At 41.8% G+C, this 72089-nt stretch overlaps 1 protein-coding gene across 1 annotated transcript; it reads left to right on the forward strand.

Moving 5' to 3' along the window:
- Positions 1 to 36571: 36571 nt before the first annotated feature.
- Positions 36572 to 37182, forward strand: NUDT11 (nudix hydrolase 11; the record flags this gene model as incomplete). The annotated part of the gene is made up of 1 exon (XM_082609774.1): positions 36572 to 37182. The coding sequence occupies exon 1, from the start codon at positions 36688 to 36690 to the stop codon at positions 37180 to 37182; it is 495 nt and encodes a 164-aa protein (XP_082465900.1). The 5' UTR covers positions 36572 to 36687.
- Between the last annotated feature and the right edge of the window lie 34907 nt (positions 37183 to 72089).

A 72089-nucleotide genomic window follows, 5' to 3' on the forward strand; every position in this document is an offset into this window, starting at 1 on the left:
AGCAGGGCCTTGCACGGAAGCACGGCGGCGGGGATGAGCAGGGCCTGGCGGGCTGGAGTGGTTGTTGACGGCAGCACCTGGCCCAGATGCACGGCGGCAGGAATCAGGGCCTGGTGCCCAAGCACGGCGGCGGCGATGAGTAGGGTCTGGCGGGCTGGACTGGTTGTCGATGGCAGTGCCTGGCCCAGATGCACGGCGGCGGGAAGCAGGGCCTGGCGCGGAAGCATGGCGGCGGCGATGAGCAGGCCCTGGCAGGCTGGAGTGGTTGTCGATGGCAGCGCCCAGGGCAGAGGCACGGTGGCGGGTAGCACTGCGGAAGCGATGAGCAGGGCCTGGCGGGCTGGAGTGGTTGTCGATGGCAGGGCCAGGCCCAGATGCACGGCGGCGGGAAGCAGGGCCTTGCGCGGAAGCACGGCGGCAGCGATGAGAAGGGCCTGGCGGGCTGGAGTGGTTGTTGACAGCAGTGCCTGGCCCGGATGCACGGCGGCGGGAAGCAGGGCCTGGCACGGAAGCACGGCGGCGGCGATGAGCAGGCCCTGGCAGGCTGGAGTGGTTGTCGATGGCAGCACCCGGCGCAGATGCACAGTGGCGGGTAGCACGGCGGAGGCAATGAGCAAGACCTGGTGGGCTGGAGTGGTTGTCGATGGCAGGGCCAGGCCCAGATGCACGGCGGCGGGAAGCAGGGTCTTGCACGGAAGCACGGCGGCGGGGATGAGCAGGGCCTGGCGGGCTGGAGTGGTTGTTGACGGCAGCACCTGGCCCAGATGCACGGCGGCAGGAATCAGGGCCTGGTGCCCAAGCACGGCGGCGGCGATGAGTAGGGTCTGGCGGGCTAGACTGGTTGTCGATGGCAGTGCCTGGCCCAGATGCACGGCGGTGGGAAGCAGGGCCTGGCGCGGAAGCATGGCGGCGGCGATGAGCAGGCCCTGGCAGGCTGGAGTGGTTGTTGACAGCAGTGCCTGGCCCGGATGCACGGCGGTGGGAAGCAGGGCCTGGCACGGAAGAACGGCGGCAGCGATGAGCAGGGCCCGGTGGGCTGGACTGGTTGTCGATGGCAGCACCCAGCGCAGAGGCACGGTGGCGGGTAGCACTGCGGAAGCGATGAGCAGGGCCTGGCGGGCTGGAGTGGTTGTCGATGGCAGGGCCAGGCCCAGATGCACGGCGGCGGGAAGCAGGGCCTTGCGCGGAAGCACGGCGGCAGCGATGAGAAGGGCCTGGCGGGCTGGAGTGGTTGTTGACAGCAGTGCCTGGCCCGGATGCACGGCGGTGGGAAGCAGGGCCTGGCACGGAAGAACGGCGGCAGCGATGAGCAGGGCCCGGTGGGCTGGACTGGTTGTCGATGGCAGGGCCTGGCCCAGATGCATGGCGGCGGGAAGCAGGGCCTGGCGCGGAAGAACGGCGGCGGCGATGAGCAGGGCCTGGCGGGCTGGAGTGGTTGTTGACGGCAGCGCCTGGCCCAGATGCACGGCGGCGGAAAGCAGCGCCTGGCCCAGATGCACGGCGGTGGGAAGCAGGGCCTGGCGCGGAAGCACGGCGGCGGCGATGAGCAAGGCCTGGCTTGGGTGTACAGCAGTGGCGTTGAGCAGGGCCTGGCACTGATGCCGGGCGCCGGAGACCAGCGCCCGGCACGTATGGACGGCAACGAGCTGCGCCTTGTTCGGGTGAACGGTGGTGGCGGCGAGCAGGTCTCTGCTCAGCTGCACGGCTACCAAGAGCAGCGCTGGACCTGGATGCGTGGCTACGGAGAGCAGGGCCTACCATGGCTGCCTGACTGCGGAGAACGGGACCCGATGGGGAAGTGCGGCCGCGGGGAGCAGGGCGTTGCACCGATGCACGGCTGCGGACAGCAGGGCCAGACTGGGTGGCGCGGCGGCAGAGGGTTGGGCCTGGTCTGACTGCTTGACTGCGGACAGCAGGGCCCGGTGCTTTAGCCTGGCTTTCAAGGACAGGACCCGGCTGTGATGCGTGGTTCCCCAGAGAAACCTGAAAATGGCCACTGCTGCTGGGCTCAGACCTTGGAGAAGATGGCTTCGCCGACCCGGAAGCCTCCTCACGCCTGGGCCTCTTCCTCCCACGCCCATCCCCTGGGCTCGTGGTCTGGGTTGGACGCTGGCCAGCGCCCCCAGCGGCTTGCCAGATGGCGGCCCCACTGAGCACAGGCACTGTCTGGACGCCTTGGCCCGTCCTGGGCACCACACAGCTCAGCTCTGCGTAGGGACTCCCGCCGCCATGGAGGTCGGGGCGCCCCCCTTCCTGCACACCGTCCACGGAGGGGGGCCCCGGGTCCTCCCCGGTGAGCAAAATGGCGCCGGCGGCAGCCACCTTGCAGGATGAAGAACCTGCTGTGCCACCGCCACCTGACGGAGATGGGTTGCTCGAGACTGTGGGGACCAAGGCACCGGGATCGGGGTTTTCAGTCTCACGGGTGTCGCCAGGGGCAGAGGCGACCTTGTTCTTCCGCCCTGCCGGCATCTTACCCTGCTGAGGCTTCTGCTCCCTCTCACAGCACGACTGGGTGGCCGCAAGGCCAGGTTCTCACTCAGAGACACGAGAGCGTGGCTGCCGACCGTTACCTCAGAGAAGCCCTGGGCGCCAAGAGGGAGGAGGATGGGCGGGCTCCGTGGAGTCTTTGGTTCTGATTGGTGGGCTGGATGTCACGTGACCTTCGTCTTCCGGGGAGGGGCCCAACTTGGCTCCACCTAGCGCCAAACAGGAGGGTGTGCTCCGCACGTCAGGAGTTTGGTCCGCCCCGCCCCGCTCAGCATGCTGGGTCAATGCTGGGAATTCCCCATCCTTACCCTAGCCTAGGAGTGTGTGCGTCTCGAAAGAGGGGTTGAGGGCCACAAGGCTGTCCATATAAATGACTCGGGTCACACCGAATCAGCTTAGCTTATAGCACCACTCTGGTGGCTCAACCCTTAGCCAGGTGTCCCTCCTGGAATATAGTCAGGACACTGGACCCGTAACTGTGACCCTGGAGGGGATGGTCCTGGAACTGCTCCGGGCACCTGGATGACCCCACAGGAAGGTTTGCTTGGAGAGTGGCCTGAAAGCGAGCAAACGGATGGGTCCTACACGGGGGTCTTGGCTCAGGATGTTCAGTATGCTGCCACATATGCGGGACGGAGGAGAAGTTAATTCTTCAGCAAGATGCTTCCCCCTGCCCTGCTCCCGGAACACAGACAGGTTGCCTGGGATTAAGGGCGATGCTGTCCTTAGAGATGGGCTGCATAGTAATCCACTGATGAACGTACATAAATTTATTTGACCTACTCTCTAGCTTCTGCTCATATAAATATGGTGTGGTGCACAGGCTTGAAGTGCAATATTTGGACACATTTTTAGTCATTATTATAAAAGTCATTATTACTGCATGTTCAGTACCCAAAACAAAAGTAAATGTAGGAAAACTAGAACCTAGATTCCCACAGACCAGCAGGCAAGTACTGGGAATGTTTCATTATTTTTTGGTAGAATGGCCATTCATAAATAATTCATAGTCCTTTTGTTTTATAAAAATGGAATTATTCATGCATACATATTGTTTTGTAACCTGCTTATTGTGTCCAGAAAACACACTTTCCATGTCAATAAATACATTTCCACAAGGCCACTGTGTAACTACAAAATATTCCTTTTATGGAGGAAGCTTACATTTCCTTTATTTAAAAAAAATAAATTTATTTATTTATTTTTGGCTGAGTTGGGTCTTCGTGCTGCTGTGTGCAGGCTTTCTCTTCGTTGTGGAGCACAGGCTCTAGGCATGCAGGCTTCAGTAGTTGTGGCACGTGGGCTCAGTAGTTGTGGCTCACGGGCTCTAGAGTGCAGGCTCACGGGCTCTAGAGTGCAGGCTCAGTAGGTCTGGCGCGTGGGCTTAGTTGCTCCGTGGCATGTGGGATCTTCCTGGAGCAGGGCTCGAACCTGTGTCCCCTGCATTGGCAGGTGGATTCTTAACCACTGCGCCACCAGGGAAGTCCAGGAAGCTTACCTTTTCAAACTGCTATATTGATCAACATTTATGTTGTTTCCAACTTTTCACTCTCTATAACACATCAATGTAAGACCTTTCCTTTTTACTAAAAATTGTTCATATCCTCGAATGTGAACTTGATGTGGATAAATTCCCAGAAAAGGATATTCTGAATACGGGCCATACACATTCGTAATTCTTTGATAAGAATTTAGGAAAGTGGTTCTCCTGAAAGTTGCTGTTACAGCGATTTTGGTGGAATGGAATGGGATATTTAGTGGAATGGATGAACAAATGGACTGAAACAACACAGGAGTAGAATGGAATGGTGTTTGGAGTGTTAGATAATAGAGAGTAGAAAATGGATTTGAAATGGAATGCAGAATGTCATGAAATTGACACTGACTGTAGTGGAAATTAGAATAAAATGGAAAAGGAATATGGACTTGAACAGCATATCGAATGGAAAATTGAATGGAATATAATGGGAAAATGGAATGGAATGCAAAATGGCAATATCTAATGGCCTACGGAATAAAAGAAAAATGTTATATGAGAAAAGGAATGAAATGGAGTATGGTGTGATATAAAATATTAAAGAAAATAGAAGGAAATCAAAATAGGAACGACCATAGTATGGAGTACAATATGCAACGGCCTGAAATAAATGGACCATGAAATATGCACTATAGATTTAAAAGTACCATAAAAGAATGGAATGAAATTTGGAATGAAAAACAGAATCCAAGATTATGAAGGATGGAATAGGAATTGAATGCTAATGGAATATGTAAAATCAAATACTGACGAAATGCAGGATGGACTTAAATGAAGAATAAATGAATAGAATGTGTTCTGGTCATCCACCATTCCATAATATAGTGTTGTGGAGTAATGTCCGTTTCAGGATGCTCATGGATTTTGTAGAGCTAGAATTCAGATAGGTTAGAGCAGGAATGGCTTATCTCTGCTCCACAATGTCTGGAGCCTCAGGTGTGAAAACTTGAATGGCTGTGAGGTCATAAGGGAAGGACAACAATCATTTGGCCAGAGTATCTGGGTAGATGGTGTCACTTCCTGGAATAGGGAGGGCTTGAATATTGGGGTCACAGTGGGAATCAGTGATCTGTTCTGACCATATTAGCCACTATGTGCTCTGTAGTTGTCCTAGTGATTTAGGGTTATGAACCCCAACTTATCTCATGGCCATTCTCTTAATTCTATAGGTCAACTTTCACCAGTTTCATAGATGCAGTTTTCCTCTTAAGAGTCATTTCAGTTTACTCTCTGAGATCTTTCCTTTCCTCCTCCTCCTTTCTAGAATCTCTGGGTCTTAGTCATGATCCGTGACTTAGTAATAACTAAAATGCCCCCGCCCCTGCTTTCTTTAAAGGAGCTATCTATATAGATACAGAGATGTATATAGTTTTTCCCCACTTATTGATTTGCTCTTCTCTAAGATCTCAAACTTTATGCTAAGGAAGTCCCTCTGTTTAACTCTATTGGTGTGTCTTCAGTGCCCTCTCCTTTTGCTTTCCCAGTGCTCCTGTTTAAGAGATAGTGTTTATGTATGTTTGTGCTCATAGAAAAAGAATCCGGAAGGGTGAGTTTTGTTCTCTCGTACTTTATCTTCTGAATGTTTTCAATGAGCATACATTACTCTTGTACTCAGAAAACATAGAGCTATTTGCATTTTTAAAACAATTTATAATATTTGTTTCGATTTTAAGCTGTTGTAAAAACAAAACAAAAAGAACAGGCTATCCTATATACTACTGGATGGGGTTATAAATTCATAGCATCTTGCCGATGAAATGTCCATTTGACACTAGAATTTCTCTTCTAGGCATTAACTCTAAAGAAATACTCATATATACTCACACTGTTATGTGCTCAAAGGTGATTATTATAGTGTCATTTATTTTAAATAACCTGAAATCCTATTTCCAATAGGATACTGGATGTCCATAAAATAAACCTATGCAGCATTTATAGGATTTTTTTTTAAAGTTTAATGCTGTGGGCCATGATAGTTACACAGAAAACACATGATGTATTCTATCTACTGATCTATGTTTACAACTGTATATTTATTTTTACATCTACCTAGCTTTCTACATATACTAGAATTTCATTCACTATTGTGCAACAGGGAGGGGGGCATTTTGCCCCCCAGGTGTGGGGATTTGGAAATGTCTGGAGACCATCACAATTGGGGAGGGAGAGGTGCTACTGGCATCTAGTATGCAGAGGCTAGGGATGCTATCAGTCCCTTCAATGTGCAGGAGAGCCTCTGACAACATAGAATTACCTGACCCAAAATGCCAACAGTGTCCAGTTTGACAAACTCTGCAGTAGAGCATTTACATTATTCAAAAAAGTTTAAGACAAAATTTACATCATGATCAATCCTACCAGTTATTGATCACTATTGCTAAAAGTTTGATATGTGTATGTATTAAATTTTCTATGATAATTGTGTTTTAATAAATAGCAAAAGGGTATTTTTTGAAATGAACTAATTTTTTTTCATTTTAAAAATTTATTCTTCTTCAACAAGCTACAAATGTTTTTCACATATGAAACGTACTAGTCATTGCTTAAGAAATTATATAACTTAAGAAATATAATTTCAACTCATTTACATGGAGGAATATTCCACAAAAAATCCATCATCATATATTTACTGATTCTCAACCTTCTAATCAAAGTATTAATATGTAAATATTTATATATTTGGTTAAAATAAGGAAAAATTGTGGCATCATAATCATAATGCAATGCATTTGATATATAAAGGGCAGTGTGTTTGACTAACCAGGTCATAGTAACTTCATTACTACTCCAGTGACTGCTTTGTGAATGTATATTTCCCAGTTGTGGTTAATGAGATATAAATGTAAGTAGCTTTGGGGTCTTTGGGGAATGGTTTCTCAGCTTTTGAAAAATAGAAGAGACATAACAGATTGTTTACATAAAATAACTTAAAGAATGTATATATCAAATATTAGAATTAATAAATGCATTTAGCATGATTGCTGGATATAAGGTCACTATTACAAAATTGAGTTGTATTTCTATATTTTAGCTTCACAAATTATAAAGAAAACAATCTTAATGCCATTTGCTATAAATCAGAATACATCAAATACCTAGCAACAAATCTAATAAAAGATATTCACAAGACCTCTGCCCAGAAATCTATATAACATTTCTGAGAGATATTAAAGAAGACCTAGATAAATTCGTGACATATCATGTTCATTGATTAGAAGACAACATTATGAAAATTAAATCAAAGAGAGATTTCTCATCAAAATGATTTATGGATTCAATCTAACTTCAGTTGAAATCCCAGCTGATATTTTGTAAATGGAAATTAGCCAACTGATTCTAAAATATATGTGAATATCAAAGATCCAAGAACAGCCAAAGCCATCCAGAAGAAGAAATTTGAAGGACTTTCAAAGCTACATTGCAAGGGCAACTATAAAGCCATAATCATTAAGATAGTGTGATTTAAAAAAAATGGTCATGAAGAACCTAGGGGCAGGATGTGAATAGAGACGCAGACCTACTAGAGAATGGACTTGAGGACACGGGGAGGGGGAAGGGTAACCTGGGACAAAGTAAGAGAGTGGCATGGACATATATACACTACCAAATGTAAAATAGATAGCTAGTGGGAAGCAGCGCATAGCGCAGAGAGATCAGCTCTGTGCTTTGTAACCACCTAGAGGGGTGGGACAGGGAGGGTGGGAGGGAGATGCAAGAGGGAGGGGATATGGGATTATATGTGTATGTATAGCTGATTCACTTTGTTATAAAGCAGAAACTAACACACCATTGTAAAGCAAGTATACCCCAGCAAAGATGTTTAAAAAAAAATAAAGCTTATAGGTACAGAGAACAGATTGCTGGTTGCTGGGGCACAGCTTGGTTGGTTGCAAAATGAGTGAAGGGAGTCCCGTTATAAAATAAGCCCTGGGGATGTAATTTATAGCATGGCAACTGTAGTTAAGAATACTGTATTCTATATTTGAAAGTTGCTAAGAAAGTAGATCTTAAAAGTTCTCATCACAAAGAAAAAAATATTCTGTAACTATATATGGTGACAGATGCTAACTAGACAACTAGACATTGTGGTGATCATGTCACAATATATAAAAACATTGAATCACTATGCTATACATCTGAGACTAATACAATGTTGTATGTCAATTATACGTCAATAAAAATTTTTAAATAAAAGCAGAGAGAATAAAAAATGAAGAAAAATTAACAGAGCCTCAGAGAGTTGTGAAACAACATACACCTAAATATATATTTAATGGGAATGCCCGAGGGGAGGAGAGAGAAAGGTGGAAAAACATTTGAGGAAATAATGGCCAACACTTTTGAAATTTAATAGAAACAATATATATAGATCTAAGAAGCCCAACCAACCATGAGTAGGATAAACAGAAAGGTATCCCTACCTAAACACATCATAGTCGAAGTCTAAAATACAAGGAGAAAATCTTAAAAGGAACAAGCGAAAAATGACCAGTCACTTATAGTGGAATAACAATACAATAATAGCTGACTTCACACCAGAAACCATGGAGGCCAGAAGATAGTACAGTGATATGTTCAAAGTACTAAATGGAAAAAAAAGTCAACCAAAATTCTATATCCAGTGAAACTATCCTTTAAAAATAAATGGAAATAATGACATTCCCAGGTAAATGAAAACTAAGAGGATTTATTGCTAGCAGACCTGCCCTACATGAAATCCTAAGGGGAGTCCTATAAACTGAAAGGAAATTATATCAGGCATTAGCTTGAAAACATAAGATGCAATGAGAAGCACGAGAAATAGTAAATATATGAGTAAATACTATATACAGTATTTATATATATTATATATATATTTTTTTTCTTAGTTTCTTTGAAAATATAAGACTGTTTAATGAAAAATTACAACATTGTTGTATTTTTGGGTTTATAACATAAAGGTAATACATATGAAATAATAGGACAAAAGGGTACTATACTGGAGCAAACTTTCTATACACTACTGCATTTAGATTGGTATTCATCTGTAGTAGATTGGTTTAATTAAAGTGCATATTGTAATCCTCAAAGCAACCACAAAGAAATAACTCAAAATAATTCAACATGGATGAATCTCAAAATAATTATCTGAGTGAAAGAACCCAGAAAGAAATTGCATGTGTCATTCCATTTATATAAAACTAGGAAATATAAACTAATAAAAAATAATAGAAATCAGATCAATGGTTGCATGAGGATAAGGAATGGTGGGAGGGGTGAGAAAGAGACATGAATATATTCACTATCTTGATTGTGGTAATTGTTTCAAAAGTATATACATATGTGAAAAGATCAAATAGTATATTTGATTTGTATATGAAAATTATACCACAATAAAGCTGTTAAAAAATAAGTATGAGGGGGCTTCCCTGGTGGCGCAGTGGTTGAGAGTCCGCCTGCCGATGCAGGGGACACGGGTTCGTGCCCCGGTCCGGGAAGACCCCACATGCCACGGAGTGGCTGGGCCCGTGAGCCATGGCCTCTGAGCCTTCGCCTCCGGAGACTCTGCTCCGCAACGGGAGAGGCCACAACAGTGAGAGGCCCGCATACCACAAAAAAAAAAAAAAAAAAAGTATGAGGGAATTTTATCCATAATGTAAGTGGTTTTGAACTGGATTGTGGGTGGTAATGTTTGTACAACTGTAAACATTTCCTATAAGTTCTCTAAATTTAGAGTTACAACGGGTAATTTTTTTTGTATATAAACTATAATGCAGTAGAACTGTTTAAAAAATTACTAGATTTTTTCTCTCCTTCCTTGATTAAGTAGTTAGGCTTATATGTTATGACTGAGGCGGAGGTGATAAGTGAAAGGAAAGGTCTGATGAGACGTGAGAAGTTTTGAAAAGCTGTGTGCAGGATGGAAGACAGTACTTACTACAGAAAAACATAAAGCCTTCCAGGCGGCATTTAGGTGAAGCTCATAAGAAGTGCTCCATGGGCGCTTCCCTGGTGGCGCAGTGGTTGAGAATCTGCCTGCTAATGCAGGGAACACGGGTTCGAGCCCTGGTATGGGAGGATCCCACATGCCCCGGCGCAACTAGGCCTGTGAGCCACAAATACTGAGCCTGCGCGTCCGAAGCCTGTGCTGCGCAACAAGAGAGGCCGCGATAGTGAGAGACCCACACACCGCGATGAAGAGTGGCCCCCGCTTGCCACAACTAGAGAAAGCCCTCGCACAGAAACGGAGACCCAACACAGCAAAAATAAATAAATTAATTAATAAACTCCTACCCCCAACATTTTAAAAAAAAAAAAAAGAAGTGGTCCATGAACGCCAACTAAAAGGGAAAATGACGCACACATTTATTTACACAACAAATACTTACTGAGCACCCACTATATAACAGGCACTCTGTTAGAGACACTGTTTAATTTCAGTTACTAATTTCTGCTTCATTCACTTAGTGTACTAGATTGTTCACTTTTGTAAACCCTAAATGGCTGTTCTAGTACTAATTACTGTGTAAAGTGAATATTTCCCTTTATCTAGGTATCTGCCTATATATATACTACATTAACATATTATATATGTTATATACTACATATAATATATATGGAAAATACTTTGAGCATTTTATTTTGTTAATACATTAATGGTTCAAATATATAATCTCATGTGTGTATTACACACATAAGTATGTTATAACAAAATAACCTAACCAGTCTCTTCCCTAGAAATCCATCATTTTTCATTCCATCAAAATGTCAATCTTTAGCTGTATCTTTTTATCCATTTTTAAATTTTTCCTGGGTGAATAGGAAAAAGATGTTGGAATTATTCATATATATGCTAGCACCCACCCTCAACCAATCATTTGGTCCCAGCAGGAACAGAATTCCTCTAAGATCTATGGACCTCACTCTCCTGTAGAGTGAAGATTTGGGGGTTCTCAGCTGAGAAAAGCAGACATAGACTCTGCTTTTAGGGAATTCACAGTCAGCTGAGGGGAGGCAGACCACAAATAATCTTCAACTGTGATGAGTGCACTTTGTGATGAGCAGAATTCAGTGAGCTCTAGCAGCATACGGCAGGGGACTATAATGCTGCTTAAGGGTATAAGTCTTCCCAAGTGACCGGTAAGTTCAGATTTAAAGGATGAGTAGGAGGTAGCCCAGTGGAGAGTGGGTGGTGAGTTGTCCAGGCAGAGGAACAGCATGAATAAGATCCTGGGAGACAGAGACAGCATTGAAGGAGCAATCTTCTTCACTAGCCCCAGTAGCAGATCACAGAAGATATTGGTGTATGCAGCTGCACAACCCCTTTGAAAATTATCAGGGCCCCAACTGCTTAATGTGAATAAGTTAAAGAACATGGGCAATGAGCCAGACCGCTTGGGTTCAAATTCCAGCCTCAACCACTGTTGGCAGTGGGACCTTCAGCAAGTGACCTGAGATGCCTCATCAAGTGCCTCTGCTTCCTCTATTGTGGAATTAGGAAAATCATTGCACATACCGTATGTCAGAAAATAGTTCATAATGTTCCCATGAGGATTAAGTTAGGCATTAGGCAAAAACAGAGATTTTTAGCTGTTTTGCCTTGGACGTTTTCTCCTGGTCAATTTTATACTATCCTGAGCAAATTTAGTTTTCAAATTTATGGGCAAGCAAAGCCAAGGAAATGTAGCTAGTATCTGTGCAGTAAAGGAGATGAAATGATTAAAAGAGTATTCATTCTTTAAAAAAATAAGATAAAAACCTGGTTTTGAAAACGGTAGCACTTATGATAGCTATTAATCCAACTATATCAATAATCATTTGAAATGTCAATGGTTTAAATATACCAATAAAAAGACAGAATGGGTAAAAAACAAGACCCAACTATATATTGTCTACAAGAAACCCACTTTTATAGAGACACAGGTTAAAAGTAAAGTGGTGGAAAAAGGTCTACCAAACTACAACTAATCAAGAAAGCTTAAGTAGCTATATTAATAGCTATATTAATTTCAAAGGAAGCAGGCTTCAGAGCAAGGAAAATTATCAGGGATAAAGACGGTCATTACATAATGATAAAGGGGTCAATCCTCAAAGAAGACATAACAGTCTTTAATGTGTATGTGCCTAACAACAAAGCATCAAATATGTGAGGCAAAAACTGACAGAACTGTAAGAAGAAATAGATGAATCCACTATTATAGTTGGAGACTATATAACTGACAGATCCAACAGGCAAAAAATTAGTTAGGACTTAGTTAAACTGAACAGCACCATCAATCAACTGGAATGAACTGACATTTATATAATATTTTATCCAAAACCAGAATACAGAATACAAATTCTTTTCAAGTTCACATGGAACATTCACCAAGACAGACCACATTATGTACCCTAAAACACACCTTAACAAATTTTAACAAACATAAATCATACAAAGACCACAATGGAATTAAACAAAAATGACCACAATGGTACTAAACTAAAAATTAATAACAGAAAGTTACCTGGAATATCCCAAAATACTTGGAGATCACTTCTTCTAAACACACTTCCTCAACACACTTCTAAATAAATACTGAGTCAAAGAAGATACATCAAGAGAGATTTTAAATCATTTTGAACTAAATGAAATGGAAGTACAACTTATCAAAATATGTGGGATGCAGTGGAAGCAGTGCTGAGAGAGAAATTCATACTATTGAATGCATATATTAGAAAAGAAGAAAAACCTAAAATCAATAATCTAAGTCTCCACCTTAGGGAATTAGAAAAAGAAGAGCAAATTATATTCAAAATAAAAAGAAAAATAATAAAACTTAGACTAGAAGTCAGTGAAATTGAAAACAGGATATCAATACAGAAAATCAACAAAACCAAAATCTGTTATTTGAAAAGGCCAAAATAATTGACCTGGTTAAACCTCTATCCAGGTTAACTAAGAAAAAAAGAGAGAAGACACAAATCGCTAGTATCAGAAATGAAAGAGGGGCCATTACTACTGATCCCATGGACACTAAAAGGAAAATAAAGGAATATTATGAACAACTCTATGCCCACAAATTTGATAACATAGGTGAAATGGACCAATTCTTTGTAAGACACAGTCTACCAAAACTCACATAAGGATAGTTAGATAAACTGAATAGGCCTACATCTATTAAAGCAATTGAATAAACAATGAAGAGCTTTCCAAAACAGAAAGCACCAAACACAGACTGGTTCACTGGTGAATTTTACCAAGCATTTAAGAAAGAAATTATACCAATTCTCCATAATCTCTCGCAGAAAATAGAAGCAAAGTGAACGCTCCCTAACTCACTCTATGAGTCCAGCCATTACGTTAACACCAAAACCAAAGATATTATAGGAAATGGAGACACAGGTCAATATCTCTCATGAGCATAGATGCAAAAATCCTCAACAAAATATTTAAAAATTGAATCCAACGAGTATAAAAAAATTACACACAACAGCCAAGTGAGATTTATTCCAGGTATGCAAAGCTGGTTCAATATTTACTAATCTGTTAATGTAATCCATCACATCAAGAGGGTAAAGAAGAAAAATAATATTGTCATATCAGTAGATACAGAAAAAGTATTTGAAACAATCCAATACCCATTCATGATTAAAAACTTCAGCAAACAAGGAAGAGAGTGGAACTTCCTCAACTTGATAAATAACTACAAAATCCTACAGTTAACATCAATGACAAGAAACTAGATGCTTTCCCCCTACGATAGGATGTCCACTATCACCACTCTTACTCAACTTTATATTGGAAGATCTAGCTAATGGAATAAGACATAAAAGGAAATAAAAGGTATATAGATTGGGAAGGAAGAAATAAAACTATCTTTGGTCACAGATGACATGATTGTCTATATAGAAAATTCCAAAGAATCAACAACAACAGCAAGAACTGGAACTAATAAGTAATTATAACAAAGTTTCAAGACACAATGCTAATATACAAAATTCAACTGCTTTCTTATGTACAGACAATGAACAATTTGAATTGGAAGTTAAAAACACAACACCATATACAGTAACATTTCCCTCAAAATGAAGTGCCTAAGTAAAAAAATCTAACAAAATAAGCACAAGATCTATAGGAGGAAAACTATAAAACTCTGATGAAAGATCAGAAAAGCACTAAATAAATGGAGAAATATTCCATGTACACGTATAGGAAGACTCAACATTGTCAAGATGTTAGCTTTTCCAAATTGATCTACAGATTCAGTGCAATCCCAATCAGAGTAACAGCAAGTTATTTTGTGGATATCGACAAACTGATTCTAAAAAGACAAAATACCAAAATTGTCAACACAATATTGAAGAAGAACAAAGTTGGTAGCTGACTTTACCCAAGTTCAAGACTTACTATAAACCTACAAAATCAACACCTTGTCATATTGGCAAAATAATAAACAAATGGATCAATGGAACAGAATAGAGAGCCCAGAAACAGACCCATACAAATACAGTCAATCGATCTTTGACAAAAAAATCAAAGGCGATTTGATGGACGAAGGAAGTCTTCTCAACAAATGATGCTGGAACAACTGGACATCCACGTGCAAAATAAATGAGTGGAGACACAGACTTTACATCTTTCACAAAAATTAACTCAAAATGGATCACAGATTTAAATGTAAAACATGAAACTATAAAACACCTAGAAGAAACCATAGGAGAAAATCTAGGTGACCTTGGGTTTGGCGATTACATACATACATACATACATTTATTTATTTATTTAGGCCGTGCTGGGTCTTAGTTGTGGCACGCAGGATCTTCGTTGCCACATGCAGGATCTTTAGTTGCGGCATGTGGGATCTAGTTCCCTGACCAGGGATCGAACCTGGGCCCCCTGCATTGGGAGCATGGAGTCTTAGCCACTGGACCACCAGGGAAGTCCCTGGCGATTACATTTTAGATACAATACCAAATGTATGATCCGTGAAAGAAAAAACTGATAACTTAGACTTAATTAAAATGAAAAACTGTGCTCTGCAAAATACACTCTTAAGAGAATGAAAAGATAAGCTGAAGACTGGGGAAAAAAATCTTTGCAAAACACATAGATACAATAAAAGGCTGATATCCAAAATATATAAAGAAAAAACTCAACAATAAGAAAACAACCCGATTAAACATGGACAAGAGATATGAACAAATATCTCACCAAACAAGATATGCAAATGGCAAGTAGGCATGTGAAAAGATGCTCAACATCATATTTATTGAGGAAATTGCAAATTAAAACAACAACAGGAAACCGCTATAAATCTATTTGAATGGCTAAAATCCAAAACACTGCCAAATGCTGGCAAGGATATGGAGCAAAAGGAACTCTCATTCATTGCTGGTGGAAATGAAAAATAGTACAGCCAATTTGGAAGACAGTTTGGCAGTTTCTTACAAAACTCCTTAGTATTTACCCAAATGAACTGAAAATTATATCCACACAAAAATCTGCACACAGATGTTTATACTAGCTTTATTCATAACTGCCAAACCTTGGAAACAACCAAAATATCCTTCAAAGGTGAATGGATAAACAAATTGTGGTACACCTATACAATGGAATATTATTCAATGATAAAAAAAGAGCTATCAAGCCATAAAAAGACATGGAGGATCCCTAATTGCTAAGTTAAAGAAGCCAATCTGAAATGACTACATATTGTACGATCCCAACTATGTGACACTGTAGAAAAGGCAAAATTATGGAGAGTAAAAAAATCAGTGGCAGCAAGGGGTTTGGGTTGCGGGGGGGAGGGAGGAAGGGCTAAAATAGGTGGAGCACAGAGGATTTTCAGGCAGTGAAACTACTCTGTATGATGCTGTAATGACAGATACATCTAATACATTTACAAAAACCCAGAGAACGGTATAATGCAAAGAGTGAAACTTTATATAAATTACAGACTTTAGTTATTAATAGCATATTAATATTGGCTCAACAATTGTTACAAATGTACCACATTAACTCAAGATGCTAATAACAGGGGAAGGGGGTTGTGAAGGGGTATATGGAGACTCTGTAATTTCTGCTCATATTTCATAAACCTAAAACTGCTCTTAAAAAGATTATTAATTTTTTTAATATAAAAATTACTTCCATACAGTATCTGTCTCTGAAATGTTGGTCAAATACTTCCATGCATTCCAAAAATTATGAGTGTCTGCTATCTTCCTGGCACCATTCTCTCTGTTCCTAGGTTTCCCTATCTGAAAAATGGGAATGATAATAACAGCAACTATCTAATAAAGAATGAGAAGCCGTTTAGAAATTTTGAATTAGCATCACATTCTCTGTTCTTAATGTGCACTGTGCTTACTTCTGTCATGTTGTCTTGATAATAATCCAGAAATTATCTGTTTCTGTGTTCTTATGTTCATTAATCTGAGAAGTCGCTGAAAAATGGGACTCAGTCTACGTCACACGTGTTCACAGAATTTGGCACATAGCCTGGAAATGTGTCCAGCAGGTGCTGAACAAACATTCATGGTATAAATGTGGATGACCCATGATCTGATAATCACCCAATAAAACACGGCTATTTTTTATGAGCCATTTGTTCATTGGGGAAAATCCATGATCAATTACTGAATATAGGATATCACTGTACTCAGTTTACCCTCACTTAGAGAAAGTTTATGTACTTGATCATTGCTCTGTTTTGAGAAATATCTGGTACCAGCACATTCTGAACTTCTTAACGTATGATTTCACAATGTACTTGGGACAGTCTGTTGTTTTCTGACCGTTTGATCTGAACTTACAGTTGGACTTGATTTGGTAATTCTCCAAAAACTTATCAACTATAAACTGATTAATTTTTAACATAGCTTCTCAAGTATTTATTTTTTGGATGGAGAAACAGTTGAACAAATATGTGTCTGATAATTAAATTATTTAATTTCACATAATAAAGATATATTTCATTCAGGTTTATATTGATAAAAACAAGGATATGAATTCAATGAAGAAATCAATGGTCATGTAAAGGTGAAGACTCTGACCTTAACAAGGAAGAGACAGCTCTCCTGCCCTTATCCTACATTTTGGGATACTCCTTCTCTGTCCATTTCTCTGGTCCACTTTTCCTGTGTCCCTCCTTAGTATTTCCACTGTAGTCTGTACAGATTTATATCTCAGAGTCTACAGTTCCTTCTTTTTTTCATTTGTCTGTCTGTTTCCAACACAAGATGGTGAAATCCATGATTATGATATACCATATATTTCATTGGTCTTTGCATATCCAGGGTACAGAACACTTCTGGAAATATGGTAGGAATAACTGAGTATTTGCTGTCATAACAACTTAATATTTTATAGAGACCACAGATTGGAAAGATACCCACTTCCAATAGGGAATTGATACAGTAGATGCTATTTTTGCAGACGCTATTTCTACGACTTCTGAGATCAGGCTCCAAGCAGACCACTCGGCAACTGTGAGCCTTTCTGGGAGAATCTCATCAACAAAAAAATTTTAGCAGCCCTACATGGTAGCTAGCAACACCAAAGGCACGATCCATGAAATAAATAACTGATAAGCTAGATTTCATTAAAATAAAAAACTTCTGCTCTACAAAAGACAATGTCAAGAGAATGAGAAGACAAGCCACAGCCTGGGGAAAATATTTGCAAAAGGCACATCTGATAAAGAACTGTTATCCAAAATATACAAAGCATTCTTAAAACTCAACAAGAAGAGATGTTGTACAACATAGTACCTAGAGTTAACAATATAATATTGTGTGCTTTAAAATATGTTAAGAGGATACATCTTAGGTTAATTGTTCTTACCCCACACAAAACAACAACAAAAAATACACAAAAGAGGACAAGGAAATTTTGGGGTGTGATGGATATGTTTAATACCTTGATTGCGGATAGGATATCACAGGTGTATACGCATGACCAAACTCATCAAAATATATACATTAAATATGTGCAATTTTTGGTATACAAATTATACCTCAATAAAGCTTAAAAACTAGATCTGAAGAGACACCTTACCAAAGAAGATGTACAAATGGCAAATTAGCATATGAAAAGATGTTCAACAACAATGAACTACTATCACACACCTATTAGGATGGCCAAACCCAAAACGCTCACAACATCAAATGCTGGCAAGGATGTCAAACAACAGGAACTCTCCTTCATTACTGGTGGGAAGGCAAAATGGTGCAGTCAGTTTGGAAAAGAGTTTGGCACTTCCTACAAAACTAAATATACTCTTACCATATGATCCAGCAAACATGCTCCTTAGTATTTACCCAAATGAACTGAAAACTTATAAACACACAAATGTCTGCATACAAATGTTTATAACAACTTAATTCACAATTGTCAAAACTTGGAAGCAATAAATGGCCTTCAGTAGGTGAATGGATAAATAAACTGTGGTCCATCCAGACAATGAAACATTATGCAGAGCTAAAAGGAAATGAACTCTCAAGATATGAAAAGACATGAAAGAATCTTAAATGCATATTACTTCATAACAATAAAATTACTGTTTTTAGATTTCAGCCTTAGACATTTCCACGCATTTTCTCAGATATTCAAATCCCCATTTTCTTGAAAGGAACACTTCATCTCAGGGAAGTTAAGTGACTCACTTTCTTGTGGGTTCTGCTTTCCAATTTCCCACCTCAGCCCCAAGTCTACATCTCATTCTACCTCCAACCATTACAAACTACTCCTACTTCCCTGAACCCAGCAAGCTCTCTCTCACCTCCACATCCACTCTCTCTTCTGTACACACACATGATGGATGATTACCTATTTGATCATCAAGCTGTAACTTTTCCACCATATTAAATCTTATCTATCCCTTTCTTCACTGTCTGTCTTTTCACACTAGAATGAAATATTGGTGAACACAGGGGATCTGACTATTGTGCTCAGAGCCCTGTCCCCCGAGACAGAAAGGCCTATAGTAAGTGATCCATAAATATTTGTTGAATTAAATGCCTGATCCTTGAACCAGTCTCGGATATGCAATCTGGTGCCTACGGGTCTCCCACCTGACTCTGGGAAACATGGAAACTGGACAAGTTAATCTTTCTGGGAAGGCCCACTGTCCAAAGAGGCCAATACAACTAAGACTTCCGGCTTCTAGAGTCAGACCAGGATGGAATTCCACCTCTATCTCTTACTAGTTGTATGACCTTGGGGATGCTTCTCTACCTTTTTGAGCCTTAGTTTCCTCCTCTCCTTAGTTATCCTAATGAGATATTTCAAACTGCTCAACACTTCCATTCATTCAGTCGGCAAACATTTGTTGAATGTCTGCTATCTGACAGGTACTGTTTTAGGTGGCGAGAATAAGTCATAAACAAGTTACCTCCATCAGCTCACAGTCTAATGAATGAAGCAGACAAACAACTGTTTACAGCACAGTGCTCTTAGGGCCATGATAAGGGAGGTCCTGGGTGCCAGAAGCAGGCTGTAGGAGTGGCTGGTGCTCTTCACTTCATGTCCTTTGTTTCTAATACTGAAGTGGTGTCAGTCACCAAGGCCTGAGGCCTGCTTCTGTGATCATTCTTCATGTTTCTATTTTTGCAAGCTCTGTGATGCTGTTGAGTTGGCCTTGACTTGACAAGGCTACTATTGTAAACCTGAGGTTTTCCCCAGAGGTATCTCTTATTGACAGTCAGAAGTACTTGGTAGTAACAAAAATGATGATGAAAATAGCTACCACTTATTTTCAAATGGACTTATAGATTCTTATTTTATTCATTGGGTGATAAACCATTATTATTATTATTATTATTATTGATGCTGAAATTATGCTATTTTTTAAAAACTACCTGTGTGCCAGGCACTATACTACATGCTTCGTTACTGTATCTAAACCTTACAACATACCAATAACAAAAACCCTGTTTTGGGTAATTCCCCAGCGATCCATTGGTTAGGACTCAGCACTTTCAATGCTGGGGCCTGGGTTTGACCCCTGGTCAGGGAACTGAGATCCCACAAGCTGTGCAACACAGTGAAAAAAAAATTCCTATTTTTATGCCAATTCCACATATTGGGTAACGAAGTTAAGGGAAATGTAGGGGGGTATAAATTCATACTGCCAGTAAGAGAACAATAGTTAAAAGCACAGACTTGATTCTAAATACCATTCGACACAAAAGAAACCAGAGCTACTTGGGAAATGGCTGATTCCAGGGCCGGAACAGGGAAAGTACAAGAAGAGCCAGGAATATCTTGCTGTACCAAAAGAAATTTTCAAAGAAAAATAGGAGTACATCTAAAAGGATACAGGAACAAGATTTACGGGGCTTCCACTGTTCCACTGACCAAATGTGGGCAAATTGGAGCATCAAACTGAATCGCGATGGTAATGGGTTTATATACCCAGTGAATAAAATATATGTCCATGAGCTCATAGGATATCAGTGAAGACGTGAATAATTCACAAATGAGGGTCAGAGAAAAGCTCTTCATTGCAGAAGAATCCCAACTAGTAAATGGGGGGAAATGATGGAGTTGGAAATGCATGATTTTTCAACCATCATTTATTAGTGGGTTTAGGGAAGAATCATCAATGATGGTAGAACAGGATATTTCCATAGTCTCCAAGTATCCCCCCACAATATAGTTAAGTGGACAAACGGAAAATAATAACTTTATTTTGGGGTAACCTGGTGAATACAACCTTAACCAAGTGATCAAATTTAACCTCACCAGTACAGAATAAATAAATAGCATGTGCCGACTGACATAATGCACTGAGAAGGATATACTATCACTTTCGTCATTTCCCTGGCAAAGATACACATGCTGAAATCTAGTCATGAGAATCGAAAATCAGGCAAACCCAAATTGAGAGGCATGGTTCATACTTTCAAAACTTTTATGGTCGTTCAAGACAGGAAGTCTGAGGACTTGTCCCAGACTGAAGAAGACTAAAGTGAAACAACAAATACATACAAGCGTGATTCTAGACTGGAGAGCAGAACAGAAAATTATAAAACTTTCTATAAATGACATTGTTGAGATAATTGCCACATTTGAATAAGGTCTGTGATGAGATACATAATAGTACTGTATCAATGTTAGTTTCCTGACTTTGATAAGTGTACAGTGCTTACCCCAAAGGATGCCCTAGTTCTCAGGAAGTAACACCACAGTATTTAGGGGTCAAAGGACATGTCTGCAGCTTACTCTCAAACGATTTAGAAAAAGTTTGTATGTATGTGCGCCTGCGTGTGGTGTGTGTATGGACAGGAAAACAAGACAGTGAGACAGACAGAAAGAGAAAGGTGGAGGAGAGAGAGAAAGAGAGAGAACAAATATGGGAACTATTACCTATTGTGGAATTTGGGTGAAGTAGAAATGGGAGTTCCTTGCGCTATTTTTGAAACTTTTCTCTAAGTTTGAAATTATTTCCCCAAAAAAGTATCACCCTCACAAAAAGTAATGTGGGTTCTAGATACCGACTTGGATCATTTCCTGTGTCCTTCATGATTAACTGTGTGACACAGAAAAGTTACTTAATCTCTGAATTCAAGGTTTTTGACTGGTAAATAGGGGTATTCACTGAGTTTACCTACCTCCTCAGGCCATGGTAAGGATTAAATGAGATGATGCATATAATATGTTTTGAGCAATTGATTGGATGCAGGGAATACTCAAGAGAACTTAAGCCTAACATTTTTGATTCTTTAAAAAGTAAAGTACATCATTAACCCAGACGCTTCTGGTCTCAGTACACAGATCTTACTGTGTCACTGAGGTGCCTGCTAGGAGGCAGACTCCCTGTGCCTGTGGGGGCTTACAGTGCACAGTACAAGTTAGCTTTCACCATGATTATAATCATTAAGCCCAATATTTCTGATCTTAATGTCCAGCCTCCTACCACTCTACTTAGCTGCCTTGGTGTGTTCCTGGGACCAAAGAATTCCTCACATTAACACCTAGTAGGTACTAAAGTCACTAGACTCGTATGTATGCCGTGTAGACTGTTCAGAGAGAACTGAAATATTGTTCACCCTTCCTGCAGACCAGTGCAGTAGGTTACAGCAGAGAGCTACAAACGTCCACACATGGCAACCCTGGGGAGCAGGTTTTAAATCTCTCTTTAAGAAGTAAGTACACGGGCTCAGAGAGGTAGAGAGACTCGCCCCAAATAACAAACTAGGGAGAGGCGGCACATCGAATATCTCACCCATGGCCTTGCTGCTAACCCGAGCTCTCTTGAGCTCTGCCAGTGCACAGCATCGGTAAGCACCATCTTCCTACTTAGACTATAGACTCACTGGAGGTAGAGAACACCGTTTAGCTCTCATGTATACCCTGGCATTGAATTCACCCGCAAGCACATATTTGGGAAGAGGGTTTGTCCCTTTAACCTGGGAAGAGGGATTTCTTTATACATTTCAAGGAGCCTCTAGAAACAAGTTACATGAGGTGGTTTTCTGAGTGTACACTTAAAACTCAAAGCAGACATGGGATGCCTGATGCCATAAGGGTTTTTTGTTTTTGTTTTTTAATGAAACTAGATAGTTTAGTGTACTTTACATAGGTGGTAGGTGAAGATACAATGAACAACAAGAAGAGATACTGGGGACTTCCCTGGTGGCGCAGTGGTTAAGAATCTGCCTGTCAAGGCAGGGGACACGGGTTCGAGCCCTCATCCGGGAAGATCTCACATGCCGCGGAGCAACTAAGCCCACATGCGACAACTACTGAGCCTGCACTCTAGAGCCTGTGAGCCACAACTACTGAGCCCGCATGCCACAATTACTGAAGCCCACGTGCCTAGAGCCCGTGCTCCGCAACAAGAGAAGCCACCGCAGTGAGAGGCCCGCGCGTCGCAATGAAGAGTGGCCCCCGCTCGCCGCAACTAGAGAAAGCGCACACGCAGCAACAAAGACCCAACGCAGCCCAAAATGAATGAATTAATTAATAAAAAAAGAGATACGGAAGGATGATTAGGATGGCAGACTTGTCTACTAAGGAGACACACGGTTGTGGTCAGGGAGCAAAGCCTCAGGGGCTCTGGGGTTTTAATACTATTTGATTCATTGTTTTGGGTGGTGGTCACATAGGTTTTCACGTTATAATTGTTCATTATAAATCTCTGTATATATGTTTTATGCTTCTTTTGTATGCAGGTATATATTATTTCAAAACTGAACCCAACAAAAGAGAACAGGAAGGTCCCAGAACAGGGAAGCCTTGAGATTTGAATAAAGGTATTAACATGGCTATGTGAAGAAGATGTTATCAGTCAGAAGGGGTTGGTTACTCATCCGTGAAATAAAACACTTTTAATGCCTATCTAAACACTGTGTGGGTAAAAGTGTCTCTACCAACTTGACTGTGAGTATTTCTGGCGCCTCTGTCAAAGCATTACCTAGTATGAGATGGACATATCAGATGATGTTAGCCTCATGCCGTTAACAGACCAGGAGTTTGTATGCAAGACGTCAACTTTCCCCCATCTTCTGCCTCCTGAATTACCATCATCTGTTTCTTTACAATCTGAAACCACTGAGTACCAGAATTCCGCCCCCTATCAAGTACACACACACAACCTCTCTCTCCCTCTCTTCTCTCTCTCCTCGCCCCGCCCCCGACCTCCCTCTCATCTTATCACACCAGTGCACAGATGTGTTTCAGGGAACACTGTGATAAACTCCTCATCATCTCATGTTCATCTAAGCCGGTCATGATGCATCCAATATCCTTGACAATCTCTGATTTTAGGTTGGTCATGTGACCAGATTCAGTCGCATATGTTTGGGTTGATGCGGGTGGATATCTTCTGGAAAGTATCATGTCAGTTTTCTTTCTCTTTGAAAAGGAACACTGGAAGATATTTTCCCTTTTTGCCTAAATATTACCATTCCTAGATATGAGCCCTGAACTGCTACAGACATCTGGGGACCAAAATGATGAGGACCCTGAGGTGGCGGAGAAAAACAGAGGGAAAGTATCTGAACCCTTGATGACATCCCTGAGCTAGACTTCGCCATGTCTAGAACCCACCCTACTTTGCACTTCCAGTCTATTTGGAAAATGCACCAAACCGTACTGACTGACAGCTAACTGCCAGGCACTCCTGTTGACCCTGAAGATACTGTAGTCAACAAAACAGACATCTGTCTCTGCCCTCATAGAAGTCATATATTGGGCTAACTGTATAAACAGTAAATAAAATAAATGATTAAATTATACTGTACGTAGGAAGATTACACTGTTATGAAAAGCAAACTAGGTCTGGAATGCTGAGAAACTGGAAATTTTGTGAAGTGGTCAGGATAGGCCTTCCTCAGAAAGTGATATTTGAGTAAAGTCTTGAAGGAGTTGATGGGGCGAGCCGTTAAATATGTGGAGGAAGAACGTTTGCAACACAGAGAACAGCCAATGCAAGAGGCTTCAGTTAAAGTGTAACTACTAGAGTTAAGGTAGATGTGGAGGGATCTAGTGGTAGTGTAGTTGGATTTCAGAGAAATAACACAAGAGCAAATCTTGTAGAAAGTTGTAGACCACGTAAATACTTCGAAGGTGTTGCAAGTTGTTGTTCTAAGGCAATAAAGTGTAGTGGCTTAGAATCAAGTGGTAGCACGGGAGGAGGCATTAGACCGTGGAGGCAACAGGATTTCTGGATGGATATAATGGCAAGACTGACCCCAATCTTTCTAAGTGAGCATCTAGAAGGATAATGTGTTTTTCTGTTTGCTTGTTTTGTTGCTGTTGCTTGTTTTCAACAGCTTTATAGGAGTTGAATTGCTTTACAATGGTGTGTTAGCTTCTACTGTATAACAAAGTGAATTGGCTATACATAATACATATATCCGCATATCTCCTCCCTCTTGCATCTCCCTCCCACCCTCCCTATCCCACCCCTCTAGGTGGTCACAAAGCACCGAGCTGATCTCCCTGTGCTATGTGGTTGCTTCCCAGTAGCTATCTATTTTACACGTGGTAGTGTGTATATGTCAAGGCTACTCTCTCACTTCGTCCCAGCTTAGCCTTACCCTTCCCGATGTCCACAACTACATGCTCTACGTCTGTGTCTTTATTCCTTTCTGGCCCGTAGGTTCTGCAGAACCATTTCTTTTTTTTTTTTGTAGATTCCATATATGTGTGTTAGCCTACAGTATTTGTTTTTCTCTTTCTGCCTTTCTTCACTCTGTATGACAGACTCTAGGTCCATCCACCTCACTACAAATAACTCAATTTCATTTCTCTTTGTGGCTGAGTAATGTTCCATTGTATATATGTGCCACATCTTCTTTATCCATTCATCTGTCGATGGACACTTAGATTGCTTCCATATCCTGGCTATTGTAAATAGAGCTGCAATGAACATTTTGGTACATGACTTTTTTTTTTTTTTTGCGGTATGCGGGCGTCTCACTGCTGTGGCCTCTCCTCTTGTGGAGCACAGGCTCCGGACGCGCAGGCTCAGCGGCCATGGCTCACGGGCCTAGCCGCTCCGCGGCATGTGGGATCCTCCCAGACTGGGGCACGAACCTGCGTCCTCCGAATCGGCAGGCGAACTCTCAACCACTGCGCCACCAGGGAAGCCCTACTATATCTCTTTGACTTACATCTGGAAAATGGGGATCAAGAACACTAGTTATTTTATAGGACTATTGTGAGAATTAAATTTGTGACAGCAACACGAGGGCACGTCCTGGTAAGATAGGGCCGTACTCAGTGTGAAGGGCTGGGACACTGGAGCTGCCCACTCAGTCCCTGCACTTCAGACAAAGCAGAACACTCAGTTCCCAGGCCCTCTACAGGGCAGCAGCAGGCAAGCACAGTCAGGGAAACTGCAGGTAGTGGCTCTGAATTAAATGGAAATAAATTTTTATGGAAAAGGGTTTGATGTCATAGACATTCTTTGAGGCTTTAGAGGTAGACAGACTGGCTCCAACACTCTGTGATCCTAGCTGTGTTTCGGAATTCTAATTTATTAACTCTGCGTGAGTATGTGTATGTGTGTGTGGGCATGCACGTGTGCGTGCAGGTGACACGCCTCCTCGATAATCCTGACAAATCTTTACAGACCGCTGGGTTTAAGATCTGCCTGCGTGATTTTCTGTACTAAGACAGCTGGATCAGCTTGCCTGATCCCTCTACCCCGAGAGGTTACCACGGCACATGGAACATACGCCTTTTCTGACTTTTACACCAGCTCCCTGTATTCAGCAGCTTCTAGTACCAGTGCACTGCGGACTTCCTGGCTTCGTGATCAGTGTTGGCCTTTCTAACAATCTCTCGGTTTCTGAAATGCCCTCACGGTGGGAGCTTTTTTAAGGCCCCTAGGCTTTGCAAGTGAAAAGTGACTGAAGCATAAAAATCATTTAAAGAAATTTAACTGCAGAAATTAATTAGTGAATATAAGACTGGTAATTTGATGGTTTGTTTTGCTGAAGATCACAAATATTCGGGATTAAGGAATCATAACCATGAGCCCCCAAACAGTGGAATTTTCAGATAGAGGCCTTCATGCTCACAGTCACAAGGTCCCAGTTCCCCTGATCTGACTCCTGATCCTACTGCCTCTATTTTTGTATCACCCAAATCTTTGTCTCCTCTTCCTCTTTTCCTCTCTTGCACTGTAAATGTACTCCGTGGATACTTCTAATTCAGAAATTACATTCTTTTCTTATGTTTGTTTTCCTGTGAGATCCTGAAGGGCTAGGACCGTATTTTCTTTGCTCTTTGCTTATCCTGTAGGACGTACACTGCATGAAACATGGTAGGCATTGCTGAAGGTTTGCTGAAGGCACTTCTTTCATACTGAAACTCTGACAGCAGAAACATCCACTTGCCATCTGGGAGTAGGACAGTAGATGCATTCTATATAGGTAGCATGTGTGTGGTTTCTGAGTATCAGGCAAACTCTTCTAGAACCTAGGAGGTGTTGGAGGACGAGATCTGGTTCATTGGTCCATGGGCCTCTACAAAGCACGTGGCACGGTCTTGAGCCCACAATATGGCTAAAAGCAACAATTCCCAGAACTTAGCCATGTGTAAGCCTTTCCATGTCTGCCACCCCCAACTCCAATGTTATAAGCTTAAATGTTTTCTGTAAAGGAAGGTACTATGTGTCATGAGAAAAACTCGAAAAATAAAGAGAATGGTGACATAGCGACGGTGTGGGACTTTAAAATTTACATTGGTGGCTCTCAAGAACACAGGAATTTTTTTCAAAAACTTTCTAAAAACGTGGAGATATGTAGACACTGGATTGTGACGGCAGTTCCCCTAAATCCCAGCTCTGCCACTTCCTAGCTCTGTGATGAGCAAGGTATCTACCCTCCTGGGCCTTGATTTCCTCATTTGTGAAACTGGAATAATGGTACTTATGCCACAGGGATGTTATGAAAATTGTCAGTGAGATATGTAAACACCTGACACATGGTAGGCCCTCAAAGAGATTTTATCATGTCCTCTGATATGTAGTTAGGAAAAAGCAACAACAGAAAAAAAGGATTCCTTTACAAGAATTTTGGGAACTACACACAGCAGAAAGTTCATCCGAAGCAACAAATCAAGGATACTTCCTTTGAGATGTAGGCTGGTACTAAAAGCTATTTGATCAAAGTTAAAGCGAAGCTCAGAAACTAAGAGTCTAATTGGTGTCCTCTCCTAGGAGACCTCATATTTGGGGAACACTGCTAAGAAAACCACCGATTTTCCAACGTGCCCTGAAATAATAAACACCCGAGGAGAAGATGGGGGGAAAAAAGAAAAGGAAAAGCCGTTTTCCTACTAATCTCGAATTCCAGAGGGTGATGCCCGGCTCAGAACCCCTGGTCAGAGCCACCCTACCATGCTGCTCACTAACGGTGCACCTTCCCAGAATAGGTGGATTTTACTGGGGGTGCCGGGAGAATGTGGCCGTTTTCCTGATCCCAGTTTTGATTCCATACCTCACTTGTGGTCTTCATCAAAGGAGCCTGCGAAATGTGCAGAACAGCTTGGTAACCCTGAGAAATCTGCAGTATTGCTTCTGAGGGAACTGGTCTCACGGTGCCTGGGCCTGTGGGTGCACAGCAGCATTGATCAGTAAACTCCTGATCTTCCCTCCTGGGCCAGTTGGATGTCTTTGTGGAAGGAAAGGGCATCCTGCCAAGAACAGGATTCTCACACAAGGAAACTAGCTCTGCAACAAAGGACCCTCCCCAGGATCCACAATCATCAAAAGTCATGAAGGAGTGTAAACAACAATTACTTTCTTCCTTCACAAGGACTCAGAATAGTCACCTTCCATCTGCCGCAGCAGGAATCAGTGTTGAATATACCAACGTTTGGCCAAAGCAGCTGGGGCGAGGTCTCTGGGATGAAGAGCTTCTGCAAGTGGTAGGAGATGGGATGAAAGCTTTGGACAGCTGGATCAGTGAAAAAAGGAAGGGAACCGGACAGGACTGCTGGGAGCAAATTAAGCGGGGGTCTGCCTATGCTGCACTCTTTCTGGGGTGTTATCATCGGTGAGCCCCGAGTTTCCCTCTCATTTGGGCAATCTCGCTATGCCAGATCGTGGGCAACTTACAGAATGTCCGTCATCTCAACAGTCTCCCTTATGAAGTGGGAATGACAATATTTCCTTTGAAGGAATTCAACTACAAATCCTGTAGTCCTAGGATTCAACTACAGAAGATCAGTGAAGAGCCTAGCTTGGTGCCCTTCACTGCGTGTACTATCACTTCACATTAATCTCAACTTCCATTTCAACGAGCTCATTACATTCTTTGGCATTCACCATGTTTAACTGTATGATTACCTTTTATTCTCAAAGATACAATTTTATTTGAAGAAAATATATTATGTAAATTAGTACATGTTCTGCACAGATAAAGCAAAGTCTATTTAGGTGACGAAGCCCTGAGGTCTGGAAACGCCACCCTAAGTCATGCTGCGTAGTAAGCACAGGGCTGGCCTAGGAGGGATCCACGGAAAATGAGTCAGACATCTGGCCGCGCCGACTAGCAGAGTTTGCGTGGCAGCTGATACAGACATGGTGCTCACACAGATGGCACCTACTGGAATAACTGCAGTTTGTAAACAGAATGTTTTCCCTGTTAGGATCACTTTCACAAATTAATTCATTAACTGATAGACTAATTCAATGGATATTCAGTAGTGCCTTCCCAGTTGTATCAGAAAGTGTCCTGGATCATGGACTGACAAAGACCAATGAAACATGGCCCTTGCCCTCAAGGGTATCACAATGTACCTAGGGAGGCAGACACATTCATTACGTCAACAGATATCCTCTGCATGACTACAATGTGTGCTCAGCAAAGTTCTGGGCTGCTGGAGATTGACCAGTGGGCAAGAGACAAAGATCCCTAAGACCAAGGACCTCACAGCTGGGAGCTCTGGGGGAGGACAGAGATAAGCAACAAACATAACAAAGAAGTAAATAACAGAGTCTGTTAGCTGATAAGTGTTATAACAAAAGGACAATTTAGGCCAAGGCAAAGGGGATCAGGGATAGGGTGGAGGGTGGGAAAGACGGGTGCACTTGGCAATATGCTGTCCTGTGGCCTGGTTAGCCCTCACTGAGAAGGCGAGAACTGAGCAAGGCCTCCAGGGAAATGAGGAAGTCAGCCAGGCAGATGTGGGTGAGGAGCATCCGGGCAAAGGGAAGAGCTTGAGCAAAGACCCTGAGGAGGGAGCCTGGCTGACAAGACCCAGAAACTGCAGAGTCCTGGACCTGAGTGACTGAAGGGAGGCTGGTGGGGTAAAGTCAGAGAGGAAATGGGGCCACATCTTGTAGGGCCTCCTACACCTTTCTGAGGGTTTCGCATTTGACTCTGAGCCATGAACGGAACAGCGCTAGGAAGGGTTTAGTTGCTGAATTAGAGGTCTGTACAGAGGACGGTATCAGTGAAGAGCGGGGATACAGCAGTCAGGGGACCAGAGGGAGTGATCAAAGAAGCAGGAGAAATCAAGGAGCGCTGCCTCTTTGCCAGAGAGTGGAAACACTCACCTGGACTTGACCTCCATTGACCGTTGGGCTCACACCCGTGACTGTGCACACGTGTGCCGTTAGTCACAAAATCACAAACTTACAAGTCCTGTATTCATCCCCATGGTGCCTCCGTTAAGCAAAGAAAAAGAAAAATGGGGAGGTATTTTTTTGTTCCAATCCCTTTGTATCTGAGGAGTTTCTACTGAACTACCTACTGTAGCCCCACTCTGAAGACCTTGCTGTGCTTCAAGGAAAAACAGGTTATCCAAGGAACATGATGAAGCCTCCCTTTTCACACACGTGAAAAGCTATGTGTGGAGTTGCCTCTCTTCACTCGTCTTTCATTTTATATTTGTAATAAACAATTATTAGGTACAATGAGACCATCCTTTATGATCCATGTAGGCTTTGTCACACTCTTTCATTCAATCAATGTATTTTGAATCCCTGCTAGATGCCGAGCTCAGGTCACTGTGCTGACTCAGGGGGAACAGGTATGTATCAGGCTGGACCCTAGCCTTTCAGTTGCTTACAAACATACAGACAGATCATCACACTGCTCCTTGATTAGAGCCATGACAGAATTAAAGTCAAGGGAGCCTGGTAAAATGGACGAGGGGCATTTAATCGCAGTGTAAGGGGTGGGTGAGTACACATGGTCAGGAAAGCCTTTGGGGGAGGGTTGAAGTTAATGAGGTAGGTGCTTTTATTATCCCCAGTTCACAGATGAGAACTATCAAGGTCCAAGATATTCACTGGCTTAAGGCTGCACAGCTACTGAGAGAGCCAGACTTAAGTTCTAGGGCATTTGGTTTACAAAACACCAATGTTTTCCCACTCACTGACTACTACTAAAATCACATTTCCCAACTCTCCTTCCCTTTAGTACATCTAGGAATCCTCTCAGGTATGTGTGGTCACTCTCCCGAAAGCTGGGTCCAGCTGTGAAGACCACAAGGCCCTCAGAAGGTCTGTACCATTCTCCATCTGCGGTGACAGCTGTTCTGGAGAGCTCCTCCCTCTTAGAATTGCATTCCACTTAAAATTAATCGCAAAAGGGGCAGCTCTAGCTTCCGTGCCCATCTCACCAAGAAAGGCACCCAACTTCCCAGGACCATGCTTCTAATGTTGCTGTCACTTTCCAATCTGCCTGCTCTTTCCTAAATCAGAAAACATGTGGAAACATGTATCCCAGACTTGTTGCGCTCAGAGCAGATCCTCTCAGTTTCAGAACATTACATAGAAGCTGTGTTCTCCTGGGTGCCCAGATCTCCCAGGCAGAAGAAAAGGAGAGCGGAGGAAGTCTGTGCCACAAGGAATGACATGTACTGTGTGTGTATCTCAGCAACTCTCAACTCACGCGAAATCTGTCATAGTGAAGGGAAGATTACCTTTGGTGTCAGGCAGACCAACGTGTGACTCAGCTCCATCACTTGCTGCCTCACTTCCTTAAACCCATCTCAGTCTGTCTCTTAATCTGTTGAAAGGAGATTTTGATACTCATTTTTCAATTTAGCTGGTAAATAAATATTACATGCATAAAGCGGACGCTCGACAAATCAAAATCAATGCCCAGGATGATGACAAAATAGAACGTCTTCTTCTCTGTAACACTAATTCCATTTTATGCTTGCAGGGGAAATTGAACTTCAAGGTGTTAAGTAACATGTCAAGGTGACACCCCTCATTGGTGGGAGTGAGAAGGGCCCTCTGGTGAGCTTTTCACTATATTTGTCAGGAGAAGAACATCCGGAGCGGAAATAGCTTCCTTTGAACTCAGTGACCCTTAGCAAATAAACACCTTACCTAAAAAGTCAGCTCTGAACGTCATCCAAAAATGCCACAACAGAATGCAAACTGGTGGAGCCACTATGGAAAATGGTATGGCGGTTCCTCAAAAACTGAAAACACAGTTGCCATATGATCCTGCTATCCCACTCCCGGGCATATATCCGGAGAAAAACATAACTTGAAAAGATACATGCACCCCAGGGTTCACTGCAGCACTCTTCACAATAGCCAAGACATGGAAACAACCTAAATGTCCATCGACAGAGGAATGGATAAAGAAGACGTGGTACCTATATACAATGGAAAACTACTAAGCCACAAAACACAATTAAATAATGACACCTGCAGCAACATGGATGCAACTAGAGATTATCATAGTAAGTGAAGTAAGTCAGAAACAGAAAGATAAATACCATATGCTATCACTTATATGTGGAATCTAAAATATGACGCGAATGGACATATCTACGAAACAGAAAAGGACTCACAGACATAGAGAGCAGCCTCGTAGTTCCCAAGCGGGAGAAGGCAGGGGGAGGGATGGATTAGGAGTCTGGGATTAGCAGATGCAAAATATTATATATAGAATGGATAAACAGCAAGGGTCTACTGTACAGCACAGGGATCTATATTCAATATCCTGTGATAAACCATAATGGAAAAGAACATGAAAAAGAATGTATACATATGTATAACTGAATCACTTTGCTATACAGTAGAAATGAACACAACGTTGTAAATCAACTACACTTCAATAAAATAAATTTTTTCAATGCCGCAACAAGCCGTAGCTCTTGATAAAATGAATCCTTTTGACAAGACATGGTGACTTTGGGAGAGCACCGCTATAGAGACATGAAGACTTGAATTCAAATACTAACTCCATTCTAAGCCTTCTCTTCTATGAAATGGAAATAATAACTGTCTCCTTAGGATTTAATGGGCTGTCAGTTAAACAAGATACAGGGCTCAACACAGGGTCTGGCACAAAGACTGACACGTACAAATATTACATGTCTTAACTTCATCCCTCTCCTTCTGACTACAGGGAAAGTTCAACGGAAACCTCTTCAAGAAGAGGTGGAATTTCTACTGGGGAACATACTTTCTTTATTTTGGATTTTGATGGATGGCAGTTAATGGTGGTGTCAGCTAGCTCTTGATGTATAAGAAACCATCCCGAATTTTAGTGGCTTTAAACAACAACTGATTCTTTTGCTCATAATTCTACAGCTCAATGACTTCAGCTGGGCTCGGGTGACTGGTCCTTCTGCTCTCCTCAGAAGGCTTACTTATGCATCCGTGGTCGGTGCTCTATCGGCTAACTGGCTCTGCTGGGGGATGGATGGTCTAGGATGGTCCCACCTACATTTCTGGCAAAGGATCCACTATAAGGTGGGGTGAAGGCGATGCATGGACTGTGGATCTCTCAGCATTCACCTAGCCCAGGCTTCTTCACATTGTTGTCATCTTGTTTCAAGAGCAGCAAGAGAGGGTAAACCCCAGTGCACAGGCACTTTTCAATTCTCTGCTTGCTTCACACTTGCTATGGTCCCATGGCACAAAGCAAGCTCCATGCCAAGGCCGAGGACGATACGGGAGGCAAGCACGTATCACAGCTCTTGCTGTAACAGTCTGCTACCACAGTGGCTTATGAAACAACCCTGTTCATCAGTGGAGAAACAATGAACTATAGATAAACCAGACAGCAGAGTGCTAGTCTCCCAAAACAGATTTCTACTCCTCTTTAGAAAAAGTTAAAACTGTCTTGCCCTATTGTTTTAACAGGTAGAAAATAAAATTATTTTATGAAATTTGGAAAAAAACTAATTTGAAAATTTCCTTGGCATTGCACTAAACCTACAACCCGTGGATCTCTTTATCCAGGAACATGCTATGACTTTGCCAGTAGGAATTCAGTCTCTACCTCCTTCCGTATCATAATGTTGCTTCACCTCCCCCTTCCAATAAATATGCCCCACCCCCGGCACAGACATATTGCATAGGCATAATCTGATGTGGGAGTGATGCAGCAGACCATAAAACGGCACCTCTGGTGAGACAAGGACATAGTACCTGGTAACTGTGAAGCAGACTTGTGATGTGGCTGGGGCCTGTTTGGTCCACACCTCCCTGCAGACACCAGTCCAATCTCCCAGCTTTGCTAAAGTTCCTCTTGATTTATTCAAATATCTTTTAGAGTTGAGTACAAGTTTTATCACTTTCTACTACAATGCCCTAACCATATTTTTTAGGATCCCTCGGTATTTTGTTTATTTTGCAGTGGTTGATATTGCTACCGTGATGTCATCGTTTCCCCATTATAAGTTCTACAGAGTTACTGCTGGCATACATGAAAGCTCTTGGGATTTTAAATGTTAATGTTTATTAACTTCTACCATTTAAAGAAATTATTTTTTTTTTTATTATTATTTTCTTTTGCAGTACGAGGGCCTCTCACCATTGTGGCCCCTCCCGCTGCAGAGCACAGGCTCTGGACGTGCAGGCTCAGCGGCCATGGTCCACGGGCCCAGCCGCTCCACGGCATGTGGGATCCTCCCAGACCGGGTCACGAACCCGTCTCCCCTGTATCGGCAGGCGGATTCCCAACCACTGCGCCACCAGGGAAGCCCTAAAAAAATTTATTTTTACATCGTTTCTTAGGTGTTTCCCAAGAATATATTCCTACCATCTGCTAAGAATGACAATTTTGTCTTCTTTACCAAAATGGTAGGCTTTTTTCTCTTTACAATCTCATTACACGGGAAAGAAAATCTAAAATGATATGTAATAATATGGGTGATAATTGGTATATTTGCCTAGATCCTGACTATAATGAATTTTGTATCTAGTTGTTTAACATCATTTGTGTATTTGTGAGTATGGGCACACTGAGGTATACAGCCTGTGCTGAAATGTATTTTCCTAGGGTTTTGGTGTCTTTTGTTTTGTTTTGTTTGTTTGTTTTGCCCGCACCTCTCGGCATGAGGCAGTTCCCCAGCCAGGGATCCAACCCGTGCCCCCTGCACTGAAGTGCAGAATCTTAACCACTGGGCCACCAGGGAAGTCCTCCTAGTTTGTTTTTAATCATGGTATGTTGCCTTCCTCCAAATGTTCCTTGATCATCCATATATCGGTAAAATGTGGTCATCAGCACCAGTATCGCTATTGGTTGAGGTCATTCTCTTCATTTCTCCATTTTATCATCTTCTTCATACAGTTTTATTATATTATGACCATATATTTTTGTCTTATTATGCTCTAGATATTGAGGGTAGTCTTGCCATCAGGAACAGAATCATTTTTATGAGCTATTTACATATACACGGCATGGAACAGACCCTGGCAAGCTGAACTAACTTGTTATTTAAAAACCGGACTGTATGTTTCATAACCATTTTCCACATACCTTTCCGATACAATTTCCCCTTGATGAGTGGATTATTTCACTGGAAAAGTGAGTTGTTGTGATCCTGCTTGCCTGATGCCAGCAGAGGGTCTGTGGGTAAGAGAAAGACAAAGATGCCTAAGTTGCAATAAGGCAAAAGGGAGGGGATATCAGAGGTCTTCTCCATAGATTACTGTGAGAGCAGGGAAACAATAAGAAAAATTACAAAGGAGGGGGAAGGCTTTAGGCTGTTACATCTGGGGCTGTGGGAGAGCCACTTCTTGGCCAAGGGGACAGGATGACCAGACAGAGGTGAGAGAGCACCAAGTGGCCTTGCTGGATTCCCTGGCCAGGAGGCTTCTAAAAGTCAAAATGCAAAATATGAAGGGATTGCCAGAGGCACGTTGCCCAAAGCCTCAACCAGTACTTCTCAATGAGAAAGAGAGACAAGGGTGGAGTGTGTGGAGGGGAGAGATTCCTGGGATTTAATAAAACACTGCTTGGGGTGGTTCTCCAGCTGTTGGGTGAACATGACCCAAAATGCAAAGGTCTGAACCAAGTAGGTGAGGAGTTTACTGCTGAGGAAACCGAGGACCAGAGGTTAGGTAAGATGTCAACAGGGGTTCAAGAAAGGTGTTCACTTATGGGCTGTGCCAAGATGCCTGGCAAGGTGAAGAACCTGTTGAAACAAAACCGCATGATATGACAAAGCAAAGATTAGGTTCTGTTTTGTCAAGAATACCTAGGATCGTCTTCACAAAACCGGGGCCTTCCTGTAAGGAAGCCAGCACTCTACCTTATGGCTGATGACGAAGACCACACGCACTTGACCGTCCGTCCTCTGTGTAAAACGGTTGCGTGTGTGTTGCCTGCAACCTGGTGGGGAGGGTGAGGAGAAACGTCCAGCCGCGCCACAGCCACGTCTGGCTCGAAGGCACACGTGGAAGCAAGCTTGGCCCAAGTCACAAGGCGGGGCATTTCACCCCGGGGGATGCACATTCCCAGCCCGGAGGTGCGGGGCGCCTGCGCAGTGCGCCCCAGGCGCCGCGCGCTGCGGGAGCCACGAGACCCCCGCCCCCCGCCCTCCGACGGGAACGCGCACGTGCCCGGGGACGGGGACGCGCCCGCGAATGCGCCTCACCTCGCTCAACCCCGGCCCCGTCGGCTGAGGAGGGAGGGACGGGGACACGCACCGGAGACGCGGGTAGGCTCCGCGCAGAGTGGCGGGCTCCGGGGCGGAGGCGGGGGTGGGGGCGGTGGCGGCGGCGCCTCCTCCACTCAGGCGTCTGCGCCCGGGACCCCCCGGCCGCGCCGGGGGACGGACCGACTGACGTACCTCGTGCGCCCCCGCCTCCGTCCCCGCCCCCGCCTCATCTTCCCGGAGCTCCCGTGGCTCGCGGGCTGAGACGCTTCTCTCTCCCCGCCCCTGCCCGCGGCTCTTTCTCTCCACAGCACCTCGGAGTCCCTCGGCCCGGTGGCGACGGCAGCGGGGACCCGAGCAGCGGCGAGCGGCCTCGAGGATGAAGTGCAAGCCGAACCAGACGCGGACCTACGACCCGGAGGGGTTCAAGAAGCGGGCGGCGTGCCTGTGCTTCCGGAGCGAGCGCGAGGACGAGGTGCTGTTAGTGAGTAGCAGTCGGTACCCGGACCGCTGGATCGTGCCGGGCGGGGGCATGGAGCCCGGGGAAGAGCCGGGCGGTGCTGCAGTCCGCGAGGTGTACGAAGAGGCGGGAGTCAAGGGGAAGTTAGGCCGGCTCCTGGGCATTTTCGAGCAGAACCAAGATCGCAAGCACAGAACGTACGTGTATGTACTGACTGTCACTGAGATTCTGGAGGATTGGGAAGATTCGGTTAGCATTGGGAGGAAGCGAGAGTGGTTCAAAATCGAAGATGCGATCAAGGTTCTCCAGTGCCACAAGCCCGTGCATGCCGAATATCTGCAAAAACTAAAGCTGGGCGGTTCCCCAACCAGTGGAAACTCCATGGCCCCGTCCCTGCCAGAGAGCGATCCCTAGTATGTACCGCTCCTGCACAGACTCTTGCTTTCTACCTACCTGACAGTAAATAGTGCCCGGGGCACCCCTGGTGCCGTGTGCGGTCTCACCGGGAGGAGGGAGGCTTCTTTTGTTTCCTTGGCAGACCTCTGAATCACGCTTGCAAACTGTCTCAGTTGCCAGGCACTGTTTTCAGACATTTTGCACGTTTTTCAGATGCTTTCAGAATCGCTTCTTGGTAGCACTGTAACACATTTCGGAAAGCCAAAGCCACATGGGAGTTTTTGGTTTGTTTGTTTGTTTATAAAGGTGCCTTAACTGCTGACCCAGTCTTTGGGGGGCGTGTGTGTGTGTGTGTGTACACGTGTATACGTGTTGTGGTTTTTTTTTTAACAGTTCACACGTGTGTGTGTGTCCGTATGTGTCTGCGTGTGTCTCTGTGCGTATGTGCACTTTTGGTACCAGTCTTGCGGGGTTTTTTTGTAGTGAAGGCCTTTAAAATCTGATCACCTTGGTTGTATGGCAACTTCATTAAGTTTTTCTCTTAATTTGTTTTCTCATTCACAGCATTAGCTCTTGTCAGCAAGCCCTTCTGTGATGGGAATTGGTTTGAAGGACCAGTGTTGAATTTCAAAGCAGTATTTAAGATTTTTTTTTTTTTTTGGCTGCGTTGGGTCTTCGTTGCTGTGTCCCGGCTTTCTCTGTTTGCAGCGAGCGGGGACTACTCTTCGTTGTGGTGCACGGGCTTCTCATTGCGGTGGCTTCTCTTGTTGTGGAGCACAGGCTCTAGTTGTGCGGGCTTCAGTAGTTGTGGTATGCAGGCTCAGCAGTTGTGGCTCGTGGGCTGTAGAGCGCACGCTCAGTAGTTGTGGCGCACTGGCTTAGTTGCTCCGTGGCATGTGGGATCTTTCTGGACCAGGGATCAAACCTTCCCCTGCATTGGCAGGCGGATTCTTAACCACTGCACCACCAGGGAAATTTTACATCATGTGCTCTTACCACACTGAGCAATAATTTTATCTTCAGATATGTGATCTAATTTGCCCTTTTCAGAAACTGCTTAATTCATATGTAGATAATTCGATTTTCAGAACATTTACACAACTGGTAGTTTTTTACTTCTTACTTGAAATAGCCATTTCCCATTTAGCCCGAATGTAGCTTAGCAAAATATTATTTTATAGAGTAGACGCCCTCTCGGGAAGGTATTGTTATGTACATATCCTGATATGTACAGATTATGAAAACTGTATTCCGAGTGTGATTTAGCGTGCTTAAATTCCAACTCCCATTGCTCCTTTCTCAGTGCCCTAGAACAACATGGTTCTCTCAATACAAATTAGTCTTTGAAAGAAAGTCCGCATATTTGAATTTGTGATAGTCCACTTAAACTTGTCTAAATACCAGTAGCCAAAGGACTAGAATATTATATGGTAATTACATCCCAGTTGAGTGAGTTAGCTTTCTTGATATTCAGCTGCTACAGACTTCTCAAACTGTTAGGACATCTGGCCGATCTCTCCTAAAGATTTAGGATAAAGGTTTTTTGTCACATGACAGACTTTTGGGTGCCAAGTTAAAAGCGCTTACGTTTGCTTCAGTACTTGCTTGAAATTAGGGATCCTGTCTAAAGCGCATAGGTCTCTTTTGGAACTACCTTTATTCCCCTAGCCATAGTAAGTAGGTAGAGTAAAGCCTACTTCATGCAGTGGGTATTGGTACGTAGAAAGATCATTTTTAATTTTTAGGGCAACCTAAAATGTGTCATATTTCTTAATCATTATTGATAGATATTTTGTGTCAGTCAACTGACTTTGGGGGGGTCACTGTTAATGCACTCTGTGACCTCTTGACCTTTTCTCAAGAAGGTTGAGGAAAAGACTACTTTGTGAAAAGAGTATGGGTGGGGGATGTCTTTCTATATATAACATTTAACATCTTAAAAATATTCTACAGATCAATAATAACATAAGTGGATAATAACTGTAATTTAAACACTTTTTTCTTCTACAAATTAACCTTTTAAAAAGAACACAATCACGGGTAGAATTGAATATCACTACGTTTTCTTTTTCAACTTCGGTGCCAATTTTTAAAATAAGATCTTTGTTATATAGAAATATGTCTAAATAAAGTACTTATTGTAATTGATAAAACTAATGTTGCCAAAGGAATGAGTAGAGAATGAACAGCTTTTAAAAACCAATTATATGCTTTCATATTCGAAATTATATAGAATTATCAAATATGTGTTTCAAAAATATGTTTTTGTACAGAAAGATATCTTATTTTTTAAACAAACTTTCTAAATCCCACAAGTTGACATTTCCTATTCTAACAATCCAAATCAATGAATGATATTCTCAGTAACCTGAAATTTTTCAAAGTATACAGTAACAGCAGTGAAATTGGATTATTGTTTTATGACCATTTCATATATAATACTGCCTCCATGTAAAGTGTTGCTACAAGCACCTGGGAGGTTTAACTTGTACATGGCATCCTTAGAGATAATAATGCACCATCTTGTTTTGACTTCTCAACTCGTATTTGACAAATGTGAAAAGTACAGTGTTGATGCTAATCAACTCTTGTTAGCCTGCAGATATTTGCCGTATTTAATTCTGAAAGATTTGTATTGAGTTCTATCACTTGCTAGGATTATCTTCAGTTCCCAGTTATCTTCAATTTATGCAATCTGTAAGACTCCTTTCATTTATAAATTGCAAAAGAACATTTTACAGTTATCACACTTTAAGCTTTCAAATTCACATGGGCAGTTCTTGTTATGCTTTTGGAGTTCAGTCAAGAAAAAGTTAAATGAAAGAACCTAAAAAGCCTTTCATTTTAAAAGAGAAATCCAAAGAATTCAGCTTAAAACAGTTGACACAGAGGTAACAAACCAAATGGTATCTAGTTAATCTCCATCCTCCAAGAACTTGATCCATCAACAGTTGGAATTTTCTTCCTACAGTCGTTACATAGCACCCATGCATTATTTATGATTATTACACTAAAAATGTACAGATGAATCTTTCAATTCATTCTGTCCAGAAAGGAAACAGTGCATTGATCAAAGATAATTAAGACTTTCAGACATGAGGTAGAAATTTGTTTCCAGCATATTTTTTAAAGACTACGTTTTTTCCCCCAAAGTGGGCAAGTGCCTTAACGAAAGTTTTAAGAAGACATGTTGGAGTAAAGGTAATATTGATATGTTTGATGTATCGTTTCCCTGGATGCCCAATATATTATATTTTCTAAGAAACCTGTTTTGCTGATCAGATCACTGTTGAAAGAAGTAACTCTGAAAGGGATGGGGGTGGCTATAAATATTTTGAATTCTGTTGTATGGTTTAATTTTAAAAGAACTGTAAATATTTCAACATTTTTGTGTTTAGAAACATCAAATAAATATTGGTGTGTGTGTGTGTGCACACGTGCTCACACACGTGTAAGCAACAGGAATAGGCAGCTCCTAAAGTACTAGCAACATTAGAGGGCCCTTCTGGGACAGATGGGTAAAGGGTTCTGAAGCTGGAGCTGCTCCTCTCACTTCCCTTTAGGTGGAAGAAAGAGCGATTCGTTCATCAATAGTTGTTAACTGGGAAAAGGAAGGTGAAAATGCTGCTTTAAACCTATAGTACTAACAACTGGCCAGAGTTTTCTTTCTCAGGGTTCCTTTTGTGGAAGCACCAAGCAAAACAGGAAATATTTACAGCATTGTTCTAGTATTGTAATCATCTTTCTGAATGACTGTTTGGCCTGTTAGACTATGAACTCTTTGAGGACTAGGACTCAGCCTGAATCCTGCCCATATCCTCAGAGCCTAGAACAGTGGCTAAAATTTGGAGACATCTGTCATTGATCCACAGATTAGAAATGTCTACTACTAGTGTCTTCTATAACACTGTAATACTAGTGTATTGATTTCTTAGCTTTATATTTTATTCCTGTTATATTTTATTTATATATTTTATTCCTGTTCTGTTATTCCTCAGGCTCTCATGTGGCCTTATAGTGGAACTGCATTAGATAATTCACTGAAGGCTTTTCCAATACAAAGTGGTTGATGAACCATACTTCAGTAAATATTTGTTGACTAGAGGAATTGATGAACCAATAAAACTATTAATGAGATATTTTTTAGGTGAATGGCATAGATGTTGTTCAGATTTACTTTGAAAGAATCAAGTATGTGAACCCTATGATGAATGGAATTGTGAAGACAGGTGAGCTCTTTCACACTCCCAAGGACACAGCTCGTCCTATCCTTTTGGACACTTCCTCCCTGTTTATTACAATGACTACTCTCCAGGTTGTTGCACTACTACTATATTTGTACAGACTTCTAATTTGGCACCTATGGCCTTTTTTGTGCTTTTATGATTATATGTCAGTATTTCCCACCAGGTTATGTGACCTTGAGTGCAAAGACCTTACTTATTTCCTTCATCTTTTTTTAATATATCTAGCATATAAGACATCACTAGAAATATGGTAGACATCACTGAAGGTTTGTCTAAAAAATTAATATTTTGTAATGACACTGAGTGGTAAAGCATTTACCTTCTAATCTGCTGTTAGTACAGCAAATGCTGTCTGTTTAGCTTATATGTGGCTTTTGTATATCAGGGGTCACACAAGTGTTTAAAGGCATTTGTGAGATATTAGAAAGCAAAAATTCTTACTCATATGTCTCTGTCATCCCAGACATTATGTGTCTGCTAATGGCAGTACACTACACTACCTATGAAAAATTATATTTCATATTTTTTAACCTAAATCTGACTGTGCCTCTAGACATAACTCCTGATCTGTAGAAAATACAGGGAACAGAGAAACATTACTCTACATCACGGAGATGATATGAGCAGAATCCAGACTGCAGGAAACTACAGGACAAATGGCCTAGTACCTTCAGTAAATGATTGCCAGAATGAAAGAAATGGAGGATGAACCTATAGATTAAAAGAGATTTAAGAGACTTAACCAGTTGTAATATATGGATCTTTTTCCAGTTGTAATATATGGATCTTTTTCAGATCCTGATTTGACTAAACTGTAAAATAAATACATTTTGAGACAATCTGGATAATTTGAAAATTGACTTGATATTTGATATTAGTTGGAATAATAGTATTGTGGTTATGTTGAAAATAAGAGTCCTTATCTTTAAGCGATATATTCTCAACTATTTACAGTTGAAATGATGTCTGGAATTTGCTTCAGAATAATAAGTCTGGATGTTAATTGTGTTGGAGATATTGATGAAGCAAGACTGGCCTTGACTTGATAATTGTTGAAGCTGGGTGATGGTTAAATGATGGTTCATTATATATGTTTCTCTCCACATTTGTATATTTGACATTTTATATAATAAAAAGTTAACAAAAAGTTATCAGAATTCTTATTAAAACTAATATATGAGGCATTGTAAAGAAGAAAAATTTTAGATTTTTTAGTAAATGTTGGCTCTAGGGTGCCATTTCTGGCCCAAGAGGTCAAATGCCCAAAAAGAGAGGGGCAACATACCCTGGAATAGTTAGTGTTCCCCTTGCTAGGGGGAGTTGTTAGGAGTTTTTTTCTCCATTTGGCCCATGGAAATAAGAAGTTAAATTTTTATTTATGTCTGTCGGAAAATGGGAATGGATCCTCATGTTCTCTTGAGCAAGATTTTTGACAACACTTAAGTCCAGTTTATATCAATGTGAAAATCAAAGGGGTGAAGTCTCCAGGGAGCAAATTTATAGAATTATAAAAATCCACAAAATGCTTTTTTTTGAATAGTTTTTTAGAAGAATAATGGCTGTAGAATGTGTTAGTTACACATTCATTAATTTTAAAGTTATACTTGAAGGTAGGTGACACAGGAAAGTAAGTAGTTAACATTTTTGACTGCAGTGAACCATTTTGTGTTTCACAGACTGCAGATATTCCTTCAGTTTTGAACTGTGCTTAGAATTCTGTAAAGGCTAAAACCTTCTAGGTCAGAGTTAATGAAGCTGTACTGAAATCAACAAACATAGGGTCTGTCCTGACTTATTTTGTGGGTCAAGGAGCAGCAGGCAGAAAGTGAGAACAACATTGGAGGTCCCTTCCAGGGAAGATAAACACCTTCATAAGTGTGAAGGGACTTCCCTGGTGGCGCGGTGGTTAAGAATCCACCTGCCAATGCAGGGAACACGGGTTCGAGCCCTGGTCCGGGAAGATCGCACATGCCGCGGAGCAACTAAGCCCGTACGGCGCAACTACTGAGCATGCGCTCTAGAGCCCGTGAGCCACAACTACTGAGCCTGTGTGCCACAACTACTGAAGCCTGTGCGCCTAGAGCCCATGCTCCACTACAAGAGAAGCCACTGCAATGAGAAGCCCGGGCACCGCAATGAAGAGTAGCCCCCGCTCACTGCAACCAGAGAAAGCCTGCACGCAGCAACAAAGACCCAATGCAGCCAAAAATACATAAAATAAATAAATTCATAAGTGTGAAGGGCTGTGAAGACGAAGCTGCCCATTCTACTCCTTACTGTCCTCTAGGTTGTGTTCCAATCACGTGAGCAAGCAGTTCCCCCAGAAACAACTGTTTCCTGGATGAGAGGAGATGAAAGGTTTACCTCAGAGTGCTTTACTGCTCACAGCTGGGCAGAGCTTTCACTTTCAAGGTTCCCCTGTTAGAAGGAACAGAAAAGTTACAAAAAGCTTTTCATTCATCTTTCCCTGGAAGTTTTTTCCTAACTTGAGTTTACTCTGATTTTATCAGAGTTTTTAAATTTGGAGGCAAACAGAGCTAGGGGAATAGAATGGTAGGTGATGGTTGTAATTACAACAAATAGTGGTTTAGAGTCCAACAGGCCATGGTTCAAAGTTGGCCTATCTGCTAGCTGTGTGGCCTCTGCCAAGTTACTTTACCTGCCTAATCTTCAGTTTCCTCATCTGAAAAATGGGGACAATCATAGACCCTGCCTTTGTAAACAGCACTGCTTCTGAAAAACCCTTGATCTCCTGGGGTGAGGTATACTCTGATGTTCCCAGGTACCCCATTGCTTTGTTATTTGATAGTTCTTATCAAAATTATACTTATTAGCTTGCATGTCTCTACCTTCTAAACTCTGAGGTCTCCTAGCTCTGTGACCCAGACTAGGTTGTCTCTGTGTCCCCAGAGTCTGGCACAGAGCCTGGAACATGGTGCCCCACAGGTGCCCATAACATTTTTATTATATAAATGATTGTCATACGTCCTACATGTCAAAAATATATTGCTGTTATTTTACCAGGTATTTGTTTACTGGAAATGTGAAAAATGAGACACCATAAGACTGTGGTTTGTACTCCAATTTCTCTTTATTGGGAAGAATATTTTGTCTATAAATGATGCTTCCATTTTTCAGAATCTTCCAGTACCAATTATTTGTAACTTCATAGCTTCATAAAGTACTATGGGATATTCGCTCAGGTGGTGAACTGGCCCCACAGCTGCATTTGATAATTTACTGAAGGCTTCCCAGATACAAATGATTGAAAGAAATAGTAAGCCCTCAGTATTTATTAAGTTTAAGAACTGTTGAATGAATACAAGTATGCTAATTATTTTATTTTATGGGTAAAAGATATAACTAACAATCAGGATTATATGGTAACAAATTCACACATACAAGACAAGCCAAGGCCAAGACCTGACTGATTGGACTGGTAAAGATACAATGAGCTACTTTTAGATGTAGACAGTTTATTACTTAAATATACAGTGCAAAGAAAAATGAGCCAAAGGTGCCAGCTCCCCAGGCGCTTGCCCCACATTCCCTAAAAGACAACAAAGAAACAAAGGGGGCTGTGTGATGGTAATGCAAGTTTTGGGATACTCCATTACTGAACAGCCACATCTAGACTGCAGCTGAGTGCCTTTATGTTCTCCAGGTCTGTTCTAAGGGGCACAGGACAGAAAGCCCCATACCTCATCAGAAACTGGTATGTGATGAGAAACTGCCTCATGACAGACTCCTAGAGGAGATAAGGAGGTGTGTGGGAGATGGCCTTGTAGTGGCTCCTTACAGCATTCCATCTCCTCATGTTCTGGGAGGTCATGAGGCATTTAACCAAGACTCAGATTAGCTACAGTTCAAGCCTATGTGGAGATATGCAAGGGTGTCAGGCCACCATGGAGGAGCCATTCCCCTACAACTCCACTTTCCCTTCACATGTCCAGCTAGGAAGTCTTTCTGTGAACAGAGGCCACCAGTCATGGGCACTCTAAAGACACAATGGACCTCCATCCAAAATTTTGTTCAGATGTCAAGACTGATGATACTACTAACACACCAAGAGGATATTCAAAGATTTATTACTCACAAAAAAAGGCTTTATGGAGAGAGCAGGACAGGCTTCCAAAGCTGGTTTGGAAATGAGAGAACAGGAAAGGAGACTGACTTGGATTTTTATTGCAGTTAGAGGGTGGGGATGAAGTGAGCGTTGCAATGCACAGCCACACACATTTCTGGAGACTAGTGAGTCCAAAATCTGCAGTGTGGGCTGGCAGCTGAGAAATGAAGGAGAGCCAGTGGTGCAGTTTCTGTCCAAAGGCTGGCAATCTGGAGACCCAGAAGAGCTGATGGTACATTATGAAGTCTGAAGGTCGCCTGCTGGAGAATTCCCTCTTGCTCGGCGGAGGTTGTTCTTCTTGTTCTATTCAGGCTTCAGCTGAGTAGATGAGCCCCATGTACATCATGGAGGGCAATCTATTTACACAGAGTTCACTGTGTTAAGTGTTAATCTCATCCAAAACACCCTCCAAGTTGACACATAAAATTAACTATCACAAATCTACCCCCAGCCCAGTCAACTTGGCACTTGTACACAACTCCTAAAGTCATACTTACTCTCCAAATGAAGACAGTAACAAGGATATCTTTCCTAACACCTAACATGATACAAGGATCCTGCGTACACCAAAAATGCACTAAGTCCTTCCCCAGAAGAGAAGGTAAAGTCCTTGAGTCAAGTTTACTCTTCTTGATATCCCGTAACTAAAATACTATGATGAAAAATTAATAACAATACTATGATATCAAGTGAATACATCTTATGTTACATGATAAGGGGTTAACAGAGGGAGGGAAAGAAAGGTATTATACACACACAAACATATAACAAAAAAGGAGGAAATACTCAGGACAGTTACAGTCCTCATTTTTGTAGCAGGTCATGTGGTCACAGCTGGTATAAATACCTTCTTCCTCTGTTCCATAATCCCTTTGCCTTCAACAAGCACCACAAGTGATTATGGTTCTTTACCTGGAGGGGTGACCCAAACCTTCATTCTCGAAGGGTCTGGGCCATTACTAATCCTGCCTGGATTGGGTGGTTGTAGCTTTCCATTTACTTGAATCACGGGACATATAATACCAAGAGATACTCTAGGGCATCTCCTGTATTGCAGACATGCTCTTCCTTACCTCTGTTATAGAATAGCAGCCCAATTTCCCCTTGGTAGTCAAGATCAATTACCCCGGCCAGCACAGTAACTCTCTTCTTTGTCTACTGGTTCAGAGGCATAGGGAGCCCAAAATGGACAGGTTAACTTCTAGTTCAATGGAATCATTGTTGTGTCTGCTGGAGGAACTAAGACCTCTAGGCCAGCAGAGCATAATATGAGAACAGGAAGCAAAAATTTTGCTAATGGGTCACTAGAGGTACCATTTCCACCCCTTGATTCCTGGACCCATGAATCCTGGCTATGGGAAAAATAGCACCATATGTTAGATGTTGACTGAGAGCACATACAGCCTCCTGGAGAAGCTTGCCCAGCCCTACAAGGTATTATCACCTGCAAGGTATTACTCAATGGAACTGAGTCCTCTAAGGGCCATTCCATATTCCAAAGCTGGTCATTCCAAAGTAGGCCAGCTGCTTTAAGATGGTGGAGACCATGGTAAACCAGTGAATTCTATGAGTGTGAGCCCACTGCTGCACTTCATTTGCGATGGAGTGAGTTCCTTGATCAGAAGCAATGCTATATAGAATACCATGATGGTGGAAAGGCATTCTGTAAGTCCAGGGATAGTGGTTTTAGCAGAAGCACTAAGTGCAGGGAAGGCAAACCCTCATCCAGAGTAAGTGTCTATTCCAGTAAGGACAAAATGCTTCCCCTTCCGTGATGGGAGTGGTCCAATGTAACCGACCTGCCACCAGGCTGATCACCCCGGGGAATGCTGCTGTAGAGGGGGCTCAGTGTTGGTCTCTGCTGCTGGCAGATGGGTTATTCGGTGGTGGCCGTAACCAGGTCAGCTTTAATGAATGGAAGTTCATGTTGCAGAGCCTGTGCACAACCCCCATTGCTGTCACCATGGCCACTTTGTTCATGAGCTCATTGGGCGATTAGACGGGTGGCTGGGGAAAGAGGCTGACTGGTGTCCACAGAATGCGTCATCCTATCCACTTGATTATTAAAATCCTCCTCTGTTAAGGTCACACTTTAGGGAGCATTCACATGGGATACAAATATCTTCATGGTTTCTGACCATTCAGAGAGGTCTATCCACATACCTCTTCCCAAAATTTCCTTGTCACCAATTTTCCAATCATGTTCTTTCTAAGTGCCTGACTGTGCAGCCAAACCATTGGCCACAGCCCATGAATCGATATGTAATCACATGTGTGGCCATTTCTTCTTCCAAGCAAAGGGAACAACCAGGAACACTGCCCAAAGTTCTGCCCACTGGGAGGAATCTCCTTCACCACTGTCCTTCACGGACGTCCCAGAGAGGGGCTGTAGTGCTGTAACTGTCCTCTTTAGGGTGGTGTCTGCATGTTGTGCAGAACCATCTATAAACCAGGCCTGAGACTTTTATTCCTCTGTCAACTGATCGTAGGGAACTCCCCATGAGGCCATAGGTGCAGTCTGGGGGAGAGAAGGCAGTGTAGGAGGAGTAGGGGCCATGGACATTTGGGCCGCTTCTTCATGTAACTTATTTGTGCTTCAGTACCTGCCCAGGCCCGATCACGTATTATATGTAGTGATTCCATTTGATGATGGAGTATTGCTGTGCATGCCCAACTTGGCTTGGTGGGTCATTTCCACTGTGAAGGTGACTTCGTGGCCATAGTTAAGCATTCAGTCTCTCCTAAGGCCTGGCAGCAAGCCAACAACTGTTTCTCAAAAAGAGAGTAGTTATCTGTGGATGATGGCAGGGCTTTACTCCAAAATCCTAAGAGCCTGTGCTGTAATTCACCTAGATGAACCTGCCCAAAGCTCCAAACAGCATCCCTATCTGTCACTGACACTTTAAGCACTATTGAATCTGCTGGATGATATGGCTTAAATGGCAGAGCAGCCTGGACCTGTTGCAGAGCCTTCTCTGGTTCTGGGCCCCACTCAAAACTAGTACCTTTTATGTGTCATTCAGAAAATGGCCCAGAGTAACACACCCAGATGAGGAATATGTTGCCTCCAAAATCCCAAGAGGCACAAGAGGCATTGTGCCTCTTTTTGGTTGTAGGAGGGCGGGATACAACATCTTATCCTTCACCTTAGAAGGGTATCTCAACATGCCCCACCCCACTGGACCCCTAGAAATTTCACTGATGTAAAATGACCTTTAATTTTTGTCAGATTTATTTCCCACTTCACAGCATGTAAATGTCTTATCAATAAGTCTAGAGTAGTTGCTACTTCTTGCTCACTAGATCTAATCAGCACAATGTCATCAGCATAATGGACCAATGTGATATCTTGTGAAAGAGAAAGGCAAACAAGATCACAGCTGACTAAATTATGACATACAGCTGAAGAGCTGATATAGGCCTGTGAAGGTGTACCTGTGAAGGTAGGACAGTGAAGGTGTATTGCTGGCCTTTCCAGCTGAACGCAAACTGTGAAACTTATTGACAGGCATGGAGAAAAAGGCATTTGCCAGATCAATAGCTGTGTACCAGGTACCAAGGGATGTGTTAATTTGCTCAAACAATGAAACCACATCTGGTACAATAACTACTATTGGAGTCACCACCTGGTTAAGCTTATGACAATTGACTGTCATTCTCCAAGATCCATACATCTTCTGCACAGGCCAAATAGGCAAGGCGAATAGGGATGTGATGGGAATCACCACCCCTGTATCCTTCAAGTCACTGATGGTGGCACTAATCTCTGCAATCCCTCAGGAATGCAGTACCACATTTAGTTTACTATTTTCCTAGGTAGAGGCAGTCCTAGTGGCTTCCACTTGGCTGTTCTCACCATATTAACCCTCACACCACCGGTCAGGGAACCAGTGTGGGGATTCTGCCAACTGCTGAGTACAGTTGATTCTTGAACAACACAGGTTTGAACTGTAGGGTCCACTTACACATGGATTTTTTAAAATAAATACACGAAAATATACATGTAGAACATTGTGTGCAAGGCTTGTATTGAAGTATTGAAGTGGATAGCCTATCCTTACATACGCATAAGGTGAGTGCTATTTAATATAAAATTAATAAAGTGTTAGTTTTCTTGCTGTTTTATAACTTTGCTTTCAAAGAATTTCATTATTGTACGATATTCCTCTCCCTCTCGTGATTGGAGAAACTGTGAATCAGCCTATTATCACAAGTGTTTTTTTAAATTTATTTATATTTTATTTTATTTTTATTTTTGGCTGCGTTGGGTCTTCGTTGCTGCGTGGGGTCTTTCTCTAGTTGTGGCAAGCGGAGGCTACTCTTCGATGCGGTGTGCGGGCCTCATTGCGGTGGCTTCTCTTGTTGCAGAGCACGGGCTCTAGGTGCGTGGGCTTCAGTAGCTGTGGCTTGCGGGCTCTAGAGCCCAGGCTCAGTAGTTGTGGCGCACGGGCTTAGTTGCTCTGTGGCATGTGGGATCTTTCCGGGCCAGGGCTCAAACCCATGTCCCCTGCATTGGCGGGCGGATTCCCAACCTCTGCGCCTCCAGGAAAGTCCGGGGTGGTTGTTGTTGTTGTTGTTGTTTAATATGACAATGTTTCCAATACTCTGCTATGAACATAACTGAAATACTGAATGCCATAAAAATTTTATAACCATTCATTAGTGTATAGGCTAGGCTACCATAAAGCAATCATATTGCTGCTTCTTCATTATCAATGCATGAATCATTATACCTGTAAATAAATATGAATTCCTTTTTCACGTTATGTTTTCATCTTTGATGTCTAGTGTTAGTAATACATATAACATCTACAGTGTTACAGTGTTTTGTATCATATAAGACAATATTAATGTAGGTACTGACAGACAGATGATTCATCTTGTAAACAGACGACATAAACTTAAGTATTGACAAATACAGTGCAGTACCGTAAATGTATTTTCTCTTCCTTATGATTTTCTTAACAACATTTTCTTTTCTCTAGCCTACTTTATTGTAAGAATACAGTATATAATACACATAACATACAAAATTGTGTTAATTGACTATTTTATTGGTAAGGCTTTTGGTCAATAGTAGGCTATTAGTAGTTAAGTTCTGGGGGAGTCTAAAGTTATACATGGATTTTCAACTGTGCGGTGAGCTGGCACCTCTAACCCCTGCATTGTTCAAGGATCAACTGTGTATCTATTCTAATTATTCATTTTGGAACTGGGAAAGTAACCACAGTATGGGTTTGGGGGCCCACTGAACCCACTGTGAGACACACCTGCACTAAAATTCCATTGATCATCCGACCTCCGTAAGCTCCTACTCTGACTGGTGGGCCACAGTGGCATTTCGAGTCTCCTGGAAACAGTGTCAGTTCAGGGCCAGTGTCCAGTAGTTCCTGAAAGGTCCGATTATTTTCTTTTCTCCAATGTACAGTTACCCAGTTAAAAGACTATAGGTCTCTTTGGGGAAAGCTGGGGAAAAGATTAACAGTATAAATTTTTGGTAGTGTATCAGGGTCCTTCCTCAAGGAGTTCCAGTCTCCCCTTCATTCAGGGGTTTCTAGGCCTGTAAACTGGGAATTTATTGAAGGACCACAACTCTGTTTTTATGATTCAGACCAGACTTTTGTTCACTTGGCCTAGAACTTTTCTGCTTATACAAATCAAGTAAGAATTTGGTAGACTTCCTATCTATTTCACTGGTAGGAACACAATGATCAACTAGCCAATGCCATAGGTCTGCATGAGTCAGACTATTCTGATTACTGCTTTGACTCTGTTGTCCATTACAGCAACCACACCCACTTTGCCTTTGGTGGATGAGTGGCACCACTTGGCCCCTGACACCCATGGATCCAATTACTCCCATTGCATTTAGGTCTTCCAATGCAGTGACCGCAGCTCCTACTGTGATGTGTGGCCTAAAAAGAAAGTGCATTCACAGAGCTATTCAGGGATACTGGGGCTGTCCTCACAAACTTATTTCTCACAGTATTGGTAAAAGGTATGGCTTCAGGACCCTCCCCAGTGTAGGTGAGTAGGTCATAAATGATTCGAACATTCCAATCTCCCTAAACATTTGAATCCCTTCCTCTACATTAAACCAAGGCAGGTCCAGCATTTCCAGTTCACTCACTGTGGGCCACCTTTGGTCCATGTTTCAGCCAACAAACCAAACTAGAGCCCTTTCTAACTCCCTGAGATGCAACATTAAAAGCAGAATCTCTGCTTAGTGGACACATATCAATAAATTTAGCCTAACACAACTACATGTTCCTTCCACCATTATTGCATATTCCATGGATATTTTTAGTATCTATTCCTACATATGTTCCCCAGATTTCTGTCTGCATAACTTAGAAAACTCAAGTAGTTCTTTTGAAGTGTAGCACACCTCCTCATGGGTCACACTTTGTACCAGACCTTTAGGGGCCTGCTGGGACTTGTGTCTAGTTATAGGTCTAGAAGCAAAGAGCATTAGTGGGAGTGAGTCTTGAGGAGAATCAGAATTGTCTTGTATGACAGTTGCCTCCAGGGAGGCCATTATAATTTCCTCAGGCTTTTGCCAGATAATGCCAGGGATTATCAGTTCTCTCTTTACTCTTGGAAATAGAGTCCTTAGGGCTTTTAAGTCTAATCGGATTAGAGAGCCAATTCCAAAACCCCAGAACTAATTCAGAAGATTCATGATTAAGATTTTGTTCTTCTAGAACCACTCTTTACCAAAATCTGTGTGTACCATATATATATGGTAGGAGATTTATTAAAGGAATTGGCTCACAAGGTTATAGAAGCCAGTGAGTACAAAATTTGCTGTGTGGGCCATGAAGTTTTGCCAATTTTGCATTTCAGCAGTTGTTAAAAGTTAATTCAGTACTTATGTTATAGAAGCACAAAAGCCAGTCAGTGCCCCTTTATCTTTTTCTTGTATGAATTCACTTAGTAAATGTTGAATTTCCAACTGGGTCAGATTCTGGACCTTTGTTTCAGTTGTTTTTTCTTCCTCCATTATCCACTTTTCGTTTCTTCTTCTTCTCTCTCTTTCTCTCTCTCTGCATATACTATCTATTTATAACTTTCTTTTATCAGAGAGCCTCAAAATTGTATTATCAGGGTTAGGCAATATTTGCTTTTTAAGGTTTAAGGACCCTGAGCTTAAGCTGAGTTTGTATTAATATCTTGGTATATTACAGGAGTGTCACTGATGTTTTTCCATATTATCCTCAGGATCAGGATCTTTTTTGGTGACATACAGGCAGCAGCAGAAGCAAAAGCATTTTGTAGCATCCTAGTGATCCATCTGCCTTTAGGGTTGTGGACCTCAAAAACTGAATTCTTCCAACAGCAACTGCTCTTCAAATAGTGACTGTTCTTCCTCCACACAGGTGACCACTTGACAAATCCATATATTGCATATATTGCTCATTCTATAGTCTTTCCCCTGAGTGCTTTATAGAAGGGGAACCAATGCCTGATTGAGATACACAACTAATTGGTCACAGGGTAAAAGTCATTCCCCTGAGCCTAGTGTCAGTGACAGCTTATTCTGCATTTGAGACACACCATTCATTCTAAGACACCTGGGTCTTAGATGGGTCTGGACCACGGCTACTTTAAAGAGGGCATCAATTCCATAAATTCAGTCCCTAAATACCAATTACTTATCAAAACTTTCAACTTATGTTAGTTAAATCTATAACAGAAACTTGGTAGAACTTAACAAATGCAACACACAAGAAAAAAACTCAAAAGACAAGCAAGCCAGTTAGTAGCATCTAAAATTGTACACTTTCCATCAGACAGCAGAGCCAGTTAGCAAGACAAGACAAGACAAAAAAGACCCCCAATGGTGGTGGTCATCTTGTAGACTATGCTGCTCACATTGCCAATAGTTGGGCCCACTCTGAAGACACAGGATGGACCCCCACCCAAAATTACGTTCAGATGATGCCACATACACACCAAGAGAGTATTCAAAGGTTTATTATTCACATAATGAAGATTTTGAAGGAGAGGTGGGTGGGCTTCCCAACCAGGTCTGAAAATGTCTTAAGAGAGCAAAATAAGAAGACTGGCTAGGAGGTTTTACTGTGGTTAGGGGGTAGGGCCAGGGTGACCAGGGACTTGCATATTTTGAAATTCCCATCAGCATCAATGGAGGGTGCACTCAGGTTTCTTATCAGCTTGCCCAAATGTGCATAGATGAAAAAGAGGGTCAGCAGTCAGCTACTTTAAAAAAATGGAGTCAGACTCTTTATTACACCACCCAATCAGAAATCTCAATTAACTTTACTGATAGGGGCTTGTACCAGGTCTGTTCTGTTTGACTTAGGCAACATTGGGCAAGAGTGACCACAACTATAACTCCTAGTAAGATGATTGGACCCATCTAGAGAGGAGAGACCTCAGCCAGCTGCAGTCAAGCCAGTGAAATATGTAAAAGCATAGAAAAGAGTCCAACAATAACAGCATAAGGATAAAAGGAATCATATCAGTGTCCAGAATGTTAATCTTGTTCTTTGTTTCAAGTGAAGGCTGTTCTTTGTGGAGTCAGTGGGTATTGGGAGGTTTCTGACAGTTCTTAGATTAAGATTCTTTCTTGGTCAGAAGTTAAGTTATAAGTGATGGCAGCAGTCTGTGTTAAACTGACCAGATGCACTGTGAATAAGAACTGAGAGAGAGAGAGAGAGAAATTAATGTCCTCTTCCCCACCCTTGACCACCCAGGGTCAAAGATTTTCTCTCCTCACCAGGGTTGTTCTCTTTCCACAGCCACATGATTGGTGTGTCTGGTTCCTGCAGCAATCACTTCACCATTTTTTCCAATCCCCCCAATGTCTTACCCTGGTTCGGGTAAGATATGGTTCTATCCCCGATCTCATACCTATGTGGTTCAGAAATTTCTTTATATTTTTTGTATCATCTGAGATTATCTCCCACCTCTTAGAGGTTATCACCTCATATTTATGATTATTATTATAAATATCCACAATTGCCCAAATCCAGCAGGCATAGCCAGACAGCCAAAGAAGCATCAGGTTAGAGTCTCCCACCCCCACATCTTCTTGCTTCTTGCAAATTCTAGTAGCCTGATTTCCCAGGAGTAGGTATAGTGGTGAAAATGATAGAGTGAGAAGAGTGAATTATGTGGTTTGGATTTTCTTACAGCCAGTCTGGGCCTCCTCCTCCCCTCCCCATCCTCATAATTAAGCATTTTATTTAATGGGAGGTACCCTTCTGAGGAATTACCATATTTAGAGCCCAAAGTGCCTATCTTAAGTGTGTGTTCCACTGGGAGCTGAGGAGCCTTGGTTATCCAGTTATCTTTTTCACCTTCTCTTTTTAGAGTTCATTTTATCTTTCAATTTACCTACTGCCTGGGCATGATATGGGGCATAAAAGGTACATAGGATGTCTATATAGCTGCCCACTGTTTTGAGGGGGGTTGTTTTTGCTGTGAAGACAGTACCAATGTCTAATCACATGTTTAGAGAACCAAAACATGTATCAGAGTCCATCTAAGAGGCATTGAATAGTATGGTTCCCTCTTGCTAAGTGGATGGGGACGGCAATGCCATACTCTGAAAAAAGTGTCTATGAAGTAATGCCCAGTGGTATTCTCAAGAGGAAGGTATTGGGGCTATATAGTCTATTTGCCAGGACTGGCGAGGTTTAGTACCTCTGAATATGTGCTCCAAAGCTCCCTTTGCCACGCATCTGTGTAGCTGGCAAACTGGGCACATTTACCAGGCTTCTTGGCCTCATGTTCTGGAAACACTAGGCTTTGCTTTTTGGACCTAGCCCTGAATTGTGCTTGAATTACCATACTCTGTGTGATGCTATATCCAGATGCATGCTGTATCCAGGTGTCCTTTTATGGGTACTGTAGATTTGGTCAGTGTAATGATTAATCTCATGTGTCACCTTGACTGGATCACAGGATGCCCAGATATTTGGCTAAATATTATTTCTGAGTATATGTGAGGGTATTTCTGAATGAGATTAACATTAGAATTGGTAGACTGAGTAAATCAAATTGCCTTCTTCAATGTGGGTGGGCATCATCCAATCCATTGAGGGCCTGAGTAGAAAAAATAAAAGTGGAAGAAAGGAGAATTTGTCCCCTCTCTGCCTTACTAGTTTAGATAGGACATCAGTCTTCTCCTGCCCTTAGACTAAGACTTGCAGCATTAGCTCCACCTGGTTCTCAGGTCTTCAGAGCTTTCCTGGGTCTCCTGCTTATAGATGGCAGATTGAGGGACTTCTCAGCCTCCATAATCACTTGAGCCAATTCCTCTTAATTAAGTAATTAATATCCTATTAGTTCTGTTTCTCAGGAGAACCCTGACTAATAAAGATTTTGGTACTGAGTGTGGTTCTAGAGGAATAGATAGTAAGAATGAGTTTTCTGAATTGGCCCAGAATTTCTGGAACTGGCTCTCCATACTTATTAGATTTAAAGATACTAATGACTATTTCTAGTAGCAAAGAGAACACTGATAGAACATGGTATGATATGGCAATACAGATATGTAAAATATCTGTATTATATGTTCCTAACCCACCACTTAACAAGAAGCAAGAGGCTGGGTGACTATCTATATTATACTTTTGAACATTTTTAGAAAGTTAGTGAATATAGTGAGGTTGGCTGGTTGCTTCTAATGTCATTGGACAAAGCAGTGCAAGAAAAGGATGGGCTCAGGGAATTCAAATTCCTAACTCCAGAACCACATAAATTATCTGAAAGCTTCTATGTGTGCCGAGAAGGAGACCCTAATCTGCTGTTGCAGCACTGATATTGCTGAAAATCAAACAGAATCTCACCCACTAATTAGCTGAATTGCAACATGAACTCCCAGCATCACAGGGTGTCTACTGTTAAAGTGAGGGCATTGATTAGGAAAGAATGGGATTTTATAAGTTGGGATGGAAACATGTGGGAAGACCTTGATGAAATCGGGGATGTGCAGTCCCTAAATTCTGATGTCTGCTTTGTCAATGAAAGCAGCCTCCCCATCTGCAGTAGAAGCGGCCTCCCCACCCCCAGTGGTAACAGCTTTCCCACTGCCAGTGTTAGCAGCTCTTCCACCCAAACTGAGGAGATTAACCCTGCACTGCCTGAGGAAACTGTAATGTCTTTACTCTAGGCAGTTGCCATGCAACACAAAGATGATTTTCCTCAAGACCCACCCCAGCACCCCTCTTTGATTCTACATCTATAACTAGACTCAATTCTCAGCAGGCCCCTAAAGGTGCGGTACAAAGTGTGACCCATAAACAGGTGCGCTACACTCCAAAAGAACTGAAGTGCCATTGGACTTACAACCTGGTTAATCTCACAATAATGCATTGTCATTCTCCATGACCATCTATCTTTGCATAGGCCAAATAGGTGAAAATGTGTACACACACACACACACACACACATGCAGGGGTTGTGGGTCTTGTACACTTTGCTGCCATATAGTGTTTGTCTCTACAGAGGCTGGGAGTCGTCCTTCTGCCAGGCACCACAGTGACAGCCTGTTGGTTTTTGCCCATGAGTCAGTGAACATATAACACAGTACATTTTGGGCAGTGCTTTCCAGGGAAAACATCATGGAAATTCACTTTTGAACAGTGTTCCTTTTCCATGCACAGTTTTAGTACACAGTTTTCTTTGGGGCTACACAGCAGCAGTGGCCCATTATACCCTACTGGCCTTGAACATAGCTGATCCATCGGTGAATCTGGCCCAGGTATCCTCAGGAACCTCAAGGGTACTAAAGCCCCCAAGAAGCTCAAGGTGCTGGCACAGAGCCCCATATCTGAGATAGCCTCATCTTGAGGGTGACCGGCCACTTTTTCATGTAACCATGAGACTCCATAATGCCTAGCTTGCTTTTTCTCTGAATATACCACTTCCACTTAGTAATGGATGCTTATTGGGCAATATCCACTTTGTTGGTGTTCTCATATCTGACCCATCTCAATATCAGGGTTTAACAACACTACTGTTTCTTTGTTAGTCTCTCAGAGTCTATGAACACTCCAGGACAAGACAGTAATAGTCTCTCAAATGGGGTATACCAGGTGGTCACCTGCTACCTGGGTGAGGAGGGGGTGCCAAACTCCAGGGAGTACTGTTGCCTAGTGGCCAGATCTTTTTGTCACAAGCTCCAGTCTGCATAGTTGTCAGTTACTGATACCTGTTGCTGAAAGGGCTCCTTAGAGCTGATTAGCCCAAGTGGAAGTCTATACAGCTTGCTGGACAGTTTCTTCAGCCTGTTGGTCAGGGCCACATTCAAAGATGGCTACTTTTGAGTGATCTTATGTAATGGGGTGAACAGGATCCTCCTATGAGGTATGCTGTACCTCAAATACCAAACAAGTCTATCAAATATTGTGCCTCTTGAGGGAGACCTTCAAGATGGCAGAGGAGTAAGACGTGGAGATCACCTTCCTCCCCACATATACATCAAAAATACATCTACATGTGGAAGAAATCCTACAGAACACCTACTGAATGCTGGCAGAAGACCTCACACTTCCCAAAAGGCAAGAAAATCCCCACGTACCTGAGTGGGACAAAAGAAAAAAGAAAAAAAAAGAGACAAAAGAATAGGGACGGGACCTGCACCTCTGGGAGGGAGCTGTGAAGGAGGAAAAGTTTCCACACACTAGGAAGCCCCTTCACTGGTGGAGACGTGGGGGTGGGCGGGGTGGAGGGAGGCTTCAGAGCCGTGGAGGAGAGCACAGCAACAGGGGTGCATAGGGCAAAGCAGAGAGACTCCTGCACAGAGGATCAGTGCTGACCAGCACTCACCAGCCCGAGAGGCTTGTCTGCTCACCCACCCGGGAGGATGGGGGCTCGAGCTGAGGCTCGGGCTTCGGAGGTCGGATCCCAGGGAGAGGACTGGGTTTGGCTGTGTGAAGACAGCCTGAAGGGGGCTAGTGTGCCACAGCTAGCCAGGAGGGAGTCCGGGAAAAAGTCTGGACCTGCCTAAGAGGCAAGAGACCATTGTTTCTGGGTGCGTGAGGAGAGGGGATTTCTGCTCTGTGTGCCCACAGAAGGCAGAGTACTGCTTAAGCGAGCTCCAGAGATGGGCATGAGCCATGGTTATCATCTCGGACTCCAGAGCTGGGCATAAAATGCTAACACTACCACCACTGCCACCAAGAATCCTGTGTGCAAGCACAGGTCACTACCCACACACACACACACCCCGGGGGGACCTGTGCAGCACACCACTGGCAGGGTCCCAAGATCCATGGATAACTTCCCCAGGAGAACACACAGCGCACCTCAGGCTGGTGCAATGTCCTGCCGGTGCAGGCTCGCGCCACATTCCAATTATGACTACCATACCCCTCCCTCTCCCCGGCCTGAGAGACCCCTAATCAGCCACTGCTTTAACCTGCTCCTGTCTGGTCAGAGAACACACGCCTGAGGACAGCCTACATGCAGAGGCGTGGCCAAAACCAAACCTGAACCTCAGGAGGTGTGCAAACAAAGAAGGGAAAGGGAAATATTTCCGTGTAGCCTCAGGAGAAGTGGATTAAATTCCCACAATCAACTGGATGAACCCTGCATCTGTGGACTACCTGAATAGATGACGAATGTTCCCAAAATTGAGGTAGTGGACTTTGGGACCAACTGTAGACGTGGGGTTTGCTTTCTGTATCTGATTTGTTTCTGGACTTATGTTTATCTTAGCTTAGCTTTTGGAGCTTGTTTTCATTGGGGGATTTGTTTATTGGTTTTGTTGCTCTCTTCTTTTCCTTTTATTTTGTATTCCTTATTTTTAATTTTTTTAATTTTATTTTGTTTTACTACTTAAAAAAGTATTTTCCTTTTTTCCCGTCTTGTGAGTGTGTATGTGTTTGTTTCTTTGTGTGATTTTGTATGTTTAGCTTTGCTTTTACCATTTGTCCTAGGGTTCTGTTTGTTAGTTTTTGTTTGTTTCTTTTGTTTTGTTTTTATGAGTGTGTGTTTATGTTTCTATGTGCGATTTTCTCTGTTTAGTTTTGCTTTTACCATTTGGTTTAGGGTTATATCTAGTCATATTTTTTCCTTTTTTTCCATCCTTTTCTTCTGAGCTGTGTGGCTGGCACAGTCTTGGTGCTCTGGCTGGGTGTCATGCCTGAGCCTCCGAGGTGGGAGAAAAAAGTACAGGACATTGGACCATCAGAGACCTCTGGCCCCAGGTAATATCAATCATCAAAAGCTCTCCCAGAGATCTCCATCCCAACACTAAGACCCGGCTCCACCGAATAGCCAGCAAGCTCCAGTGCTGGATGCCCCATGCTAAACGTCTAGCAAAACAGGAACACAGCCACACCCGTTAGCAGAGAGGCTGCCTAAAGTCATAATAAGGTCACAGACACCCCAAAACACACCACCGGATGGAGCTCTGCCCACCAGAAGGACAAGATCCAGCCTCATACACCAGAACACAGGCACTAGTCCGCTCCACCAGGAAGCCTACACAACCCACTGGACCAACCTTAGCCACTGCAGACAGACACCAAAACCAATGGGAATTATGAACCCGCAGCTGATGAAAAGGAGACCCCAAACACAATAAGATAAGCAAAATAAGAAGACAGAGAAACACACAGCAGATGAAGGAGCAGGCAAAAACCCACCAGACCTAACAAATGAAGAGAAAATAGGCAGTCTACCTGAAAAAGAATTCAGAATAATGATAGTAAAGATGATCCAAAATCTTGGAAATAGAATAGACAAAATGGAAGAAACGTTTAACACGGACCTAGTAGAACTAAAGAGCAAACAAACAGGGATGAACAACACAATAAATGAATTTAAAAATTCTCTAGAAGGGATGAATAGCAGAATAACTGAGGCAGAAGGACGGATAAGTGACCTGAAAGATAAAATAGTGGAAAAAACTACTGCAGAGCAGAGTAAAGAAAAAGGAATAAAAAGAATTGAGAAGAGTCTCAGAGACCTCTGGTAGCACATTAAACACACCAACATTCGAATTATAGGGGTCCCAGAAGAAGAAGAGAAAAAGAAACAGACTGAGAAAATATTTGAAGATATTATAGTTGAAAACTTCCCTAATATAGGAAAGGAAATAGTTAATCAAGTCCAGGAAGCACAGAGAGTCCTATACAGGATAAATCCAAGGAGAAACACACCAAGACACATATTAATCAAACTATCAAAAATTAAATACAGGGCCTCCCTGGTGGCGCAGTGGTTGAGAGTCCGCCTGCCGATGCAGGGGATACGGGTTCGTGCCCCGGTCTGGGAGGATCCCATATGCCGCGGAGCGGCTGGGCCCGTGAGCCATGGCTGCTGGGCCTGCGCGTCCGGAGCCTGTGCTCCGCAACGGGGGAGGCCACAACGGTGAGAGGCCCGCATACCGCAAAAAAAAAAAAAAAAAAAAAAAAAAAAAAAAAAAAATTAAATACAAAGAACAAATATTAAAAGCAGAAAGGGAAAAACAACAAATAACACATAAGGGAATCCCAAAACTTTAACAGCTGATCTTTCAGCAGAAACTCTGAAAGCCAGAAGGGAGGGGCAGGACATTTTTAAAGTGATGAACGAGAAAAAACTACAACCAAAATTATTCTAAACAGCAAGGATCTCATTCAGATTTGATGGAGAAATTAAAAGCTTTACTGACAAGAAAAGCTAAGAGAATTCAGCACCACCAAACCAGCTTTACAACAAATGCTAAAGGAACTTCTCTAGGCAGGAAACACAAGAGAAGGAAAAGACCTACAATAATAAAACAAAAACAATTAAGAAAATGGTAATAGGAACATACATATTGATAATTACCTTAAATGTAAATGTATTAAATGCTCCAACCAAAAGACATAGATTGGCTGAATGGATACAAAAACAAGACCCGTATATATGCTGTGTAAAAGAGACTCACTTCAGACCTAGAGACACATACAGACTGAAAGTGAGGGGATGGAAAAAGATATTCCATGCAAATGGAAATCAAAAGATAGGTGGAGGAGCACTTCTCATATCAGACAAAATAGACTTTAAAACAAAGACTATTATAAAAGACAAAGAAGGACACTACATAACGATCAAGGGATCAATCCAAGAAGAAGATATAACAATTCTAAATATTTATGCACCCAACAAAGAAACACCTCAATACATAAGCAAACACTAACAGCCATAAAAGGTGAAATCGACAGTAAAAAAATCATAGTAGGGGACTTTAACACCCCACTTTCACCAATGGACAGATCATCCAAAACGAAAATAACTAAGAAAACACAAGCTTTAAATGATACTTTAAACAAGATGAACTTAAGTGATATTTATAGGACATTCCATCCAAAACAACAGAATACATATTCTTCTCAAGTGATCATGGAACATTCTCCAGGATAGATCATATCTTGGGTCACAAACCAAGCCTTGGTAAATTTAAGAAAATTGAAATTGTATCAAGTATCTTTTCCCACCGCACCACTATGAGACTAGATATCAATTACAGGAAAAGATCTGTAAGAAATACAAACACATGGAGGCTAAACAACACACTACTTAATAACCAAGAGATCACTAAAGAAATCAAAGGGGAAATCAAAAAATACCTAGAAACAAATGACAAAGAAAACACGATGATGCAAAACCTATGGGATACAGCAAAAGCAGTTCTAAGAGGGAAGTTTATAGCAATACAGCCCTACCTTAGGAAACAACTCACATAAACAACATAACCTTATACCTAATGCAATTAGAGAAAAAAGAAGAAAAAACTCCAAAGTTAGCAGCAGGAAAGAAATCATAAAGATCAGATCAGAAATAAATGAAAAAGAAATGAAGGACACGATAGCAAAGATCAGTAAAACTAAAAGCTGGTTCTTTGGAAGATAAACAAAATTGATAAACCATTAGCCAGACTTATCAATAAAAAAAGAGAGAAGACTCAAACCAATAAAATTAGAAATGAAAAAGGAGAAGTAACAACTGACACTGCAGAAATACAAAGTATCATGAGAGATTACTACAAGCAACTCAATGCCAATAAAATGGACAACCTGGAAGAAATGGACAAATTCATAGATATGCACAACCTTCCGAGACTGAACCAGGAAGAAATAGAAAATATGAACAGACAAATCACAAGCACTGAAATTGAAACTGTGATTAAAAATCTTCCAACAAACAAAAGCCCAGGACCAGATGGCTTCACAGGTGAATTCTATCCAACATTTAGAGAACAGCTAATACCTATTCTTCTCAAACTCTTCCAAAATATAGCAGAGCGGGGAACACTCCCAAACCCATTCTATGAGGCCACCATCAGTCTGATACTAAAAGCAGACAAAGATGTCAGAAAAAAAAAACTACAGGCCAATATCACTGATGAACATAGATGCAAAAATCCTCAACAAAATACTAGCAAACAGAATCCAACAGCACATTAAAAAGATCATACACCAGGATCAAGAGGGGTTTATCCCAGGAATGTGGGGATTCTTCAATATATGCAAATCAATCAAAGTGATACACCATATTAACATATTAAAGGAGAAAATCCATATGATCGTCTCAATAAATGCAGAGAAAGCTTTCGACAAAACTCAACACCAATTTATGATAAAAACCCTGCAGAAATTAGGCATAGAGGGAACGTTCCTCAACATAATACAGGGCATAACAAACCCACACCCATCATTGTCCTCAGTGGTGAAAAACTGAAACCATTTCCTCTAAGATCAAGAACAAGACAAGTTTGCCCACTCTCACCACTATTATTCAACATAGTTTTGGAAGTGTTAGCCACAGCAATCAGAGAAGAAAAAGAAATAAAAGGAATCCAAATCAGAAAAGAAGAAGTAAAGCTGTCACTGTTTGCAGATAACATGATACTATACATAGAGTATCCTAAAGATGCTACCAGAAAACTACTAGAGCTAATCAATGAATTTGGTAAAGTAGCAGGATACAAAATTAATGCACAGAAATCTCTGGCATTCCTATACACTAATGATAAGAAATCTGAAAGTGAAATTAAGAAAACACTCTTATTTACCATTGCAACAAAAAGAATAAAATATCTAGGAATAAACCTACCTAAGGAGACAAAACACCTGTATGCAGAAAATTAAAATAAACTGATGAAAAAAATTAAAGATGATACAAATAGATGGAGAGATATACCATGTGCTTGCATTGGAAGAATCAACACTGTGAAAATGACTCTACTACCCAAAGCAATCTACAGATTCAATGCAATCCCTATCAAACTACCACTGGCATTTTTCACAGAACTAGAACAAAAAATTTCACAATTTGTATGGAAACACAAAAGACCCCAAATAGCCAAAGCAATCTTGAGAACGAAAAACGGAGCTGGAGGCATGAGGCTCCCTGACTTCAGACTATATTACAAAGCTACAAGAATCAAGACAGTATGGTACTGGCACAGAAACAGAAATATAGATCAATGGAACAGGATAGAAACTCCAGAGATAAACCCACACACATATGGTCACCTTATCTTTGACTAAGGAGGCAAGAATATACAGTGGAGAAAAGACAGCCTCTTCAATAAGTGGTGCTGGGGAAACTGGACAGCTACATGTAAAAGAATGAAATTAGAACACTCCATAACAGCATACACAAAAATAAATTCAAAATGGATCAAAGACCTAAATGTAAAGCCAGACACCATCAAACTCTTAGAGGAAAACATAGGCAGAACAGTCTATGATCTAAATCACAGGAATATCCTTTTTGACCCACCACCTAGAGTAATGGAAATAAAAACAAAAATAAACAAATGGGACCTAATGAAACTTAAAAGCTTTTGCACAGCAAAGGAAACCATAAACAGGACGAAAAGACAGCCCTCAGAATGGGAGAAAATATTTGCAAATGAAGCAACTGACAAAGGATTAATCTCCAAAATTTACAAGCAGCTCATGCAGCTCAACATTAAAAAAACAAACAACCGGGCCTCCCTGGTGGCGCAGTGGTTGAGAGTCCGCCTGCCGATGCAGGGGATACGGGTTCGTGCCCCGGTCTGGGAGGATCCCATATGCCGCGGAGCGGCTGGGCCCGTGAGCCATGGCCGCTGGGCCTGTGCATCCGGAGCCTGTGCTCCGCAACGGGAGAGGCCACAACAGTGAGAGGCCCGCATACCGCAAAAAGAAAAAAAAACAAAAAACAAAAAAAACAAACAACCCAATCCATAAATGGGCAGAAGACCTAAATAGACATTTCTCCAAAGAAGATATACAGATTGCCAACAGACACATGAGAGAATGCTCAACATCATTAATCTTTAGAGAAATGCGAATCAAAACTACAATGAGATATCCTCTCACACCAGTCAGAATGACCATCATCAAAAAATCTACAAACAGGGAGGGAGACGAAAAAGGGAGGGGATATGGAAACATATGTATATGTATAACTGATTAAATTTGTTATAAGGCAAAAAATTAAAAAAAAATCTACAAACAATAAATGCTGGAGATGGTGTGGAAAAAAGGGAACCCTCTTGCACTGTTGGTGGGAATGTAAATTGATACAGCCACTATGAAGAACAGTATGGACTTTCCTTAAAAAACTAAAAATAGAACTACCATACGACCCAGCAATCCCACTACTGGGCATATACCCTGAGAAAACCATAATTCAAAAAGAGTCATATACCAAAATGTTCATTGCAGCTCTGTTTACAATAGACAGGACATGGGAGCAACCTAAGTGCCCATCAACAGATGAATGGATGAAGATGATGTGGCACATATATACAATGGAATATTACTCAGCCATAAAAAGGAACGAAACTGAGGTATTTGCAGTGAGGTGGATGGACCTAGAGTCTGTCATACAGAGTGAAGTAAGTCAAAAAGAGAAAAACAAATACCGTATGCTAACACATATACATGGAATCTAAAAAAAAATGGTTATGTAGAACCTAGGGACAAGACAGGAATAAAGATGCAGACCTACTAGAGAATGGACTTGAGGATATGGGGAGGGGGAAAGGTAAGCTGGGATAAAGTGAGAGAGTGGGGAAGCTATCGGGTAGCAGCCTCATAGCACAGGGAGATTAGCTTCATGCTTTGGGCCCACCTAGAGGGGTGGGATAGGGAGGGTGGGAGGGAGGGAGATGCAAGAGAGTAGAGATATGGGGACATATGTATATGTATAACTGATTCACTTTGTTATAAAGCAGAAACTAACACACCATTGTAAAGCAAGTATACTCCAGTAAAGATGTTAAAGAAAATCAATATCTTTGAAAGAATTGTCAGAGTATATTCCAAAGTTGTCATATCATTTTTCATACTGAACAGCAATGAATGAAAGAGCCTGGTTCTTCACATCCCTATCAGCATTCGGCATTGTGTTTGGGATGTTAACCATTCTAATAGGTGTGAAGTGGTGTCTCACTGTTGTTAATTTTCAATTCTCTAATGACAAAAGATGCTGAGCATTTTTTCATATGCTTATTTGCCATCTGTATTTTTTCTTTGGTAAGGTATATGTTCTGATCTCTTGAACGTTTTTCATTGGGATGCTTGTTTTTTTTATTGAGTTTGAATAGTTCTCTGTATATGTTGGATACCAATCTTTTATCAGATGTTTGTTTTGCAAACATTTTCTCCCAGTCTGTGGCTTTTTTCATACTCTTAACAGTGTTTATCACAAAGCATAAGTTTTAATTTTAATGAGTTCTAACTTACCATGTTTTTCTTTCATGGGTTGTGTTTCTGATGTTTTATCTAAAAAGTCATCACCAAACCCCCAAGTTCACCTAGATTTTCTCCTGTGTTATCTTCTAGAAGTCATATTATTTTGCACTTTACATTCAGATCTATGATCCATTTTGAGTTAATTTTTTGAAAGTTTTTGTCTAGATTCATATTTTTGACATGTGGGTACCTAGTTCTTCCAGCACAATTTGTTTAAAAGGTTATCCTTTCTCCATTAAATTGCTTTTGATTTTTTGTTGAACCACAGCTGACTATATATGTGTGTGTCTATTCTAATCAATTGATCTATTTGCTATTATTCTGCCAGTATCACATTGTCTTCATTATTATAGCTTTATGGTAAGTATTGAAGTTTTTTCTTCAGTATTGTGTTAGCTATTCTATGTCTTTTTGCTTTCTGTATAAACTTTAGGATAAATTTGTTGATATCAACAAAATAACTTGCTGGAATTTTGCTTGGGATTGCATTGAATGTATAGATCAAGTTAGGAAGAAATGACATCTTGACAATGCTGAGTCCTTCTATCCATAAACATAAAATATCTTTTCAATTATTTAGTTCTTTGATATCTTTCATTAGACTTTTATAGTTTTCCTCATAGAGATCTCATACATATTTTGCTAGATTTAAACCTAAGCATTTCATTTTTGGGGGTAATAATGTAAATGGTATTGTGTTTTTTATTTCAAATTCCAGTTGTTTATTGCTGGTATATAGGGAAGTGATTGAACTTTATATATTAACCTTGTATCCTTTAACCTTGCTATAATCACTTATTAGTTCTGGGAGGGTTTTTTTTTTAATGTGGACTATTTTTAAACTCTTTCACTGAATTTGTTACAATATTTCTTCTGTTTTATGTTTTGGTTTTTTGGCTGTGAGGCATGTGGGACCTTAGCTCCCCAACCAGGGATCAAAACCTCACCCCCTGCATTGGAAGGTGAGGTCTTAACCACTGGACTGCCAGGGAAATCCCAGGGAAGAGTTTTTTAGTCAATTCTTTAGGACTTTCTGCACAGACAATACTGTCATCTGTGAGAAAAAGACATTTCAATTTCTTCCATTACTAACTGTATACCTTTTCTTTTATTTTCTACCTGTATTATTGCATTAGCTAGGAATTCCAGTACGAGGCTGAATAGGAGTGAAGAGGGGACATATTTGTCTTGCTCCTAATCTTAGGGGGAGAGCATCTAGTTTCTCATCCTAAGTGTAATATTAGCTATAGCTTTTTTTTGTAGATGTTCTTAATCAGTTCAAGAAGTTCCCATTTATGCAAACTTTTCCAAGGTTTTTTTTTTTCATGAATGGGTGTTGGATTTTATCTATTGATGTGATCGGGTTTTTTTAGCTTTTTCATATGATGGATTAAACTGATTATTTTTCAAATGTTGAAACAGCATTGCATACTTGGAATAAATCTCACTTGATTGTGGTGTGTAATTCTTCTTATACACTGTTAGATTTGATTTGCTATTAATTCTTGATGAGTTTTGCATCTATATACATGGGAGATATTGGTGTGTAATTTTCCTTTTTTGTAATACCTTTTTTGGGTTTTGGTATTAAGATAATGCTGAACTCATAGAATGAGTTAGAACGTGTTCTTTGTGCTTCAATTTTCTAGAAGAAATTTTAGACAATGGTATCATTTCTTCTTTAAATATTTGGTAGAATTCGCCAGTGAACCCACTTGGGCATGGTGCTCCCTATTTTGGAAGGTTATTAATTATTATTCAATTTAGTTAATAGATATATGCCTATTCAGGTTATCTATTCCTCCTTGCATGAGTTTTGGTAGATTGTGTCTTTCAGGAAATTAGTCCATTTCATTCATCTAAATTCTCAAATGTGTGGACATAGAGTTGTTAATAATATATTTGATCATTCTTTTTAATGTCCATGGGATCAGTAGTGATAGTTCTTTTAAAATTTCTGATATTAGTAATTTGTCATCTTTCTTTGTTTTGGTTAGCCTAGATAGAAATTTATCATTTTATTGATCTTTTCAATGAATTAGCTTCTGGTTTCATTGATTTTTCTCTGTTAATTTCCTATTTTTAATTTCATTGATTTCTGCTCTAATTTTTATTATTTCCTTTCTTTCCTTTCTTCTGCTTACTATAGATACAATTTGTTCATCTTTCTCTAGTTTCCTAAGGTGGAGCTTAGATTGATTTTAGATATCTCTTCTTTTGCCATATATGCATTAAATGCTATACACTTCCTCCCAAGCTCTGCTTTCACTGCACCCTAAAGATTTTGATAATTTGTGTTTTCATTTTCATTTAGTTCAAAATACTTTTTAATTTCTCTAGAGACTTATTCCTTTACTCATGCATTATTACAAAGTGAAGTTTGTTGTTTAATATCAAGATTTTGGGATTTCCAGCTTTCTGGTACTGATTTCTGGTTTAATTCCATTGTGGTCTGAGAACATGCTTTGTATAAATTTTATTCCTTCAAATTTGTTAGAGTCTGTTTTATAGCCCAGAATATGATCTTATCGATGTTTCATGCAAGCTTGAGAAAAAAGGTGTATTCTGATGTTCTTGGATGAAGTATGCTGTAAATGTCAATTCGATCCAGTTGATCAATGGTGCTCTTCTGCTCACCTATAACTTTACTGATTTTCTGCATGTGGATGTGTTGTGTATTGATAGAGTGGTGTTGAAGTCTCCAACTATAACAGTGGGTTTGTCTATTTCTCCTTGTTCTTCTATCAGCTTTTGCCTACATATTTTGATGATCTATTGTTAAACACATATACATTAAGGATTAGTGTATGGACCACTTTGTCATTATGTAATGTGCTTCTTTACCTCCAGTAATTTTCCTTGCTATGAAGTCTGCTTTATCTGAAATTAATATCGCTTCTCCAGCTTTATTTTGACTAATGTTAGCACGAATTTTTCAGGTTGTTGCTAAAACTTTTCATCTGTACTTAATATGGTAGTATTTTATTATTAAATTTAGGAAATTAACAAAATTAATTCATGAAGTTCTGCTTCTGGTATGGCATAAATGTTCCTATCAGACCAACCTCCCTACAGGTAACAACTATATAAATTCACACACACACACACACACACACACACACACACATAGAGTCATACACTTACCTGAAGGTATGAGAATGAACAAAAGTAGGCAGAAATTAGAGGAGAATGACATGTTTAAAGAAAGATAATTTTACCATTATTATGAATTTTAGTCTGAGAGCAGGTTCCAGTCTTCTTTTACAGAATGACCAAAAACTCAAATGGAAAATCTACAGTCTTGATGGCTTGACAAACTGGAGTACACTGTTTGGGGGTAACCATAGCAGATAGAAGGTGAGGACGGTATATGCTGGTATAGAAATAGCCAGAGAGGAGGAAGCGAAGTTCTTCACATGGTATTTGCTAAATTCTTGGTTGACCTCTGAACTCTAAATGTATAGGCAGACTCCAAGCTGTCCAGCTATGGCTAAAAAACTGAATTGAATGACATCAACAAATGGCAGAGTAAGAAACCCTAGCCTCCATTCTTCCACAAAGAACAGCAATTAGATAGCTCTCCACAAATGAAAATAACTTTGCGAGATCTCAGGAGTACACTAAAGAAGGTTCAGCAACACAGCGGAGCAAAAAAAAAACCTGTGAATAACCATATAGAAATGGTAATAAGAACAGTTTCATTTTGCCTACATTATCCTGTCCCACAGGCCAGCACTGCTCAGTGCCAAGATGGAACTCCCTAGCCCAAGAGAGTTCACTTGCCAGAAAAAGGAGATCAGGGTGAGTCACCATATTTCCCAGCCTTTCAAGGCACTACAAAAAGGACCCTCTTTGGTTTCATCCCACCCAGAGACCAGCAAATCTGAGACATCTAGAGATGGCTAGGAACAAGGAAGAAGGGCAGGGGTTACCAGTGTCAGCCACACAGTGGGAGCAACCATGGTTCTCAGCGGCCTGCTCTGCAAAAGAGTCCAACAGCATTAGCCTCTGATGATTTAGTACCCCTGGAGGATGCTGTGACACCCTCCCCCTGCAGCTTTCATCACTGAGGACCTCATTACAGGCCCTATCAGACTACTCTGCAGAAGATCCCAGCAATTTGCTGCTGAGGAAACCAATGGGCAGAAGAGCCACTGTGAACCCTCATCAGATTTCATCACTCAGGGACCCACAGATTTTCAGGTTCACAGACATTACCTATCTGAATTCATCCCCACCCCCTCCCCACCACACACCAGAGCCACCCAAGCCAGTGCCATCACAGACACCCCAGTGTTGGATCTCTGCCAAGCCCAGCCTCTGCAGATCCATGTGTTCATGACAGTGCCTAGAACCCCATAGCGAACCTCCACCACTGTGTGCATGCCCATGGCTAGCCCTTGCAGCCACATGAGTACATGCCAACAACCAAGTCCCCACAAATGCCTGTGGGTCTGGATCCAGCACCAGCTTCTGTCACTGGCCTGCACCACTGTGCATGACCACAACTAGCCACTACAGCTGTCCACATGTATTTGCTAGCCTCAACTCCTGTCACTGGCTATCATTGCCATGCATTCACCAGCAGGTACCTTTGCAGATGCATGACTGCCTGCCAATAGCCCAGGAACCCATGTGTGCTTGTGCACCTGGATCTGGCCCTGATCCTGTCATTGGCCTGCATCATTATACTCACAGCTAGCCTCTGCAGAAGTGCACCTGCATGTCCCCTCCACCAACTCCTGTCACCAGCCCCCACTGCTGTATGTCTGCCCGCTCCTAGACTCTGCAGCCAAACAAGTGCACGCTGATAGCTCAGGCCTCTGCTGCTCTTCATGTGCCCAAAGTTGGCCACAGCCCCGTCACTGGACCCTAGCCCTCATTGTTGGACCTGGAGGTGCTGTTGAGGACCCCAAGAGTCCTTGAAGCCACCAAAGACTCCCTGCAGCACTTGCTGTCAAGGATGACACAGATGTTGATGTGAACACAAGCTGCCTAAGCTAACAAGACACCACAACCTCTGGGCATGGCCCTGCACTTGGCATGTCACATCACAGACCCAGGACCACAGCACACTCCAGCATGCCCCCACCCACAGATGAAGATTTTTCTTACAGAAGTCAGTCCATAAAATCTGGGAGAGGTGATTGCTTCTTCAAATGAGCAGACATATATGCAAGGCTACAGAGATCATGAAAAATCAGGGAAACATGATACCACCAAAGGAACACAATAAACTTCCAGTAACTAACCCCAAAGAAATGGAGATCCATAAACTGCCTGACAAAGAATTCAAAATAATTGTTCTAAATAATCCCAGGAGCTACAAAAGCACACAGATAAATAATTTAACAAAATCAAGAAAACAATGCAAAAACAAAATGAGAAGTTCAAGAAAGAGATACAAAACATAAAGAAAAAGAACCAAAGAGAAATATTTGAGCTGAAAAATACAATGAATTAGCTAAAAATTGCAATAGAGAGTCTCAACGGTAGACATAATCAAACAAAAGAAACAATCAGAAAATTAAAAGGCAAGTCATTTAAAATTATCCAATGAGAGAAACAAAGAGAAAAAAAGAATAGAAAAGAAAAAAGCTATGGGACTTATGTGACACCATCAAATGAAACAATATTTGCATTATGGAAATCCAAAAATGAAATGAGTTGGAGAAAGGAGCAGAAAGTTAATATAAAGAAATAATGCTTGAAAACCTCCAAATTCTGGGGAAATAAATGAAGCTCAAAAGTTTCCAATCACTTTCAACCCAAGGAAGACTTCACCATGACATATAAAAATAAAATTGTTAAAAATTAAAGACAAAGAAGGAATTCCCTGGCGGTCCAGTGGTTAGG

Source organism: Mesoplodon mirus (assembly GCF_964341445.2).
Source record: "Mesoplodon mirus genome assembly, chromosome: X".
Taxonomy (NCBI): Eukaryota; Metazoa; Chordata; class Mammalia; order Artiodactyla; family Ziphiidae; genus Mesoplodon; species Mesoplodon mirus.